Genomic DNA, 72,089 nt, shown 5'->3' on the forward strand with positions numbered 1-72,089 from the left:
CGAGACCACATCCTGGAGTACTGTTGTTGACCTTTAATACCATTTGAAATGACGTAGAATGCCCTTGAGTTCATGTGCAATTAGGAATGGACAATAAATGATTCTTTCAGAAAAATCTGAATTTCAGCCATACATCTCTCTGCAATTGTCATAGAATTCACAAACTTCCCGAAAAGTTCTAACAATGCCACATCTCCTAGAGTGTATCCATATCATTGGCCTTGCTTTGTTCCTTTTCTCTGCCTACAACCAACTGGGCTGGACCTGTATATTTAGACTGAAGAAATCCGGACCTCGCAGTGACGCCCAGACCTTGCATGGAACGGTGTACCAGTAACCAGCATGTTTGAAGTTACAGAGTTACTCGGAACAAAACTTCTAAAACCTCAGGTCTTGATATATCAGTGGATGAAATGTTTTAATATGTAAAGAGTTGCTCAGAAACTTTGTAATCATCACTAACGCAATCATATTACTTAATAAGCTGAATGCGTGTGTGACAAAATGATGATCTTCTGCCTTCATTTCCAGGTAACCGCCAAACCATGCTGTGGAATATGGTCGTTTGGTCAGTGCTGTTATTCTCTGGTAAGTAATCCAGACACGGAATCTCATATATGGGGACAAGGGTAAGCACGCACGCACACACACACACACACACACACACACACACACACACACACACACACACACACACACACACACACAGAGGCATGCACACACAGAGGAAAAGTAAGAGGCCATTTGTGACCCAATTCCACATACCGACTCTGTTTTAATGTTGATATTTTGGATTATTAAAAACTATCACTAGTACCCTCCTTTCCCGAAATTATTGCTGCACATATCACGGACGTCAGAGGCCTAATGACAGTATCATAAGTATGTTTGAATTATGATACATAATTAGATGAATTAGAAGGCAATTGAAATTGCTCTTGGCAAATAAAACATGTCCTGGGTATAACATTGTAACATGTCGAGAATAAAGCGATGGGACATCGAGATTTTTCTCGATGCTGATGAATGTGTGAGATTCTATCTCTTGGGGAGTCTCTTCAACTTTTCTGATGAAACCAAATGCAAACATAAAATTGTTATCTCGAATTTAAAATTGTGCTCACTCTGGAGGTAACCAAACACACTCATTATCGAACGGAGACCGTGGTCAAATGTTTACAATGAGCGGTATGTTTTCCGTCAGACTTGAAACTTCGTAATGCAGCCACTATATCTAAAGTAAGTGACTTATTATTCCAGTCAAGGCGCCTGTCAACATAGCAGGCGCCGCTAACAAGGAAGATAAACGTTGAGTGAAATATAAGAGCATCCAATTTTTTAACAAGTTGAATTCGTGCCCAATAAACTGATAATCTTCTGTCCTCATGTTCAGGCAGCCGCCGAGCTACACTGTGGAATTTGGTCGTTTGGTCAATGCCGCTGTTTTTGGGTAGGTAATCTACATATGGAGTCTCATTTACCGGGACAAGAACACACACACACACACACACACACACACACACACACACACACACACACACACAGAGGAACAGAGGAAAGGGATATTAGGGACATAAATCCACATCATGGACACCCAGATGCCCAATTGACTATCATAAACTGCTGGAACACGGTTGTTTATTCTTTGATTGATAATAATTAGAAACAGCCTGGGCTGGACATCCAGCATTTTCAAAAAGAGTTAAATACTTTCATGAGAACCGAACAGTGACCAAATACACATATTAAAAAGAGATATGCACAGACTGGTTCCTCCGGGGCAGATCAGAAGCGACTATCTTGGAGTAAATTCAGTGAGTTGTTTGCAGATTTTTACTCTTACTAATAAAATAGTCGGCGTGCACTTGGTGCAAAAATACAAGACTTGGAACTGAGTTCTCAACCATTCGAGTACTTCATATTGCTGTGGTGTAAGGTGTTGTTTGGACTGACTCAACGGCAATCTTTTCCTGTATTTAATCGCGCTTTTGTAACAATTAGAGGTGTTATAGAAAGTTAACAAGGAATAAATGTATTCATAGCAATACATATAAAGTTCGTCCCTCTATCACTCCCTGACCCAGTGTGTAATTTAACTAATCAACACACAAATCTGCGGAAATATAGCTTCTTTAGCGCCAAAATGTAACAAGTTAATAGTAAAATCGCAAAACGTGTAGTCGCTTCCTGCTTCACAACGTATCTTAACAAGTCAGCATGGCCCCGTCAGAGTTAAATCACCTGCTTGCACTGTGGTTAAAAAAAATCGTCAGGACTTGCTTTCAATTAGTGAAGTCAAGCATATACCTGGAGTTCGGGAACACGGGGTATCAACTGGCCGCTTCTCAATAACTGCCCCATGAGTGGATTTTTCATCTGTCGCTACTGTTTGTCGCCTGGGCCAGCAAGTTGAAATCCCGTGTGAAACATAATTAGCCTCAAAGTGTTTTATTCATGGTTCAGTGGTAGGCTATGAATCGCGGCGAATAACTACGAAGAAGGGAATTAACTCAATGTTTTATTACAACCGCTGTTGCCCTCATTAAAGCAACTCTCGTTACTTATCTCAAATAAACCAAGTAACTTGGAGGGGTTATGTTGCCGAATGTGGCCATTCACCACGTCAGATCGATGCAGAAGCTGAAAAATCAACAGCCATTGTTCGATAGAAGACGACCACAGTAACCCGGCTTGGAAAACGCAGTCATTTATGTATACCCATGTTTAGCTGAGTGCAAAAAGTTATGGCGCAATGCTCCGATGTTTAATAATGGAAACCTCCACCAAAGTGTGTTGTTGAAATTCTGATTATTCCTGGTTGCAGAACCGTTGGCGTCCCAGTAATAATCAGTCAATGGCCGCAGCGGGTCACCGTTACTGAAGGAGGGACGGTGCAACTAAACTGTACTTACAGCCGGAAGACAACCCACACAGGAGATAGTGTGATTGGGGAATTGAGCTGGTACAAAGACGTGGAAAACCGTTCTGTTTGCAACACGTGCAGCGGGTATAATGGTCGCGTTCTGACGAACAATTTTATGGGTATCCAAAGGTCATCTATCGAAATCATCCACCTCAGAATGAACGATAAAGGAAGGTATTACTGCCAAGTGGATATTTTCATGGACGGAAAATATCTCGGAAGCGGGACAGAAGTCACAGTCATACGTAAGTTTACATGATCTTACCTTCAGATTCAACGTTGTACCCACCGTCGTCAGGTTTCGCCCCATCAGATTCACGCCGAGGTAGAAAGCGCAACTGCTACTATCCCTTTTCCAGATATATTTTCAATGATCCTCTCTCTGGGTCCCATCCCCGCAGATTACGATACCTAAATAGTTTATCGAGACACTTGAGAAACAAAGGACTGCAGATGCTGGAATCCAGATGCAAAAACAAGAAGATGCTGGAGGAACTCAGCAGGCCAGGCAGCAACCGTGGAGAAAAAAGACGAGTTCCTCCAGCATGTTGTTGTTTTATTCATCGAGGCACTTTTTAGGTGTGGTTCGTGCTTCTGTCTCCAACTACTTCAACTGAGTAATGTTGATGGCAAATGGGAAGGGATAGGGTTACTAGTCACACTTTACTCTTCTTCTGTTGAAGACTGTCAGACTAGCCGTGCTTGTGAAGCGGAACGCTTTATCCCCTTACCTGTTTGACTGAATGTAGAACGCTATGGCGCAATGCTCTGATGCTTCATGATGATCACATCCACCAAACCCTGGCGTCGAAATTGCGATTGTTTCTGGTTGCAGGAACCTTTGGCGTCCCAGTAACAATCAGCCAATCGCCGCAGCGGGTCACCGTTACTGAAGGAGGGACGGTGCAACTAAACTGTACTTACAGCCGGAAGACAACCCATACAGGAGATAGTGTGATTGGGGCATTGAGCTGGTACAAAGACGTGGAAAACCGTTCTGTTTGCAACACGTGCAGCGGGTGTAATGGTCGCGTTCTGACGAATAATTTTCTGGGTATTCAAAGGTCATCTATCGAAATCATCCACCTCAGAATGAACGATACAGGAAGGTATTACTGCCAAGTGGATATTTTCATGGACGGAAAATATCTCGGAAGCGGGACAGAAGTCACAGTCACACGTAAGTTTACATGATCTTACCTTCAGATCCAACGTTGTACCCACCGTCATCAGGATTCGCCCCATCAGATCCCCGCTGAGGTGGAAAGAACAACAACTACCGTCTCTTTTGCAGCCGTTCTCTCTCTGGGCTTCATCCCAGCAGGTCACCATACATGAGATGCTCATCGAGGCACTTTGTAGATGGGGTTAGTGCTTCTGCCTCCAACCTCTTTTCAAGCAGGGTGTTGACACGGATAACAGTAACATGAACATATACCCGAGCAACAACCATAAACTCATGTTTCCCAAAGTTAGGGCCGTTCTGCGAATGGTAACAGGTTCATCCTCTTCTCTCTGCTTTGATCCCTAACAACAATATGCACTTACGTAAACAATAAAAGGCACTCATCAGCCGAGTTTATTTTATCTGTGGATAGGAGCGCATAAATTATTATCCCCTAGAGATTAAACCCGAATTAAAGATAAATGGTATTGGATGCACTGAAAAGGTGGGGTAATGCTTATAGCAATAGGATGGCTTGGAGCTATTGCTTGCCGTTTACTCCTCTCTTATTGCAGACTGACACACAACCGTGGCTTGTGAAAGTCAGCTATGTATCTTCATTCATATTTAATTAAGTACTGACCGTTAAGGCACAATGCTCTGATTTTTCATGATGAACACAGCTAACAAACTCCGGAGTTAAAATAGAAATTATTTCTGGTTACAGCAACAGTTGGCGTCCGAGAAACCATCATGCAATCGCCGCAGCAGGTCACCGTTACCGAAGGGGGAAGAGTGCAGCTTACCTGTACGTTCAGCCGGAATACAAACCATTCGGGGGACAGAACGATTGCAGTCGTCAGTTGGTATAAAGAGGATGAAAACCGTTCCGTCTGCAACACGTGCAGCGGGTATAATGGTCGCGTTCGGCAAAACAGTTCACAGGGCATTCCAAGTGCAACTATCGAAATCATCGACCTCAAAATGACCGATACAGGAAGGTATTACTGCCAAGTGGATACTACCATGGAAGGAAAATATTTTGGAAACAGGACAGAAGTCACAGTTATACGTAAGTTTGCATTACCTCACCTTCAGGTTCAGCGTTCTACCCACCAAATCAGCACCCCCACAGCAGGAAGAAAAACTAAGTCAATTTTAAATTTAGGCTACAGATATTCGGAACATAATTGATGTTTAAAGGCAATTATTGCTGTTCACAAAATGAGCGAGACGTTCAAACGGACGAGTTTATCGTTCTGCTGATAACGACAAGTAAACAGAGACAGTCATTATCATAATTGGAGGATCTCTCAAGGGGGGGGGGGGCGGATTTTAACCCGGCCTTTTTAACCAGGCAACTGACAGAATCGCCCAACGCGTGACCCGATTTTACTCTCATTAAAGATAATGGGTTTTAATCTTGGAAGAGATGTCAATGTTCCCAAACGGCGTGCTTTTCGTTAGGTATTAGGTTAAAATACAACACACACCATAATAATGCAGAGAAGCAGATTCTGAACAAGACAGTGCTTGCTGTAGGAATCTGCAAAGTCCTTCTGGAATTAGTAAGGATTTGAGCGCCAGTTCAAACACCGAAAGCTATTTCGGTGCACTTGGCTGCTGAATTTGTAACAATCCATACCAAAGTGACGGTCGCTTTCAGAAGCTATAACCTCCTCTAGGACGTTAAGAATCGCAATCACAAACATAAGGCCATGAATCGGTGGGAAAGATAGCGAGTAAACAACAGGGTTTCGGGGAGCATTAAAACAAGCATGATGGTTGTTATTTGTGGGCTAGTTTCTAAGGCGATTGATCCACAGTAGACGGCAGATCACAGCAGCTGGGGAACTTAGATTCAGGGAGTTAAATACATCTGAAATTAAACGCTGGAATCAGCTGTTACTTGGTACAACGTGTTTAGGAGTGCACATCAGGTAAATTTGCTCCACTTGTATCTGTCCTTCGATCCTGTTGTATGCAAAGTGCAATTAAATTCTGTGGATAGACAAACCCGGTGGGTGTAACCAAACAAGAGGAAAATGGAGAATAAAACAATGCAATAATGGGAAAATCCTTATCACCAGATGAAATATTTTTTAATGACTCAGTGTACATAAAACATGTTTGGAATATAATGTGGCAAACGCTTCTTTAGTTAGGTATAGAGGCATTCTACAATAACACAGTTGGATGCCTGGAATGCGTTGCCTGATAGGGTGGTGGAGGCAAATTCATTGGGGGCTTTCAAGAGGGGCTTGGATGGGAACATGAATGAGAGGAAAATGGAGGGATATGGGCACTTTGTAGGTAGGAGGGATTAGCTATGTCGGCACAAAATTGTGGGCCGAACGGCCTGTTCTGTGCTGCACTGTTCTGTGTTTTATGTTCTAACACACGTCCTCCTGCGGTCAATCTGATTCCAAAACAATATGCCGGTGGTCGAAGATTAGACTAAATTACCTTTCTGTGACAGGCATGTCGTCCATAATTTCAAACAATCAAATCAGCAGAACTCAAGTACACGGTTGTCCACAGACTGTTCGTCGAGAAATCAATAGGCCAGGGGCAAAATTAACGGTTCAAGCAGTTCTGTAGAAGTCTGTGGTGAAAGCAGAGTGCTTGACAGAGAGAGCGAGATCAAGAGCAAGAGAAAGAGAAAGGCAGAGAGAGAGAGAGACAGACAGACAGAGACAGAGACAGACAGACAGACAAAAGCAGAGAGAAAGAGAGAGGCAGAGAGAGAGAGATAGAGAGAGCAAGGAGCAATTTGACTATCTTTCATCAATACTGGCGGAGAGTACTTGAAAGGGAGAAAGACAGAGAGAGAGAGAAGGAAAGACGGATAGATAGATGGACACAGAGGTTGGACGATGTGCACCTCAAGACATTTCACTGCCAAATGCTCCTTTGGACGATAAATGACGACGAGATGAAATAATCAATACAATGCTCCATTTTTACGTTGATGGAGAATAAATTGCTTTATTGTATTCAATACATAAACAATAAATGGACTGGACATTTAAAAAGTCTTTCAAAAATCTAGTCTTAATACATAAAACGTCCACTTGTCAATTCAAATGTCGTAATCGCTCCGTGTTCCTGAACAAAAGATGGGTGGTGTTTAATTGCGGTGGAAAGTAGTAAAACGGTGGACGTATAAATACTATTTAATGGGGGGAAAGTACCATGTTATTCTGCTTTGCAACGGCTGAGCAGACAAACTCAAGGCAAAGTCCCATATTTCTACATAACATAGAAGGAAGCCATTTGGCTCATCGAGGTTATTCCGTCTCACAGAACAACCCCTTTCCCCATTAATTCATCCTGCAGCCTTCCCTCCCCACATTCCCATTAATTCCGCAACACCCTAGGGGTAATTAACAGTTGTCAATAAACCTACCAAATTGCATGTTGATGAGATGCGAGAGGACACTGGGGCACCCGGGAGGAAACCCACAATGTAACAGGGTTCTCGGTCTGTATCAGTCATCCACCTATAACATTAACTCAGCTTTTTTCCCCTCTTTTCTCACTCTCTGGGAGTGGAGAAAGTGCCCACCTTGACCTGCTGGGCTTGTCCTCCTGCTCTTCATTTCGTAACTCCTTCATTCTTTTGTCCACATTCTTTTGTCTATGTTCTCACTCTCTAACTGCTTCCACTTTCTTCATTGTTTCAGGAATTGAATTTAAGAGCAGGGAGGTTATGCTGCAACTGTACAGGGTACTGGTGAGGCCACGCCTGGAGTACTGTGTGCGGTTCTGGTCTCCTTATTTGAGAAAAGATATACTGGCTTTGGAGGCGGTGCAGAGCAGTTTCACCGGGTTGATTCCGGGCATGCGGGGGTTAGCCTCTGAGGGAAGATTGAGTCGCCTGGGACTATACTCGCTGGAATTCAGAAGAATCAGTGGGCATCTTATAGGAACATATAAAACGATGAAAGGGATAAATAAGATAGAGACAGGAGAGTTGGTTCCACTGGTAGGTGAGACTAGAACTCAGCGACATAGACTCAAGATTTGGCGGAGTAAATTTAAGACGGAGGTGAGGAGGAACTGCTTTTCCTAGTGAATCTGTTGACTTCTCTGCCCAGGGAAGCAGTGGAGGCTACCTAATTAAATATACATAAGACAACAGTTGGATAGATTTTGGGCATAGTAGGGGAATTACCGGTTATGGGGGAAAGGCAGGTAGGTGGAGCTGAGTCTACGGCCGCATCAGCCATGATCTAATGAATGGCGGAGCAGACTCGACGGGCCCGATGGCCTCCTCCTGCTCCTATTTCTTATGTTCTTATTTTCACCCGTTGACCGGACAAGCTAGTTTATGGTTTATCCCTATGGTCACCCGGTTTTTCCCTGTCACATTAATCCGCACTGCCCCACCCTCCCTGCAGCTTTAGAAGCCTCTTTTGTATGTTTTTCATTTCTGAACAAGGGTCTACGACGCAGATGCGTCTCGTCCTTTTGAGTATTTCCGGCATTTTTCTGTTGTTGTTTTAGATTTCCAGCATCAGAGAGAATATGCAAACTCTACACTGACAGTAAGGGTTGAACCCACGCTGCTGGCGCTCTGGAACATCAGCTCAACAAGAGGCGCCGCTGCCTCCCATGTCATTGATTGGTGTTTGTAGTTGCCTTTATTTGGAAAGAAACAAGGAACAATCAGGTGCACGATACTGGAAAGTAATAGAAAGTCCGTAGAAAAGTAATTAGTGAATTTGATTTCATTATTCTCAACAGACAAGAACAGAACAGAAAGCAACGGAAGGGGCTTGCGTTGGCAGATGCTTGAAATGGGAGTGAAACTTGGAATATTTGTTGTGATCAACATTGTAACAGTTTTCCTCATCCGTCCCCGGGAATCTCATGGAATCGTCAATAGGAACAAAGTGATCTAACAGGCAAGTGTCCATCAGAATACAGTGAAGAATATCTCTCTGGAATAGTAGACTGTATTTGCTGCTAGGTTTACAGGTAATAATTGCGAACTACAACTAATTGTTATTTGCAGAAATGGATTATCTCGTATCGCGCTCTGTATTTGAGGAATAAGATAAGAATAAGATATCTTTATTAGTCACGTGCCCATCGAAACACACAGAGAAATATATCTTTTGCGTAGAGTGTTCTGGAGGCAGCCCGCAAGTGTCCCCACGATTCTGGCGCCAACATGCCCACAACTTCCTAACCCGTACGTCTTTGGAATGTAAGAGGAAACCGGAACACCCGGAGGAACCCCACGAAGACGCAGGGAAAACGTACAAACTCCTTACAGACAGTGGCCGGAATTGAACCTGGGTCGCTGGCGCAGTAATAACGTTACGCTAACAGCTACACTACTGTGGCTGTTGCCGGCTTGTGGACCATAGCTTCGGAGCGTTTTTGAGATAATGATTTTATATCGAACGGTAGTATCAAATGCAATACGTCGAGTTACGCGCAGGACGTCAGAGGATGGAAGGTGAGGCCTCCCTATAGAAATACAAACCACATGGAAGCTCAGGCAGCCCATCCACGCCCCCTTTAGTAGTGTCCTGTACTGAAATAACAGGAACTGCATTTTAGCTGTGGCACAGATGGAGTTGATAACAGAGAATTATTTTAACAAGGTTGCCTGGAAGACAGCGTGACAGCAAAAATATTTTGGACAAAATTCAGCTCCGAATTCAGCAGTTCTTCAGAAACGTTCTTGACAGCCAGTTAATAGTAATAATTGCAGTCAATTTTGTTCCATTCGACTTGTCGTTATACTAATTTATATATTTTATTTCCTCAGCTAATAAACATTGAGCTTCCCTTAGTGTTTGAATAAACACATCAAAGAAGGAAAATCCAAGAAGAACAAACCCATTGCTTAAACTAGATCAACTGGAAATGAATATGTGGTCGTCTGTGCCAAGAAAGTCACGTCCCAACTCTCACTGACAATAGTATAATTTGAGAAAGCGTGGGATAATTACAACTCAACACTGTGTTCCCAGGGCGCTCGCTCCTGGTAACAATAGATTCTATGAGTCTATTTAAGCTTTTGTAGACTTGTGAAGGCCTTGGGTTGAAACAGTTGTTTTGTTCTCAAGCTATATCCACAAGTTGTACTATTGAAAGGCCTTAAATGTCAAATTAAAAACATAAAGTGCTGAAAACACTCAAAAGACGAGGTAGCATCTGTGGACAGAGAAACAACTAACTTTTCCGGCCCAGGGCCCTACATCAGAACTTCTCCCTGTTAAACTGCTTCCCTTCTCACAGACGCTAACTCGCTTGCTGAGTTCTTCCAGCATTTTCTGTTCTTATTTCAGATTTCCAGCATCTGCGTTTGTTTTTATTTTCGGCCTGATACGTTGACTCTGTCTCTCGCCCTCCATTGATGCTGCCTGACCTGCTGAGTATTAGCAGCATTTCTGCTTCTGTAATTCCATAACATATTGTTGGCTGAGAATGTGATTTTTAATATATTTAAACTGTGTTTTATGGGGCGCAAACTTTAACAAATCATCACGTTTCGTGTTTCCATCAATATTCACCAGAATATTAATTTGTCAATAAATGTTATCAAATGGAATGGTGCTCAGGACTTGTTAACTTAACAGTTTTCCAGAAATGGTCATTAATGACTTCAAGTGTACCACTCGCAGGTAATTGCAGGCTGGTGACGTGAACTCCAGGATATAATGCGCCATATATAATATGTGAAAGCCCTAGACAGGGTACAGAAGAGATTCTCCAGGATGTTGCCTGGAGTGAAGTGTTTTAGTTATGAAGAGAGACTGGAGAGGCTGGGTCTGTTGTCCCTGGAGCGGAGGAAGTTCAGAAGGGACATGACTGAGATATGTAAAATCATGAGGTGTTTAGATAGGGTGGACTGCATAAATCTCCCCTCCCTCTTATTATAGATGAATAAAAGTAGAGGACATAGATTTTGGGTCAGTGGTAAGAGATCTGAGGGGGAACTTTTTCACACAGAGAATGGTGAGTACTTAGAATGCACTACCGGAGACACCGGTGGAAGCAGACTTGCTAACAGCATTTAAGAGGAGTTCAGATGGCCACTTGAATCGCATAAACATTGAGGGCTATGGGGCAAGAACTGGAAGAAGGGATTAACATGAATGGGTGCCCACTGGTTGGCGTGTATCAGCTGAGCCGAATGACCATGTTGTCTGACTATGACTATCCAAATTATATGAAAAGCCAACCGTTCGTTTAACGTGTGAATTAGGTTACAAAGTAATGGTTATCAGAAGTTAACAAAAACGGATTAAATCACAATAAATGTCCCACAATTTAGTGAATAAACCAATTGCATGCTTTATCAATGAGATCTAAGAAGCAGAAGGGACAGGGTTATATTGTTGATGCTTAAAATATTTCAAGCTTTTTTATTACAATTCATTTTATGTGTGTTTTACAAGGTTAAATTAGATATTTCTCAACACTTAAATATTTCAATAAATTCAGTGTGGGATCCGGGGCGGGTCTTAGTCCGATATCATTCCGAAGTCGTGGGCACGGTGCGTTCTACGTTTCCTCCTGACGTCAACCTTACGTCACCACCCACCACCCCCAACCCCCACCCCCCCCCCCACCGCTCCCCCACCGACACAACGAGGTGGGAAGACACACGTCGTTTATTAAAGCTCATGCTGGGATAAATGTGGGTGTGGAATTTTATCCAGGACAAGGCCAGCGTTGTCTGATCGCTGCGGACCGCAGCATTTGACATCTGAATCACAATCAGGTTTATTATCACTTGACATATGCCGTTAAATTTGCTGTTTTGCGGCAGCAGTACAGTGCAGGACATGGAAATTACTGTAAGTTACAGAAATAATTACATAGTTCAAAAGAGTACCTAAAGAAAGGCAGAGAAAGCAAAGAAAATTAGCAGTAAGTGAAAACCGTGGAATGACAAGATGTTGGACGTCTGAAAGTTTAAACAGTAGAAAATGATGGAATCACGTAGCGGGACAGGCAGCATCAGCGGGAGGAGAAGAAAGAAAGGACGTTTAAGGATGGAGACATACTATTTTCTGAATGCTGATGCATTGGGGAAAAGGACGTTGGAGAACATGGAGAGCGGGGTTTCCCGGTACACCGGTCGCTGATAGCATACGTTCAGGTGCAACAAGCATTTAGGAAAGCAAATGCTGCACTGGCATTCATTGCAAGACTATTTGACTACGGCAGGAAGGACATCCGGAATTCTGTGTGTATTTTTGTCTTCTTATCTGAGGAAGGATCTTCTTGCCATGAAAGAAATGCAATGAAGATTCTGGATGGTAAACCCAAAGCATGAGGAGAAATTACGTCAGCTGTCACCTATACTCACTGGAACATGGATCATAGAACATCACACGAATCGGGCCTTCGGCGCATGCATTTTTTTGCTGATCATGATGCAAAATTAAACTAAATCAATCTGCTTGCAATTAATTCACATCCCTCAATGCCCTGCATGTTCATGTGTCTATCTAAATGTTTCTTCAACGCCACTATCGTGATTGCTTCCACTACCACCCCTGGTAGCGACTTCCAGGCACCCACCATTCTCTGTGTCAAAACATTAATTGGCGTACCGCCTTTAAAGTTTCCCCCCTCACTTTAAAACTATGCCCTCTCGTATCTGACATTTCTGTCCCATGTAAAAAGACTTTACCTACCCTGTCTATGCCTCTCAGAATTTTATAAACCTCCAACTGAGCTCTAGAAGAAAGAGGGATCTCCGAGAATCCTGCAAAACTTTAACAGAACTAGAGAAACTTTCTTTAGGGAGCTTGTTCTCGATAAATGGAGCGTCTTACCCAGGGGTCGCAGATTCAGAATACAAGGTATGCCATTGTGAAAGGAAATCAGGGGACATTTAATCAGCCGGAGGTAAGGAAACCTGTGGAATTCTCTCTCATAGCACCAGGGGAGGTTGCATTGTTAAATATATTCAAGGAGTCGGTAAATCTACTTCTTAAGGCTAAAGCGATCAAAGACCATGGGGCGAAGGCGGGCTCACGATACTGAGGACCATAATCAGCTATGATCGCGTTGACTGAGGAAGCAGGAACACTGCTCCTATTTTCGATGTTTCTTTCTTTAGGAATGGGAGACGGACTATACCAGTTAGTTCTAAGTTGCATTGAGGTTGGGAAAGGGATGGATTGGTCAAAGCGGTGTCGCTGCCGGGGGTTGGGGGTGGTGATGCGGGGGTGGGGGGGAGGGGGGGAGGTTGCAGGATTGCTGCAGAGATCAATTGCTGGTGAAGTCGTCTGGTCGATAGAATAACGAGAGCAGATAAAAAGAGAGAAAACCAACGACGGGGTACGGAGAAACTGTGAAAAAAGAGGTCAGAGCTGTAGGAACCACACAGCTGATCAGGAAGTGTGAAGACAGAAAGATAAACTGTGTAAACATTATGGTGGAAAGCGTACAGCAGAACTTCTCAGTTCAAATCAAACAGAGAATCCGAGTTACCTGAAATTGTTGAATTTGATATTCAGCCCCGAAGGCCGCAAAGCGCCCTGATGGAGAACCAGCTGCTGTTCCTCAAACTTATATTAAACGTTGTTGGAACAGTGCAGAAAACAGTGATCTATGTGATCTATATGGCAGCTTGGGTGTAGATCGGAGACTTGAAGTGGCCCACAACTTGGAAGCTCAGGTTCCCTCCTGTGGACTGAATGCAGGTGATCCGCAAGTAGTTCCACATTCTGCATTTAGTTTCGCCAACGTAGAGGAGACTGCATGGCAAGCAGCAAATGTAAATCACTAGAATGGAAAAGGTGCAAGTGAGATGCTGATCTCTTGGCTTCCCTGCAGTGCTTTGAGGTGATTAGCGATTCACTTGCACTTCGTCCAGTGTTGTGCATAACAGTTATTACTTACAATGCATCACTTTCTTTTTGTGTCTGTTGCTGACAAGAGATAGCTTATGGACGCAAGTACGCCGTGCTTAAGGATTTCTTACACATTTGTCAACAGAGAGAGAGAGAGAGAGAGAGAGAGAGAGAGAGAGAGAGAGAGAGAGAGACAGAGAGAGAGAGAGAGAGGGAGAGAGGGAGAGAGGGAGAGAGAGGGAAAGATGCTGCAAATAAGTTTTCGTTGCACCTGTGCATATACGCATTTGTGCACATGGCAATAAACTGGACTTTCCTTTTGAAACACAGGCAGATGCATAGACCAAATAAATAGGCCAACTGCCTGAAGTTATCTAAAACATAATGTTGAGCATACTTCACTGTTCTGATATTTTAAAACACGCAATTAAATCTGCTTCCCTCATCCTTTCACACAGCGAATTACCGACCATTGCGACAGGCTGTGTGAATAGAATCTTATTCACATTCTGAATATGTTGAGGAAAGTTTAACTTTGAGAAATGAGAAATTTGAAATGTCATTAAAAGTCACGTCTATCCTGAACTTTGCAAGTAGGTTCTTCTGCCACACATGCGTCTATTCTACTAGCATGCATGTGTCTCCTAGAACTATACAGTTATTATGTTCGGGATTCACTGCGCCCCAGTTTAAGATAAAACGTTAAAACACCTCAAACTATAAGAAATACGTTGAAACAGTATTAAAGTAATATAAAGTAAAAATGTCGTCGCGTTTATTATCATATGCTCATGTGCAGGTATACACAGGTGCAATGAAAAACTTACTTGCAGCAGCATCACAGGCACCTAGCATCTGATAAGCATCATTCACAAAACAAAACATAAATTAAACACAGTTTTTGCAAAGAAGAACACAATTAGAACAGAAAAAAAATTTTAGTTGAAAGTGTATGACGTGAAATCATTAATTTACAAACACGCATTTCACCGTTTTCAAATGAATGGAGTCGCTGTTCTAAGACGAGACCTCCCTGGCATGAAATTGATTGGTCGGATACGGAGTCCATTCGTCACCTCTCCTCAGCAGTTAACTACTCTGTAACTTGCCTCAGTGGTGATTCCCGTGACAGAGCGTGAAGCCAGAATAACAGACATCTAACTTCAGCTCATCTTGGACTTCGTAGTTTATGCAACCAACGAATAGCTCAGTAGAATTCTTCGTCTGACAAAATGTGTATTTTTTGTTGGGGTGTACTGGTATGATTTTACTTCCTATCCTCCGTTACACTAGAACATTTCGGGATCTGGGTCACTTAGACAAGGTTGAACAACCATGGGAATTCTGTACTGTTTGGCTGGATATTTCCTGCAGTGTGAAACATTTCGTAGTTTCTGCTGCTGATGGAAACATAAAAGGTTTGCAATTTCGAAGTTTTCTGTTCTACTTCCTTACCAAGCAACCCACTGAGAACTGCGTTGCTTCTGATCAACAAGACATGCCTTGAATTTCAACTAATTGTAATTGCAACGTTAACGGGGGGGGGGGGGGTACAACAGTAATTTCCCACAGAAGCAGCTGCAATTTTTAACGAGTGTCCCCACTTCTCTGAGAGATGATCATTGATGCTCTTCTCATCAAAGGAAATTTAAGTCACTATTAGAACTGGCTGGCTTTGACAAAAGTTATCAATTTGTAATATTAACTTTGCTTCTCCTCCCTCCTCCACTGTTGCTACCTGATCCGATGTGTGCTTTTACAGCATTCTCACTTGTTTCAGGTTTACAATAGCCGCAGTGTTTCTTTCCCGAGCGGTTTTTTATTCTCCTCCACCCACACGTTTCCTACTTTTGTCTCCTCCACATAAACCAGCTGCCGCTAAATTATCCCACTATTTGTGTCTTTCAATCTCTCATGTTCTCCATCCCATCAAAGAGATTATCTTCTAATCTCTTTCCGCTTTTTTATCTATCCATCTGTCTGTCTGTCTGTCTGTCTGTCTGTCTGTCTGTCTGTCTGTCTGTCTGTCTGTCTGTCTATCTATCTATCTATCTATCTATCTATCTATCTATCTATCTATCTATCTATCTATCTATCTATCTATCTATCTATCAATTTATCTCTTTCTCTCACCATTTCCTCTCTTCCCATTTTGTTCTCTCCCTTTCTCTCCTTGCCTCTCTCTTTCACACCATCTTTCACACCTATGTTACGGACTCAGTGAATGTCCCTTTAAGATAGAATGTGTGTGGGTGGGGGGCGTGCTTACGTCAATGGAAGATAAAGGACGTAATGACGTTTTTCAAGAAGTCAGAAGAAGGGAGAGAGAGAGAGAGAGAGAAGGGAGAGAGACACCAGCCTGCTCGTTTCTCTATCAATGGATGAGAAACAATAACTGTGTTTGCTACTGAAATCCATGTATGGAAACTGGAAGTAATCCGGTGGAGTTCACTTTGTTGCTGACCTGTAGAAGGAAACAGGTATTTGTTTGTGGACGACCACGATTCGGATGCTTTTCGGGGTGAGGAAGTCACTACCGAGTAAACACTAAAGTGTCGTTTGGGTTCCATTGTGGAACTTCTGGATTTCGTAATTACTCTCTATGTTCTCTACATCTACGTCTTATCTTCAGACAACGGTGGTTGTTGAAGAAGCCTTTGCTCATGATTCACCTTATGGCTTGCGGAACTGAACTTTAAGAACCATTCCTGGACTTGGAGTTTGGGACTTTGCCACACACACACACACGAAGAGTTTAGTTTTTGGGGTTAATGTTCAAGGTTTAACATTTTTGAATTTCTAAGATACTAACATTTTTACTTTTATTTTACGTATTATCATAAGTAGTGATTAATAAAATAGTTTTAACACTGAATTATGCTCAGTGTGGTTCTTTTGTTGCTGGTTCGTGACACCTATCCCGTCCCTATTTTTTTCTCCCAGATGTACCATCAGCCGCTGAGCATTTCCAACATGTTTCTGTTTTACTTCAAGTTTCTTAATATTCTGAAGCACCTCACAGATGCTTTACCTAACCGAAGGATTCGGAGACAAGAAGTCTGCCCGGTGCTCCTACTGTGGTGTAATCAAGGGATGCGGAGACTAAAATTATGCATATTGTGTGCAATCCCGTAGACGGAAACTGGAAGTGCTGCCAGTGTAGTAGAAATTAGACTCGATTGTTTACATAAACTCTGCTTTGTGGTTGTACGCTCCAACATAAGACGTCCACGAGAGGATTTCGATTCAGTGCGGATGGCGGGTGACTCTGAGCGTAGCAGGGATTTTGAGAAGGGTAAGTGGACCTTCAACGGCTCTTCAGGATATCTAGTGGACTTCAGAAGGGGTTTAAGAGATCCTGTATCCTTGAATCTGGTTTTGAGAAGGGTAAATGTCTCTGAGCCTGGTGTTGAGGAGGCCGAGCTTCCCTGAAGCCGACTCTGAGGATGGTGAGCTTCCCCGTGTCGGATTTTGGAGAGGGTAAGTTTCCCTGAGCCGAGTTTTGGGGAGTTTTCCAAACCCAGCTTCATGGTGAAAAAATAACTCTGAACTGAGATTCAGAGAAAGTGGGTTTCCTTGAACCGGCCCTTGGAGTGTCCCTGAATCGTATTTTGAGAAGGGTCAGAGTCTCTCAGCCGGGCAATGAGGAGAACGTGTGTGTCTGGAGGGGCTTTAGTGAAGCTGAGCGTGACAGCAGGGCTTTGGGGAGACACAAGAGACTGCAGATGCTGGAATCTGGAGCAAAAAGAAAACTTCTGGAGGAACACGCGGGTCGAGCAGCATCTGTGAGGGAAGGGGAAGGGAATTGTCGACCTTTCGGGTCGAGATCCTGTATCAGGACTGAGTGTGTAGAAGGAAGAGAGCCGGTATAAAGAGGAGAGTGAGGGTGGTGAGACAGGATCCAGTAGTTGAAGGTAGACTGATGAGGGGTGAAGGATGACCGGCAGATGGCAGGGAGGGGGTGTGTGCAGTTGGGATGAAGAGGCAGGTGGTGGTAGATAGAAGCAGATAAAGAGAACAGTTGGGCGGGGGGGGGGGGTGCGTGAAGGCGGAGACAGCTGCTGTGGAGGGTGATGAGCGGGAACACAAAGGGTACCAGTGCCATAATCTGGTGAGGACGGAATGTGATAATGAGAACCATTCGGGGAGAGGTGAAGGGAAGATGGAACCAGATGGGGGAGGGGATCCGTTGGGTGAAATATGTGGTTAGTAAGTGGAATAAACCAAGAAGGCTCGGAGAAAAAAAAATAGAGACTCATACGTGTCTACCACCGGATTCCCTCCCCCATCTGGTTCCGTCAGCCGTCCACCTCTCCCCGAATGATTCCCATTATCACCTTCTTCACTTTGGTACTTTTATTCCAACACTGAGAGCCTTTGTGTTCTCGCTCATCGGCCTCCAGCAGCTGCCTCCACCTTCACACTCCCCTCTCGTACCTGGCCTCATCTGCCTTTCATTTTTTCTCCTTTGACCACTTCTGCCTATGACCTACTTGTCTCCTTCTCCCAACTCCACCTCTCCCCCTCCCTCAACTGACTCTATCTGCCCGTCATCCCTCATCCATCATCACGATCTACCTATCACCTCCGGGCCCTCTGCCTCATCATTCCCCCTCTCCCCTTTATACCGGCTATCTTCTCACTCCAACCTCAGTCTTGATACAGGTTTTTGACCCAAAGTTTCGGCAATTCCTACTCCCCCACCCTGGATGCTGCACTACACGCTGAGATCCTCCAGTGGGTCACTTTCTGCTTGGGCTTCGGGGATGGTGACTGTTCCTAAACCGGCGTTTAAGTTGCTATTTCCCACCACAACACCACCTACTCGCAATGTCAAAGCAAAAGGGAAACGAAAGTATTGGATTTCAACAGTTTAACCCCAACTGGGCTGCAGCTGCAGTATTTTCAAAATAATTGCCTACAAAACCTTGGTAACTATGCAAATCCTCTTTTATTGGTATTACTAGCACAGTTTAAGTAGGTTTTCTCACGACTTTGTCCTTGGTCCAACCTCCATGACTGCTCTTAATGAAGTGAAAGTAGCTGAGGGAAATTTGGTCATTTCTTAACTATAGATCAGCATGACTCTCACTTCCCTCCTCTCGTTGCTGCTTAACTGTATCAAGATGGTGATATGAGGGTTGGCGATGGTACCGGGGATCCTGGTTCCATCCTGACCTCGGCGGCTGTCTGTGTGGAGCTTGCACGTCTCCCATGTGACAGCGTGGGTTTCCCCCGTGTGCTTCAATGCTCTGCTTGTTTGGTTAATCGGAAAGTGTAATTTTGGCCTTAGTGTACACGGGTTGAAAACTTTTGGTCGGGGAGTGGGCAGTTGATGTGTATGTAAGGGAGAATAAGATACAAATGCAGTTGGGTGACCACATGGCAAAACACCTCTGTTGAGTTCAGAAGAGCGCATTTGAACATCCTGTTGGGGAGGGGGAGGGGAAGAGATTGCTCTGAGAACCAGCAAAGACACGATGGGCTGAATGGCCTTTTGTGTCGTGAGAAATACGACGGTCTAATTTCTGCTCACTGGCAAATTACATATGTGCAGATGAACCATTCAAGCCGATTATCTTTCAAGTCATTTGCTCAGATGCAGATCAGTTCGGTTCTATTGAGTTAGAACAGACTACTCGACCCATCCAGTCTATCCGAGCATCTGCGTTCCACGCATGGTCTCCCACTCCTCAACATCTCACTCTATCAGCATCACCTTCTTCCTCATCAAAGTCAAAGTCAATGTCGAATTTATTGTCCTGTGCACAAGTATATGTATGCATAGGTGCAATGAAAAACTTATTTACAGTAGCATCACAGGCACATAAGATCACATAAGCAGCATTAACAGGAAAACATTAACATGAATTAAACACAACTTTTTACAAGAAAGAATACAATTGGAACAAAGTCCATTTTAGTGCAAAGTGATCAATGTGGCCATAATGTTGCTAAACTCCCGTAATTAGGTTGGTTCAAGAACCGAATGGTTGAAGGAAAATACCTCACGGGCTACTTCTTAAATGAGTCTCTGCTTATTGTCTTTGCCACGTGATGGACTCCGCCATTTGCACATTCTGACTCTTCTTTGGGCAAGGAACTTTATCCTGAGTTCTGCGTTTGATCGCTTAATCAAAATCTTAAATCTATGACATCTATTTTTGGACCTGCCAATGAGTTGATTTTTTTGTCACATGAAGTATTAAATGCTTTCGTCATCGTGAATACTGCAAATGACCTCTTTCCTCCGGAAAAGGGGCTCAGCCTTTTCATTCTAAAGGCATTTCACATGGAGCAGTTAAAATGTGGAACTCTCTCACTCACAGGCCAATCCCTGCAATGTGGCGACCAGAACTGCACACAATGTTAAAGTTCAGGACCAGCATGTTCCTGTGGGGATGAAAGATAAGGATGGCAAGGTTCGGGAACCTTGGATGACAATAAACTTTGCAAGTTGAAACAAAAAGAAGAAAGAAAGGAAGCTTATGTGAGGTTTAGAAGGAAAGTATCAAGGAAGCAGGAAAGAAATTAAACACGGTGTTTTGATTGCTAAAAGGGGCCGTGTAGTTACGTAATATCTTTGTTAAGTAGGAATAAGAAGAAGCTCAAGGAATTTTGTACGTCTATCAAAAGCAAGATGGTACCTAGGGGAGGGATAGATCCACTCAAGGGCAAAGGAGAGAATTAATGCGTGGAGTTTGAGAAAGTGGGAGTGGTCCAAAATCGCATCGGTATTAATCAAGCAGAGGACCATGGATGACGGTGAGATCAGGGAGGAGTATGCCGATATTCTAGGGCAAGACGACATTAGGGAGGAGGTGTTGAAAAACATTATGAATAACTCCCGAGGCCTTGAAGGGATCTGTCCCAGGATACAGAGGGAAGCAAAGAAAGAGATTACTGGCACCTTGCCAGAGATCTTTTGTATCCTCTTTAACTACAGGCGAGGTCTCAGAAGACTAGAAGATAGCCAATGTTGTTTCTTCGTTTGAGAAGGGCAACAGTGACAATTCAGGAAATTATAGGTCAGTAACACTCACAACAGCGATAGGGAAATTATTGGAGTAGATTCTTTAGGACAGGATTTAGTTTCATTTAGAAATAACATGGACTTATTTGAGCTAGTCAGTATGGCTTTGTGCGGGACAAGTTTTTCTGAGGATGTGACCAACATGACTGATGAGCGTAGGGCATTGGATGTTATCTACATGAATTTTAGTAAAGCATTTGACAAAGTTCCTCATGGTAGGCAGGTCCAGAAGATGAAGTCACATGATCCCCACGGCTAGTTGGTAAGCTGGATTCAAAATAGAAAACAAAGGGTGCGAGAGTGATTTGGATGAAAATGCAGATGGTCTTATTAGTAGTTTGAGGATGACACGAAAATAGGTGGACTTGTGGATAGCGAGGAAGGTTGTCAGAAGTTAAGCAGGGTAAAGATCATATGGCAGATGGAATTTAATCCAGTGAAGTGTGAGATGATGCATTTTGGAAGGTCAAATGCCACAGGAATGTACACGATAAATGGCAGAGCTCTCAGGGGTATTAATGTACAATGAAACCTCAGGCTGCAAGATCATAGCTCCTTGTCAGTTGTAACATAATTAGATAGGGTGGTGAAGAAGGCCCACGGCATGCTTTCCTTCATTTCTGGAAGCATTCAGTGTACAAGTTGGCAAGTTATGTTGCAGCTGTACAGAGTTTTGAGAAGGCAACATTTGGAATATCGTGTGTGGTTCTGGTCGCCGCACTATAGGAAAGATGTGGAGGCTTTGGGGAGGGTGCAGAAGAGATTCATCAACGGTTGCCTGGATTAGAGTGTATTAGCTGTAATGAGAGGTTGGATAAACTTCGGTTGTTTTCTCTAGAGCGTCGGAGGCTGACTGGGCACCTGATACAGGTATATAAAATTATGAGAGGCATAGATGTGGTAGATGATCAGAGTCTTATTCCCAGTGTGTATATGTCAGATACTGGAAGGCATAGGTTTAAGGTGAGAGGGTGAAATTTAAAGGATACCTATTTGTTTTTACACAGAAAATAGTTTGCGCTTGGAACTTGCTGCCAAGGGAGACGCTGCAAGCAGATACCATAAGCAACTTTTAACGGGTACATAACAGGCAGGGAATGAATGGATATAGACCACGTGAAGACAGATGGGATTAGTTTAATCTGACATCATGTTCGGCACAAACGTTTTGGGCCGAAGGACCTGTTCCTGTGCTGTACTGTTGTATGTTCTGTGTAACCAGCTGGTCTTTAACACATATCAGATGTGGACTTACCTGATAAGAGCTGTTCCCAATCCACTTTGACCAGTTCCTGCCTAATGCTGTTGTGATTAACCTTCTCCAAATTTATCACTTTCATCGGAGGACCAGTCGTATCCTTGTCCATAAAAATCTTAAAATTTGTGGAATAAGGATTACAGTTCCCAAAGTCACACACTGAAACTTCGATCGCCTGAACAACCTCATTTCTCAATACAAGGTCCAGCACGACCTCTTCCTTAGTTGGTCTATCTACATATTGTTTCCAGAATATCCCCTCCTCTCGCTGGTGCACCCAAGAAATTCTGCCCTTTCTAAGCAGCTGGCATTAAGGAGTCCAAATCAATATTGCGGAAGTTAAAATTACCCCCTGTTCTTTTTGGATTTTTCTATGATTTGCCTATATAACTGTTCTTCCATCTCCCGCTGATTGTTGGAAGGCCTATAGAACATAGAACACTACAGCAGAGTACGGGCCCCTAGGCCCACAATGTTGTGGTGATAATTTATCCTGCTCTAAGATCTGTCTAATCCTTCCCTCCCACATGGCCTCCATTTTCTATCATTCGTGTGGCAATCTAAGAGTGTCTGAAATGTCCCTAATGTATCTACCTCCACCACCTCTGCCGTCAGTGCATTCCACACACCCACCGCTCTCTGTGTAAAAAAAAACAATTGCCTCCTACATTCCCCCTTATACCATCCTCGAATCTCTTTAAAATTATGCCCCTTCGTGCGACCCATTTTCGCCCTGGGAAAAAAGTCTCTTGACTGTCCGCTCGCCTATGGTTTCATCCCATCGTATGATTGCACATTTCGTATTCTTGACCTCTACCATTATGAACTCGCTGGACGAGCCCTCCAGGATGTCTGCTATAAGTGCAGCTATGATATTCTCCCTGTTCTGAAATGCTACTTCCCCACCTCTTTTACATCCCTTTCTGTCACGATTGGTACATCTAATTTCCGAAACATAGAGCTGTCTGTCCTGCCCTTCTCTCATCCAAGATTGTGTAATGCCTACATGTTGTAATCCGGGCTCTGTTCTCATCTGCTTTACCCGATATACTCATTGCATTAAAATCCACTTCAGACCGTCAGTCTCACCGTGTTCATTAACCCGCCCTTCCTTTTCCCCTATTAGACTCACCTAATTTAACCTCCTCAATCTCTCCACCTGTTGGCCAACTGCTCTGGTCCACCCACCGCCCTCCGCTGCAACATTTTAAACCCTCCAGAGCAGTAGTGGAATTCTAAAGAGCTGGATTCGTTTAGTGGAAAAGAGTATTGCAAGATTTTCCTGCAGTAAACTATACAATTCCTGGACTACTTCTAAATTTGATAATCTCATTTCCTTAAAGATAATAGTTCAAATCCCACCAAAGACTCAGGTTACTTAATTTCTGCTGATGAAAGGAAAATATTTTAGAAATGTGTTGCTGTCATTAAAACCCGGAACCTAATTGTTTCACTATTGCCAACAAGAGAAAAACATAATCTGCCGTTCTAGCAACGTTCCCAACTGCCCGTTGCCTCCTTGAATGTGGTATTCTGAGTTCAAGGGGAATTACAAATGGCCAATGAATGCTGGTCGAGGCAGCAACATCCACATCTAAGAACAAAGAAAATCGACACGAGGAAAAAACTGACTAGCTTTCGCCCGCCTTGTAAAAGGCAGCGTGTCCTTCTGTTCATCTTTAATCAGATTTAATTCACCCACACTGCAACGATGCATGCTGATGTTATCAGGCTAATTATGGTTTAAAATATTTATTCGCTAGGACATATAGCAGCTAGAATCACTTTGCAAAATCAGACAAAACACTCTGCAAAATCAGACAGACCAGAAAGAGAAAATAACCACGTTTAGGGTCAAAGACCCTTCATCAAAACTGGTAACTAGAGCGAAAATTGTTCCTTTTAAATTTCAGAGAGGAATGAATAGGATAATGAGAATATTTCTGACAGGGTGAGGCCAGGATTGCGTGGGGAGCAGCTACTAATGAAGTCATCTTCTGGAGAGAGAAATCAACAACATCTTCTGGAGAGAGAAATCAACAAAGGGACATATAAAAGCTGCGAAATGCAGGTCAGAGCTGTAGGAAATGCCCAGCAGATTAGGCAATGTTAGTGGAGCGAATAGAACTGAATAAATATAACTTAAAGCAGAACTAAACGCGAAAGCGAGTGACTTGAAATTGCTGAAGTTATCATTGAATCCCAAAGACAGTTACTTCCCCAGATAAAGTGTTGTTCCTCATTCTTACGTTGAGCCTCGTTTGTTATTTCTATTTCAGATTTTCAGCATCCGCAATTTATTCTTGTATTTCCAGTTTACCATGTTTTGTTTTCATTTGTTTGTCTTCATCCACAGGCAGACGCTGAATCATGATGTGGAATGGGCTTGTATGTTCAATGATTTTATTTTCTGGTAAGTAATCCACACACAGTTTCATGACCCAGAATGCACGCGCGCGCGCACACACACACACACACAAACACAGATACACACAGACAAAGAGGGAGAGAGGGTGGGGGAGAGAGAGAAAGAGACAAAGATCGGTGGTGTTGTGGATAGTGTGGAGGACTGTCGAAGCTTGCAGAGGGATATTGATAGGACACAGAGCTGGGCTGAGAAATGGCGGATGGAGTTCAATCCGGAGAAGTGTGAGGTGGTGCACTTTGGAAGGACAAACTCCAAGGTGGAGTACAAGGTTAATGGCAGGATACTGGGTAGTGTGGAGGACCAGAGGGATCTGGGGGTTCATATTTACAGATCACTGAAAGTTGTCTCATAGGTGGATAGGGTAGTTAAGAAATCTTATGGGATGTTGGCTTTCTTAAGTTGTGGGATCGAGTTTAAGTGCCGCGAGGTAATGATGCAGCTCTACAAAACTCTGGTTAGACCACACTTGGAGTACTGTGTCCAGTTCTGGTCGCCTCATTATAGGAAGGATGTGGAAACGTTGGAAAGGGTGCAGAGGAGATTTACCAGGATGCTCCCTGGATTGGAGAGTATGGATTATGAGGAGCGACTAAGGGAGCTAGGGCTCTACTCTTTGGAGAGAAGGAGGATGAGAGGAGACTTCATAGAGGTATACAAAATATTAAGAGGAATAGATAGAGTAGACAGCCAGCGTCTCTTTCGCAGGGCACCAATGCTTAATACAAGAGGACATGCCTTTAAAGTAATGGGTGGGAAGTTCAAGGAAGATATCAGAGGAAGGTTTTTCAACCAGAGAGTGGTTGGTGCACGGAATACGCTGCCTGGTGTAGTCGTGGAGGTAGATACGTTGGTCAAGGTCAAGAGATTGTTAGATAAGTATATGGAGGAATTTAAAATAGGGGGATATGTGGGAAGAAGGGCTTATATAGTCTTAGGCGTGTTTTAAAGGTCGGGTCAACATGGTGCACCGAAGGGCCTGTATTGTGCTGTATTTTGTTTATGGTTCTATCATAGAGAAGGTTATTTAGACAGTTAAGTCCTCATGCTTTACTTGCAAGACGCAGCTTTATATCTCCATTCATTTTGATTTTGTGCAGAATGTTATGACGCAATTTTCTGATGCTTAATGATGAGGACCGTCACCAAACTCCGGCGCTGAAAGTCAGATTATTGAAATTATTGAAAATTTGTGGTGTTGTAAATAGCAAACGGCAACTTCAACTGGCAGTTTGGGAAGGCAAGCAAGCGTGGGACGTACACCATATGCGGCAGGGGTCGAGGCAGTGTTGATGAGCTGAGGGACCTTAGGGTAAAAGGAATCTTGAAAATGATAGCGCAAGTGGATAAGGTGGATAATGCGATGTTTGCCTTGATTGCCATGTCATTGAATATAAGAGTTGGGACGTCAGATAACAGTTTCATAAAGTATTGGTCAGGCCACATCTGGAGTACTGCCTGCGGTTCCAGTAGCCACTCAATAGGAAGGGTGTGATTGCACCGGAGAGGATGCAGAGGAGGCTGAGAGGTTACCTAATAGAAATAGGTAAAGTTATGAGGTGTAGTTTGGTTAGTTGGTGACAATATTTATTCCATGATTGGTGTGCATAAGAAAAGACGACATAGTTTTAAGGCGAAAATGAGAAGTTTAGAGGGGGATTTTTTTTTCACACAGATGGTGGTTGGAGACCGGATTGCACTACCTGAAGAGGTGGCGGAGGCAGATATTTAAGAAGCACCTAGACGAATACAAGCATGGGAGTCTATGGATCCAATGTGGGTAAATGAGATCAGTGTAGATGAGAGCAACGGTGGCATTGACACACTGACCCGAAACGACTGTATCTGTGCTGTCCGACTCTATGAGATTATTTCGGGTTACAGGAGCTGCTAGAAAAATCAACCAATCGCCGCAGCGCATCACTGTTACTGAAGGGGGGACGGTGCAGCTGAACTGTACTTTCAGCCTGAAATCAAGCCATCAAGGGGACAAAATAATAGGAAGCATCAGTTGGTACAAAGACGTGGAAGATCGTTGCGTTTGCGCCACGTGCAGCGGGTATCAAGGTCGCGTTCTGCTGAACAGTTCAATAAGCATTCTAAGTGAATCTTTGCAAATCACCAATCTCAGTATGAACGATACAGGAAAGTATTACTGCAAAGTGGATATTTTCATGGAAGCACAATATCTTGGAAACGGGACAGAAGTCACAATCAGACGTAAGTTCGTATTACCTTACATTTATATCAGACTGACTATGCACCTCTCTTAACAGCGCCACCAAATCTTGCAAAAAAAGGTTGCTTAATGCAAATTTAGGAAAAGAAATTCGGAATACTATTAACATATTAATGACCTTTTATATGTGCACAAAATAATGATAAGCAAACTGAAACTGCAATCGCCACAATCATACGAATTCTTAAGAAGTTATTTTAACCCAGACTGTCCTCAGGAAACTGGCGGAATCGGTAACACACAAACATCCAATAAAAATTAAAGAATAAGCCGGGAGAAAATGCTGGGATTGCTCAGAGGACATGCGGAATGAGTCTTCATACCATCAAAGAACATTTGCTATAGAGCAGGAGACATCGTTAGGCTTTAGGTTAAAATGCAACACACACTATAACAAAGTAGAGTAGATCCTGAACAAGACAGTGCTTGCTGTAGGAATCTGCAAAGTCCTTTTGCAATTAGTAAAGATTTGAGCGCCAGTTCAAAAACCGGAAGCTATTTTTACGAGTTATTAACTCACTAGGTCGCTTTCAGAAACTATAACCTTCTGCTAGGACGTTAAGGCACAGAATCGCAATCACAAACATAAGGCAGTGAATTGGTGGGAACGATACCGAGAAAAGAACAGCGGTCTCGGGTGCATTTAAACAAGCATGATAGTCGTTACTTGTTGGCTAGTTTTCGAAGGCGATTGATCTACAGTAAACAGCAGATCACGGCTGCTGGGGAGCTTAGATTCAGGGAAAGTAAAATATATCTGGAATTAAAAGCTGGAATCAGCTGTTACATGGTACAGCATGTTTAGGAGTGCACATTAGGTAAATTTGCTCCATTTGCATCTGTCCTTCAAACCTGTTGTGTACAAAGTGCAATTAAATTCTGTGGATAGACAAACCCGGTGGGTGTAACCAAACAAGAGGAAAATGGAGAATAAAACAATGCAATAATGGGAAAATCTTTATCACCAGATGAAATAGTTTGATGACTCGATGTATATAAAATACGTTTATAATGTAATGTGGTAAACGCTTCTTTAGTTAGGTATAGATGCATTCTACAATAACACAGGTGGATGCCTGTAATGCGTTGCCTGATAGGGTGGTGGAGGCAAATTCATTGGGGGCTTTCAAGAGGGGCTTGGATGGGCACATGAATGAGAGGAAAATGGAGGGATATGGGCATTCTGTAGGTAGGAGGGATTAGCTATCTCGGCACAACATTGTGGGCCGAACGGCCTGTTCTATGCTGTACTATTCTGTGTTATATGTTCTAACACACGTCCTCCTGCGGTCAATCTGATTCCAAAACAATATGCAGGTGTTGGAAGATTAGACTAAATTACCTTTCTGTGACAGACATGTCATCTATAATTTCAATCAAATCATCAGAACTCAAGGACACGGTTGTTCACAGACCGTTCGTCGAGAAATCAATAGGCCAGGGGCAACATTAACGGTACAAGAAGATCTGTGGAAGTCTGTGGTCAAAGTAGACTACTTGACAGAAATAGCGAGATCAAGAGTAACAGAGAGAGAGGGAGAGAGAATGAGAGAGAGAGAGAGAGAGAGAGAGAGAGAGACGGAGATAGAGAGAGAGAGAGCAAGGAGCAATTTGACGATCTTTCATCAATACTGGCGGAGAGTACTTGAAAGGGAGAAAGAGAGAGAGGGAGAGAGAGAGAGGGTGAGAGAGAGAAGGAAAGACGGATAGATAGATAGATGGACAGACAGAGATTGGACGATGTGCACCTCAAGATATTCCACTGCCAAATGCGCCTTTGGACGATACATGACCACGACATGAAATAATCAGCACAGCAAGACCTCCATTACCACTTTTATAGAGAGTAAATTGCTTTATTTTATTCAATACATGAACAATGAATAGACTGGACATTTAAAAAGGCTTTCAAAAAATCTAGTCATAACACATAAAAAGTCCTCTTGTAAACTCAAATGTCGTAATCGGTTCGTGTTCCTGAACAAAAGATGGGTGGTGTTTAATTGTGGTGGAAAGCAGTAAAACGGTGGACGTAAAAATACTATTTAATGGGGGAAAAGTACCACGTTATTCTGCTTTGCAACGGCTGAGCAGACAAACTCAAGGCAAAGTCCCATATTTCTACATAACAAAGAAGGAATCCATTTGGTTCATCGAGGCTATTCCGGCACACAAAACAAACCCCTTTCCCCATTAATTCATCCTGTAGCCTTCTACCCCCACACTCCCATTAATTCCGCAACACCCTAGGGGTAATTAACAGTTCTCACTTAACCTACCAATTGGCAGATTAATGAGATGCGAAAGGAAACTGGGGCACCCGGGAGGAAACCCACACTGTAACAGTGTTCTCGGTCTGTATCAGTCATCCATCTGTAACATTAGTTCAGCTTTTTACCCCTTATTTTTCTCTCTCTCTGGGAGTGGAAAACCTGCCCACTCTGACCTGCTGGGCTTGTCTTCCTGCTCTTCATTTCGTAACTTCTTCATTCTTTTGTCCATATTCTTTTGTCCATGTTCTCGCTTTCTAACTGCTCCCATTGGCCTTCATTGCTACAGGAATTGAATTTAAGAGCAGGGAGGTTATGCTGCAACTGTACAGGGTACTGGTGAGACCGCGCCTGGAGTACTGCGTGCAGTTCTGGTATCCTTATTTGAAAAAAGATAAACTGTCTTTGTAGGTGGTGCAGAGGAGGTTCACCGGGTTGATTCGGAGAATGAGGGGGTTTGCCTATGACGGAATATTGAGTCGCCTGGGACTATACTCGCTAGAATTCAGAAGAATTAGAGGGCATCTTATAGTAACATATAAAACGATGAAAGGGATAGATAAGATAGAGACAGGAGAGTTGGTTCCACTGGTAGGTGAGACTAGAACTCAGCGACATAGACTCAAGATTTGGCGGAGTAAATTTAAGACGGAGGTGAGGAGGAACTGCTTTTCCTAGTGAATCTGTTGACTTCTCTGCCCAGGGAAGCAGTGGAGGCTACCTCATTAAATGTACTTTAGACAACAGTTAGATAGATTTTGGCAAAGTAGGGGAATTACTGGTTATGGGGGAAAGGCAGGTAGGTGGAGCTGAGTCTACGGCCGCATCAGCCATGATCTAATGAATGGCGGAGCAGACTCGACGGGCCAGATGGCCTCCTCCTGCTCCTGTTTCTTATGTTCTTATTTTCACCCATTGACCAGACAACTTTGTTTCTGGCTCATCCCCATGGTCATTCGGTTTTACCCTATCACATTAATCCCCACCGACCCAACTTCAGAAGCATCTTTTGTCTCTTTTTCATTTCTGACGAAGGGTCCACGACCCAGATGCGTCTCGTCCTATTGAGTATTTCCAGCATTTTTCTGTTTTTGTTTTAGATTTCCAGAATCACAGAGACTATGCAGACTCCACACAGACAGTTCGGGTTGAACCCACGCTGCTGGCGCTCTGTAGCAGCAGTTCAACGAGCAGCTCAACAAGAGGTGCCGCTGCCTCCCATGTCATTGTTTGGTGCTTGTATTTGCTTTTATTTGGAAAGAAACAAGGAACAATCAGGTACAAGATACTGGAAAGTATAGAAAGTCCGTAGAAAAGTAATTGGTGAATTTGATTTCATTATTCTCAACAGGCAGGAACACAGCAGAAAACAATGGAAGGGGTTTGCATTGGCAGATGCTTGAAATGGGAGTGAAACTTGCAATATTTGTTGTGATCAACATTGTAACAGTTTTCCTCATCCGTTCCCGGGAGTGTCATGGAATCGTCAATAGGAACAAAGTGATCTAACAGGCAAGTGTCCGTCAGAATACAGTGAAGAATTTCTCACTGGAATCGTAGACTGTATTTGGTACTGGGTCTACAGGTAATAAATGCGAACTACAACTAATCGTTAAATGCAGAAATGGATTATCTCCTAACATGCTCTGTATTTTACTGCGTTACCGCCTACCCATGTGCACCATAGCTTCGGACCGTTTTCCAGATAATGATTTTATATCGAACGGTAGTATCATGGCAAAGATCAGAGACTCGTGAAGCACAGACACAGTCTCTTACTGCCCTCCTCCTCTATACCGACCATGATGCCTATCTGCGCTAATCCCATTTGTAGCATTTAGCCCGTATCCCTCCACGCCTTTTCTATCCAAGTACCTGTCCAAATGTCTTTAAAACGTTGTTATTGTATCTGCCTCCACTGCCCCCTCTGGCAATTCATTCCAGCTATTAACCACTTATGAAGTTATGAATTACTAAAGGTATTTTACACCGAATGTTGTACTTATACTAAATGTAATAAGCCTGTTTTCTCTGTGCCATACCGTTAATGGCAGATGTTCTGAATAAAAATCAGCATCTTCCATTTCTCAAGAAAGCCATGAGTTGTTGAACGGCGACAGAAGAATACCATGAGAAATAACAGGAACAATCGGAAGCCATTTATCACTCTCTAGCCTTCATAATTAATAGAAGTCAAATCTACCCTACAGATTTCAAATGATTGTGCATGCAAGAATTCCATCTAAATTGCTGTTGAAGAATTAAGCGTATTCTGTTTATTTAATAAGTTTCGAACTAAAGAAATGCTCCTCCTACATTCTAATCTGTTGTGGGCACTGATCATATTTTTGGCTGTTTAGGGAAGCAAGGGATGTCCATGAAAGTAGAAAAACATCTATGGTGGAACAGGCGAGGGACCGAATGGCCCCGTCCTGCCTCTATGTCTTATGCTCTTGTGCGCTTTCTCACGAGCACCGTGGGAATCATTTCACTTTAGTAGAATACTAATATTCACAGAAATGACAAGACATGGTTCCATTGTGTATTCTTTTGCCAATTAAAAGATATTAATGAAATTAATCGTGATTGAGCCAAGTGACCACACAATTCCCATTCAAGCAGAAAAACAAACACTGGCTTGTGACGCGCTGTGCATCCTGTAGGTGGTAACAGATTCATTCCAGAGTCACACAGCAATAGCAATTGAGTACCTTTGAAATCAGCCACGTTATTTGAAGTAAAAAAAAATCAAGCATCTGGAACTGAAATAAAATCGGAAAATGTTGGGCACACTGAATGGGTCAGGTAACATCAGCAGAAAGGAAAGCAGAGTTAAGTTTCTGGATCATCGTTAGGATATTATTTGATGCACTTGTTTCATGCATTGGGATCATGTTCAATTTGATGAACTCAGCGGTGCCGTCTGCTTATGATACGTTTGGTCATTCGTCTCTATGTCGCATTGCGTTTCAGGATGATATGATTTAAAAAAAACTTGGGCGCCTGATGCAGCCGTTTAACTCATTGCAGCAATTTCCACCGTGCTGTCTCTCTCCTGTGCTGTAATGTTCTATGTTCTAATTCTGGTCGAAAAGGAGTTTCTGAGACAAATCCCACACTCTGTCCGCAGCCTGAAAGGAGACTCCTCTCCAAGTACTCATCAAATACTTTGTAAATATGATGATGGCATCTGCTTCTACTACCCTTCCCAGCATAATATTCTAGAACCCTATTTTTTTTTTAAATCATCTTCCCCATGAACCCTCCTGTCAATTATTGTATCAATGTCTGGCAGTTATTCGCCCACATGCTAAGGAAAATAAATGCTTCATACTTACTTCTTCCAGTCATCTCATACGTTTATATATCTCAATTCGATCTTTCCTCAGTCTCCTCGACTTCGAAGTTTTAAAAAAACAACACATGCCAGCTAATTTGTCCCATAACTGGTAGTTATTAGCCTTGACGTCATACTTTACCGCATCCGCAACTCGCACTAGGTTCCGACACTTCCCATGGCTGCTAATTCCGTGCTGTGGCACCTCTATTGGGAGCCTCAACTCAACAGACCTGTCAGGAGGCGAACAGGCCTCACATTGCACAACCTGATACACAGAGACATTTCTCAGAAGCTTAAATGGTTTGGAGTAATTAAAACATAAAACAATTAAAATGAAACGTAGCAAAGTTGGGAACGTGCCATAAAGAACTGCGTTTTAGCTGTGGCACAGATGGAGTTGGTAACGGAGACTTATTGTAACGAGGTTGCCTGGAAGACAGCGAGACAGAAAATATTTTGGACAAAATTCAGCTTCACATTCAGCAGTTATTCAGACATGTTCTTGACAGCCAGTTAATAGTAATAGTTGCAGTCAATTTTGTTCCATTCGACTTGTCGTTATACTAATTTATATATTTTATTTCCTCAGCTAATAAATATTGAGCTTCCCTTAGTGTTTGAATAAACACAACAAAGAAGGAGAATCCAAGAAGAACAAACCCTTTGCTGAAACTAGATCAACTGGAAATGAAGATGTGGTCGTCTGTGCCACGAAAGTCACGTCCCAGCTACCATTGGCAACAATATAATTTGAGAAAGCGTGGGATAGTTAAAACTCAACACTGTGTTTTCAGTGTTCTCATTCCTGGTAACAATAGAGTCTATGAGTCTATTTAAGCTTCTGTAGACTTCAGAGGGCCTTGAGCTGAAACAGTTGTTGTTTTGTTCTCAAGCTGTACTATTGAAAGGCCTTAGATGTCAAATTAAAAGCATAAAATGCTGAAAACACTCAACAGGTGAGGTAGCATCTGTGGACAGAGAAACAGCTAACTTTTCCGGACTTGGACCCTTCATCAGAACTTCTCCCGGTTAAACTGCTTCTCTTCTCACAGATGCTAACTCGCCTGCTGAGTACTTCAGCATTTTCTGTTCTTATTTCAGATTTCCAGCATCTTCGTTTGTTTTTATTTTCGGCCTGATACGTTGACACTGCCTCTCGCCCTCCATTGATGCTGCCTGACCTGCTGAGTATTAGCAGCATTTCTGCTTCTGTAATTCCATATCATATTGTTGGCTGATAATGTGATTTTTTTTTCAAATATATTTAAAATGTGTGTTATGAGGCGCAAACTTTAACATTATCACGTTTAGTGTTTCCATCAATATTCACCAGAATATTAAATGGCAATAAATGTTATCAAATGGAATGGTGCTCAGGACTTGTTATCATAACTGTTTTCCAGAAATACTCATTAATGACATCGGTGTACCACTCGTAGGTAATTGCAGTCTGGTGAAGTTTTTGTCCAGGTTATAATGCGCCATGTGAATATTTGATAGCGCCAGAGAGGGTACAGAAGAGATTCTCCAGGATGTTGCCTGGGGTGTAGTTATGAAGAGAGACTGGAGAGGCTGGGTCTGTTGTCCCTGGAGCGGAGGAGGTTCAGAAGGGTCATGACTAAGGTATATAACATTATAGGGGTTTAGATAGAGTGGACTGCATTAATCTTCTCCTCCCCCCCCCCCCCCGCCCTCCCCACACACACACACACACACCTTATCGTAGGTGAATAGAAGACATAGATTTTGGATCAGTGGTAAGAGATCTGAGGGGGACCATTTTCACACAGACAACGGTGAGTACTTAGAATGCACTACCGGAGACACCGGTGGAAGCAGACTTTCTAACAGCATTTAATAGGTGTTTAGATGGCCACTTGAATCGCATAGACATTGAAGCTATGGGGAAAGAGCTGTAAAATGGGATTAACATGAATGGGTGCCCACTATTTGGCTTGTATTAGTTGAGCCGAAAGACCTGTTTCCATGTTGTATGACTACGACTATCCAAATTACATGAAAAGCCAACCGGTCATTTAACGTGTGAATTAGGCGACAAAGTAGTGGTTCTCAGAAAGAAATATGAGAACCATAAATTAACAAAAACGGATTAAACCACATTAGATCTCCCACAATTTAGCGAATAAACCAATTGCATGTTTTAACAATGAGATCTAAGAAGCAGAAGGGACAAGGTTATATTGTTGATGCTTAAAATATTTGAAGCATTTTATTGCAATTAATTTCATAGGTGTTTTACAAGCTTAAGTTAGATATTTCTCAACACTCTTAAATATTTCAGTGTGGGATCCGGGGCGGGTCTTAGTCCGATATCATTCCGAAGTCGTGGGCACGGTGCGTTCTACGTTTCCTCATGACGTCAATCTCATGTCACCACCCAACCCCCCACCCACCCCCCACCGACACAACGAGGTGGAAAGACACACGTCGTTTATTAAAGCTCATGCTGGGATAAATGTGGGTGTGGAATTTTTATCCAGGACAAGGCCAGCGTTGTCTGATCGCTGCGGACCGCAGCATTTGACATCTGAATCACAATCAGGTTTATTATCACTTGACATATGTAGTGAAATTTGCTGTTTTGCGGCAGCAGTACAGTGCAGGACATGGAAATTACTGTAAGTTACAGAAATAATTACATAGTTCAAAAGAGTACCTAAAGAAAGGCAGAGAAAGCAAAGAAAATTAGCAGTAAGTGAAACCCGTGGAACGAAAAGATGTTGGACGTCTGAAATTTTAAACAGTAGAAAATGATGGAATCACGTAGCGGGACAGGCAGCATCAGCGGGAGGAGATCAAAGAAAGGACGTTTAAGGACGTAGACATACTATTTTCTGAATGCTGATGGATTGGGGAAAAGGACGTTGGAGAACATGGAGAGCGGGGTTTCCCGGTACACCGGTCGCTGATAGCATACGTTCAGGTGCAACAAGCACTTAGGAAAGCAAATGCTGCACTGGCATTCATTGCAAGACTATTTGACTACAGCAGGAAGGACATCTGGAATTCTGTGTGTATTTTTGTCTTCTTATCTGAGGAAGGATGTTCTTGCCATGAAGGAAATGCAATGAAGATTCTGGACTGGTAAGACTAAAGCATGAGGAGAAATTGCGTCAGCTGTGACCTATACTCACTGGAACATGGATCATAGAACATCACACGAATCGGGCCTTCGGCGCATGCTGTTTTTTTTTTGCTGATCATGATGCCAAATTAAACTAAATCAATTTGCCTGCAATTAATTCACATCCCTCCATGCCCTGCATGTTCATGTGCCTATCTAAATGTTTCTTCAACGCCACTATCGTGATTGCTTCCACTACCACACCTGGTAGCGACTTCCAGGCACTCACTATTCTCTGTGCCAAAAAATTAATTGGCATACCGCCTTTAAAGTTTACCCCTTTCACTTTAAAACTATGCCCTCTCGTATTTGACATTTCTAACCCGGGTAAAATGACTTTATCTGCCCTGTCTATGCCTCTCATAATTTTATATACCCCCATATGAGCTCTAGAGGAAAGAGGGATCTCCTGGACGCCTACAAAACTTTAACAGAACGAGAGAAACTTTCTTCAAGGAGCGTGTTCCCGGTAAATGGTGCGTCTTACCCAGGGGTCGCGGATTCAGAATGCAAGGTATATCATTGTGAACGGAAATCAGGAGACAGGAGGTAAGGAAACCTGTGGAATTCTCTCTCATAGCACCAGGGGAGGTTGCATCATTAAATATATTCAAGGAGTCGATAGATATACTTCTTAAGGCTAAAGCGATCAAAGACCATGGGGCGAAGGCGGGCTCACGATACTGAGGACCATAATCAGCTATGATCGCGTTAACTGAGGGAACAGGAACACTGCTCCTATTTTCGATGTTTCTTTCATTGGGAATGGGAGACGGACTAAACCAGTTAGTTTTAAGTTACAAAGAGGTTAGGAAAGGGATGGATTGGCCAAAGGGATGTCGCTGCCAGGGAGTGGGGAGGGGGTGGGTGGGCAAGACTGCTGCAGTGATCAATTGCTGATGAAGTCGTCTGGTCGAAAGAATAATGAGAGCGGATAAAAAGGGAAGAAATCAACGACGGGTTACAGAGAAACTGTGAAGAAGTGGTCAGAGCTGCAGGAACCACCCAGCAGATCAGAAAGTGTGAAGACAGAAAGATAGACTAGGTAAATATTACAGCGAAAAGGGTACAACAGAACTGCTCAGTTCAAATCAAACAGAGAATCCGAGTTACCTGAAATTGCTGAATTTGATATTCAGCGCCGAAGACCGCAAAGTGTCCTGATGGAGAACGAGCTGCTGTTCCTCAAACATATATTAAACTTTGTTGGAACAGTGAAGAAAGCAGTGATCTATGTGATCTATATGGCAGCTTGGGTGTAGATCGGAGACTTGAAGTGGCCCGCAACTGGAAGCTCAGGTTCCCTCCTGTGGACTGAATCAAGGTGATCCGCGAGGAGTTCACGCATTCTGCATTTGGTTTCTCCAACAAAGAGGAGACTGCATGGCAAGCAGCAAACGTAAATCACTAGAATGGAAAAGGTACAAGTGAGATACTCATCTCTTGGCTTCCCTGCAGTGCTTTGAGATGATTAGCGATTCACTTGCACTTCGTCCAGTGTTGTGCATAGCAGTTATTACTTACAATGCATCACTTTCTTTTTGTGTCCGGTGCTGACAAGAGAGAGCTTATGGACGCAAGTACGCTGTGCTTAAGGATTTATTAAACTTTTGTCAACACACACACACACACACACACACACACACACACACACACACACACACACACACACACACACACACACACACACACACACGCAGGGAGAGAGAGAGAGAGAGAGGGAGAGAGAGAGAGATGCTGCAAATAAGTTTTCGTTGCACCTGTGCATATACGCATTTGTGCACATGACAATAAACTGAACTTTCATTTTGAAACACAGGCAGATGCATAGACCATATAAATAGGCCAACTGCCCGAAGTTAGCTAAAACATAATGTTGAGGATACTCCACTGCTCAGATATTTTAAAACACACAATTAAATCTGCTTCCCTCATCCTTTCACACAGTGAATTCCAGACCACTGCGACAGGCTGTATAATAGAATCTTCTTCACGTTCTGAGTATGTCGAGGAAAGTTTAACTCTGAGAAATACGAAATTTAAAATGTCATTAAAAGTCATGTGTATCCTGAACTTTGCAAATAGATTCTTCTGCCACAAATGCGTCTATTCTACCAGCATGCATGTGTCTCCTAGAATTCTACAGTTATTATCCTCGGGATTCACAGCGCCCCAGTTTAAGATAAAACGTTAAAATACCTCAAACTCTAAGAAATACTTTGAAACGGTATTAAAGGAATATAACGTCAAAATATCGAAGTCGAGTTTATTGTCATATGCATCGTATATGCAGCATTCACAAAAAACATAAATTAAACATAAATTAAACACAGTTTTTGCAAAGAAGAACACAATTAGAACAGAAAATACATTTTAGTGCAAAGTGTATGACGTGAAATCACTAATTTACAAATTCGCATTTCACCGTTTTCAAATGAATTCAGTCGCTGTTCTAACTCGAGACCTCCCTGGCATGAAACTGATTGGTCGGATACGGAGTCCATTCGTCACCTCTCCTCAGCAGTTAACTACTCTGTAACTTGCCTCAGTGGTGATTCCCTTGACAGAGCGTGAAACCAGAATAACAAACATCTAACTTCAGCTCACCTTGGACTTCCTCGTTTATTCAACCAACGAATAGCTCAGTAGAATTCTTCGTCTGACAAAATATGCATTTTTTCTTGGGGTGTACTGGTCTGTTTGTTTCCCATTCTCCGTCACACTAAAACATTTCTGGATCTGGTTCACTGAAACGAGATTGAACAACCATGGGAATTCTCTACTGTTTGGCTGGATATTTCCTGCATTGTGAAACATTTCGTGGTTTCTACTGCTGATGGAAACATTAACGTTTTGCAATTTCGAAGTTTTCTGTTCTAGTTCCTTACCAAGCAACCCACTGAGAACTGCGTTGCTTCTGTTACGGACTCAGTGAAAGTCCCTTTAAGATAGAGAGTGTGTGTGTATGTGTGTGTGGGGCGTGCTTACATCAATAGAAGATAAAGGACGTAATGACGTTGTTCAAGAAGTCAGGAGAAGAAGGACAGAGAGAGAGAAGGGAGAGTGACACCAGCCTGCTTGTTTTCTCTATCGAAGGATGAGAAACAATAACTGTGTTTTCTACTGAAATCCATGTATGGAAGTTGGAAGTAATCCGGCGGAGTTCACTTTGTTGCTGACCTGCAGAAGTAAACAGGTATTTGTGTGTGGACGACCACAATTCGGATGCTTTTCGGGGTGAGGAATTCACTACCGAGTAAACACTGAAGTGTCGTTTGGGTTCCATCGTGGAACATTTGGATTTCGTAATTACTCTCTCTATGTTTCTCTACGTCTACGTCTTATCTTCAGACAACGGTGGTTGTTGAAGAAGCCCTTTCTCATGTTTCACATTATGGCTTGCGGAACTGAACTTTAAGAACGATTCCGGAACTGGGAGTTTGGGACTTTGTCACACACACACACGAAGAGTTTAGTTTTGGGGTTAACGTTCGAGGTTTAACATTTTTGAATTCTAACATACTAACATTTTTACTTTTATTTTACGTATTATCATAAGTAGTAATTAATAAAATAGTTATTAACACTGAATCATGCTCAGTGTGTTTCTTTTGTTGCTGGTTCGTGGCACTTCTGATCAACAAGACATGCCTTGCATTTCAACTAATTGTAATTGCAACGTTAACAAGGGGAAAACACTCAGTAATGTCCCACAGAAGCAGCTGCAAATTTTAACGACTGTCCCCACTTCTCTGAGAGATGATCATTGATGCTCTTCTCATCAAAGGAAATTTAAGTCACTATTAGAAACGGCTGGCTTTGACAAAAAGTTATCAGTTTGTAAGATTAGCTTTGCTTCTCCTCCCTCCTCCACTGATGCTGCCTGATCCGATGTGTGCTTTTACAGCATTTTCATTTATTTCAGGTTTACAGGAGCCGCAGTGTTTCTTTCCCGAGCGGTTTTTTATTCTCCTCCACCCACACGTTTCCTACTTTTGTCTCCTCCACATAAACCAGCTGCAGCTAAATTATCCCACTATTTGTATCTTTCAATCTCTCATGTTCTGCATCCCATCAAAGAGATTATCTTCTAATCTCTTTCCGCTTTTTTCATCTACCTATCTATCTATCTACCTACCTACCTACCTACCTACCTATCTATCTATCTATCTATCTATCTATCTATCTATCTATCTATCTATCTATCTATCTATCTATCTATCTATCTATCTATCTATCTATCTATCTATCTATCTATCTATCTATCTATCTATCTATCTATCTATCTATCTATCTATCTATCTATCTATCTATCTATCTATCTATCTATCTATCTATCTATCTATCTACCTACCTATCTACCTACCTACCTACCTACCTACCTACCTACCTACCTACCTACCTACCTACCTACCTACCTACCTACCTACCTACCTATCTATCTATCTATCTATCTATCTATCTATCTATCTATCTATCTATCTATCTATCTATCTATCTATCTATCTATCTATCTATCTATCTATCTATCTATCTATCTATCTATCTATCTATCTATCTATCTACCTACCTACCTACCTACCTACCTACCTACCTACCTACCTACCTACCTACCTACCTACCTACCTACCTATCTATCTATCTATCTATCTATCTATCTATCTATCTATCTATCTATCTATCTATCTATCTATCTATCTATCTATCTACCTACCTACCTACCTACCTACCTACCTACCTACCTACCTACCTACCTACCTACCTACCTACCTACCTATCTATCTATCTATCTATCTATCTATCTATCTATCTATCTATCTATCTATCTATCTATCTATCTATCTATCTATCTATCTATCTATCTATCTATCTATCTATCTTTCAGCATTTCCTCTCTTCCCATTTTGTTCTCTCCCTTTCTCTCCTCCTTTCTCTCTTTCACACCATATTCCACACCTACCACTGTCTCTATTTTTTTCTCCCAGATGTTTCATCAGCCGTTGAGCATTTCCAACATGTTTCTGTTTTACTTCAAGTCTCTTAATATTCTGAAGCACCTCACAGATGCTTTATCTAATCAAATGATTCGGAGACAAGAAGTGTGCCCGGTGCTCCTACTGTGGTGTAATCAGGTGATGCGGAGACTAAAATTACACACATTGTCTGCAATCCCGTAGACGGAAACTGGAAGTGCTGCCAATGTAGTAGAAATAAGACTCGATTGTTTAAATAAACACTGCTTTGTGGTTGTGCGCTCCAACATAAGACGTCCACGAGAGTATTTCGATTCAGTGCGGATGGCGGGTGACTCTGAGCGTAGCAGGGATTTTGAGAAGGGTAAGTGCACCTTTAACAGGTCTTGAGGATATCGAGTGGACTTCAGAAGGGGTTTAAGAGATCCTGTATCCTTGAATCTGGTTTTGAGAAGGGTAAACCTCGCTGAGCCTGGTGTTGAGGAGGCCGAGCTTCCTTGCAGCCGGCTTTAGGGATGGTGAGCTTCCCCAGTTCGGATTTTGGGGAGGGTAAGTTTCCCTGAGCCGAGTTTTGGGGAGTTTTCCAAACCCAGCCTCATGGTGAGCGAATGACTCCGAACCGGGATTCAGGGAAAGCGGGTTTCCTTGAATCGACCCTTGGAGTGTCCCTGAATCGTATTTTGAGAAGGGTCAGAGTCTCTCAGCCGGTATATGAGGAGCGCGAATGTGTCTGATGGGGCTTGGATGAAGCTGAGCGTGGCTGAGCAGGGCTTTGGGGAGACACAAGAGACTGCAGATGCTGGAATCTGGAGCAAAAAGAAAACTTCTGGAGGAACACGCGGGTCGAGCAGCATCTGTGAGGGAAGGGGAAGGGAATTGTCGACCTTTCGGGTCGAGATCCTGTATCAGGACTTGAGTGTGAAGAAGGAAGAGAGCCGGTATAAAGAGGAGAGTCAGGGTGGTGAGACAGGATCCAGTAGTTGAAGGTAGACTGATGAGGGGTGAAGGATGACCGGCAGATGGAGCCAACTGGGAGGGGGTGTGTGCAGTTGGGAGGCAGAGACAGGTGGGTGGTAGATGGAAGCAGACAAAGAGAACAGATTGGGTGGGGGGGGGGTGAAGGCAAGATGCTGTGGACGGTGATGAACGGTAACACAAAGGATACCAGTGCCATAATCTGATGAGGAAGGAATGTGATAATGAGAACCATTCGGGGAGAGGTGACTGGAAGATGGAGCCAGATGGGGGAGGGTATCCGGTGGGTGAAATATGTGGTTACTAGGTGGAATAAACCAGGAAGGCTCGGGGGACAAAAATGGGGATTCATGCGTGTCTCCCACCGGATTCCCTCCCTCATCTGGCTCCATCAGCCGTCCACTTCTCCCCGAATGATTCCCATTATCACCTTCTTTACTTTAGTACTTTTATTCCAGAACTAAGAGCCTTTATGTTCCCGCTCATCGGCCTGAACAGCTGTCTCCACCTTCACACTCCCCTCCCGTACCTAGCCTCATCTGCCTTTCATTTATTCACCTTTGACCACTTCCACCTTTGACCTACCTGTCTCTTTCTCCCAACTCCACCTCTCCCCCTCCCTCAAATGGCTCTATCTGCCCGTCATCCCTCATCCCTCCTGGATCCACCTATCACCTCCGGGCCTTCTGCCTCACCACTCCACCTCGTCCCTTTATACTGGCTATCTTTCCACTCCAACCTCATTCTTGATGCAGGTTTTTGATCCAAAGTTTCGGCAATTCCTCCCCCCCCCCCCCCCCCCACCCCCACACCCCGGATGCTGCTCGACCCGCTGAGTTCCTCCCGCGGGTGACTTTCTGCTCGGGCCTCGGGAAGGGTGACTGACCCCGAACCGGGGTTTGAGTTGCTATTTCCCACCGCAACACCACCCAAACTCCTGCCCCTACCCAGCCCAGTCTATATCTGCGTTCCCAATTGCCGTACGGTGGTCCACAGTTCAATGAGCAATGAAGGGGCCTGTTTACTCTTTGTTCGACTTGTTGAGTGAAGGAAATTCAAACTGAGTGCGACTCCTCGGTGCTCCTGCGGCCTCGTTGTTCATCGAGCGTGGCTTTGAGACTGAAATGTCCAGTGAAAGCGGCCGGTGAGACACAACCTACACTTTATCGGCGACTGCTCTCCCACCCCTCCCATTCACCCACTGCAGAAGCCCATGCGTTAAATAATCCCCGTTCCGCGTGTTCTAATGCCTTTTAGGCCTCTAGATGCATTGGATAGTTTGTGCTTCAGACAAGAATTCCACTGAAGCAGACAAAAGATGAAGTAGTTCGGTACACTTCTGAGCAATGTCAAAGGAAAAGGGAAACGAAAGTATTGGATTTCAACAGTTTAACTCCAACTGGGCTGCAGCTGCAGTACTATCAAAATAATTGCCTACAAAACCTTGGTAACTATTCAAATCCTCTTTTATTGGTATTATTAGCACAGTTTAAGTCGGCTTTAGCACGACTTTGTCCTTGGTCCAACCTCCATGACTGCTCTTAATGAAGTGAAAGTAGCTGAGGGAAATTTGGATCATTTCTTAACTATAGATCAGCATTACTCTAACTTCCCTCCTCTCGTTGTGCTTAACTGTATCAAGATGGTGATATGGGAGTTGGCGATGGTACCAGGGATCCTGGTTCCATCCTGACGTCGGCTGCTGTCTGTATGGAGCTTGGACGTCTCCAATGTGACCACGTGGGTTTCCTCCGTGTGCTTCAATGTTCTTCTTGTTTGGTTAATTGGCAACTGTAATTTTGGCCTTAGTGGACTAGGGTTGAAAAATATTGTGGGCGGGGTTACATTTGATCGGTATGTAAGAGGGAATAAGATACAAATGCAGTTGGGTGACCACATGGCAAAACTCCTTTGTTGAGTTCAGAAGAGCGACTTTGAACATTCTGTTGGGGTTGGAGGGGGGGGAGATAATTGCTCTGAGAGCCAGCAAAGACACAATGGGCTGAATGGCCCCCTTTTGTGTCGTGAGAAATAGGACGGTTTAATTTCTGTTCACTGGCAGATTACATACGTGCAGATGAACCACTCAAGCTGATTATCTTTCAAGTCATTTGCTCAGATGCAGATCAATTCGATTCTTTTGCGTGAGAACAGACCACTCGACCCATCCAGTCTATCCGAGCATCTGCGTTACACGCATGGTCTCCCACTCCTCAACATCTCACCCTATCAGCATTACCTTCTTCCTCATCCAAGTCAAAGTCAAAGTCGAATTTATTGTCCTGTGCACAAGTATATGTATGCAAAGGTGCAATGCAAAACTTATTCACAGTAGCATCACAGGCACATATGATCATATAAACAGTATTCACAAAAATAACTTTAATATAAATTAAACTCCTTTTTTTACAAGAAAGAATACAGTTAGAACAAAGTCAATTTCAGTGCAAAGTGGTCAAGGTTGCCATAGTGTTGCTAAACTCCAGTGATTAGGGATGCTCCGGTTGGTTTTCAGAACCGAATGGTTGAAGGGAAGTACCTCACGGGTTTCTTCTTAAATACATCTCTGCTTATTGTCTTTGCCACATGATGGGCTCCACTATTTGCACATTTTGACTCTTCTTTGGGCAAGGAACTTTATCCTGAGTTCTGCGTTTGATCGCTTAATCAAAATCTTTTTTGGACCTCTAATTTTGGACCTGCCAATGAGTATTCTTTTGGTCACATGAAGTACAAAATGCTTTCTTCATCATGAATACTGTAAATGAACTCTTTCATCCGGAAAAAGGACCAAGCCTTTTCATTCTAAAGGCATTTCACAATTCGTCAGACATGGAGCAGTTAAAATGCAGAACTATCTCACTCACAGGCGAGTCCCTGGAATGCGGCGACCAGAACTGCACACAGTGTTAAAGTTCAGGACCAGCATGTTCCAGTGGGGATGAAAGATAAGGATGGCAAGGTTCGGGACTTTGGATGACAATAAACTTTGCAAGCTGAGTCAAAAAGAAGTAAGAAACGAAGCATATGAGGTTTAGAAGGAAAGTTTTAAAGAAGCAGGGAAGAAATTAAACACGGGGTTTTAATGGCTAAAAGGGGCCACGAAGTTACGAAATATCCTTGGCAAGTAAGAATAAGAAGAAGCTTAAGGCATTTTCTACGTATATTAAAAGCAAGATGGTACCTAAGGAAGGGATAGATTCACTCAAGGGTAAAGGAGAGAATTAATGCGTGGCGTTAGAGAAAGTGGGCGTGGTCCAAAATCGCATCGGTGTTCATCAAGCAGAGGACGATGGATGACGGTGAGATCAGGGAGGAGTATGCTGATATTCCAGGGCAAGACGACATTAGGGAGGAGGTGTTGAAAAACATTGTGAATAACTCCAGAGGACCTGAAGGTATGTACCCCAGGAACCCGGGGGAAGTAAGGGAAATTACTGGGACCTTGCCAGAGATATTTGTATCCTCTTCAGCTACTGGCGAGGTGCCAGAAGACTAGAGGATAGCCAATGTTGTTCCCTTGTTTGAGAAGGGCAACAGTGAAATTAGAGGTCGGTAACACTTACAACAGTGATAGGGAAATTATTGGAGCAGATTCTTTAGGACAGGATTTAGTTTCATTTGGAAAATAAACATGGATTTATTTAGGCTAGTCAATATGGCTTTGTGTGAGGGAAGTTCTTTGAGGATGTGACCAACGTGGCTGATGAACGTAGGTCATTTGATGTTATCTGCAAGGGCTTCAGTAAAGCACTTGGCAAGGTTCCTTGTGGTCGGCAGGTCCAGAAAATGAAGTCACATGATCCCCACGGCTAGTTGGTAAATTGGATTCGAAATTTGGTTGATCATAGAAAACAGAGGGTGCTAGACAGATTTGGATGAAAACGCAGATGGTCTGATTAGTAATTTTGCGGATGACACGAAAATTGGTGAACTTGTGGATAGCGAGGAAGGTTGTCAAAGGTTAAGCAGGGTATAGATCATATGGCAGATGGAATTTAATCCAGTGAAGTGTGAGATGATGCATTTGGGAAGGTCAAACACCACAGGAATGTACACGGTAAGTGGCAGAACTCTAAGGGGTATTAAGGTACAGTGTAACCTTAGGCTGCAAGTTCATAGCTTGTTGACAGTTGTAATATAATTAGATAGGGTGCTAAAGAAGGCGCACCGCATGCATGCCTTCATTGCTAGAAGCATTGAATGTAAACTTTGGCAAGTAATGTTGCAGCTGCATAGAGTTTTGGTAAGGCAACATTTGGAATATCGTGTGTGGTTCTGGTCGCCACACTATAGAAAGTATGTGGAGGCTTTGGAGAGGGTGCAGAAGAAGTTCACCAGGTGTTGCCTGGATTAGAGTGTATTAGCTGCAATGAGAGGTTGTAAAAACTTGGGTTGGTTTCTCTGGAGCGTCGGAGGCTGAGGGGCGACCTGATAGAGGTATATAAAATTATGAGAGACAAAGATGTGTTAGATGTCTTATTCCCAGGGTGTATATGTCAAATACTAGAGGGCATAGTTTAAGGTGAGAGGGTGAAATGTAAATGATACTTATTTGTTTTTCCACAGAAAATATTTTGTGCTTGGAACGCGCTGCCAAGGGAGACGCTGAAAGCAGATACCATAAGCAACTTTTAACGGGCACATAACAGGCAGGGAATGAAGGGATATAGACCATGTGAAGACAGATGGGATTAGTTTAATTTGGCATCATGTTCGGCACAAACGTGTTGGGCCAAAGGACCTGTTCCTGTGCTGTACTATTGTATGGTCTGTGTATCCAGCTGGTCTTTAACCAGCTTAAAAGGAATAGACAGCCAGCGCCTCTTTCTCAGGGCACCAATGCTCAATACAAGAGGGCATGGATTTAAAGTAATGGGTGGGAAGTTCAAGGGAGATATGAGAGGAAGGTGTCTTACCCAGAGAGTGGTGGGGCATGGAATGCGCTGCCTGGGGCGGTGGTAGAGGCAGGTACGTTGGTCAAATTCAAGAGATTGCTAGGTAAACATATGGAGGAGTTTAAAATAGAGGGATATGTGGTAGGAAGGGGTTAGATAGTCTTAGGTGAGGTTTAAAGGTCGGAACCACATTGTGGGCCGAAGGGCCTGTATTGTGCTGTACTGTTCTATGGTTCTATGATTAACACACTCCCACATGTAAGATGTGGACTTACCCAATAACACTTGCTCCCAATCAAGTTTGACCAGTTCCTGCCTAATGCTGTTGTGATTAACCTTCCTCCAATTTATCACTTTCATAGGAGGACCAGTCGTATCCGTGACCATAACAATCTTAAAATTTACGAAATAAGAATTACTGTTCCCAAAGTCCCCCACTGAAATTTCGATCGACTGACCAATCTCATTTCCCAATAAAAGGTCCAGCACGACCTCTTCCTTAGTTGGTCTATCTACATATTGTTTCCAGAATACCCACCTCCACTCGCCGGTGCACATAAGAAATTCTGCCCTTTCTAAGCTGCTGACACTAAGGACTCCTAATCGATATTGGGGAAGTTAAAATTACCCCCTGTTCTTTTTAAATCTTTCCATGACTTGCCTATATATCTGTTCCTCCATCTCCCGCTGATTATTGGAAGGCCTATAGAACATAGAACACTACAGCACAATACAGGCCCTTAGGCCCACAATGTTGTGGTGACATTTTATCCTGCTCTAAGATCTATCTAACCCTTCCCTCCCACATGGCCTCCATTTTCTATCATTCATGTGTCTATCTAAGAGTATCTTAAATGTCCCTGATGTAGCTGCCTCCACGACCTCTGCCGGAAGTACGTTCCGCTCACCCACCACTCTCTGTGTAAATACAATTTGCCTCTTACATTCCCCACTATACCTTTCACCAATGAAATTGAAATTATGTCCCCTCGTATGAGCCATTTTCGCCCTGGGAAAAAAGTCTCTTGACTGTCCGCCCGCCTATGGTATCATTCCATCGTAGTGATTGCACATTTCTTATTCTTGACCTCCACCATTATGAACTCGCTGGATGAACCGTCCCCGATGTCCGCTCTAAGTGCAGCGAAAACATTATCCCTGCTCTGAAATGCTGCTTCCCCACCTCTTTTGCCTCCCTTTCTATCACATCCGGTACATCTCAATCCCGAAACGTAGATCTGCCGGTCCTGCCCTTCTCTCAGCCAAGATGGTGTAATGCCTACATGTTGTAATCCTAGCTCTGTTCTCATCTGTTTTACCCGTTATACTCATTGCATTAAAATGCACTTCAGACCGTCAGACTCACCGTGTTCATTAACATGCCCTTCATTTTCTCCCTTTGGACTGACCTAATTTAACTTCCTCAATCTCTCCATCTGCTGACTCACTGCTCTGTTCCACCCATTGCCCTCCGCCGCAACAGTTTAAACCCTCCAGAGTAGTAGTGGAATTCTAAAGACCTGGTTTCATTTCATGGAAAAGAGTATTGCAAGATTTTCCTGCAGTAATCTGTACAATTCCTGGACTAAAATTAAATTAGAAAAACTACGAAAATAGTACAAAAATAGTTATGGACATAGAAACCAAAACTCATTTGTTGAAATACAATGGTTCAAATCCCACCAAAGACTCAGGCTACTTAAGTTCTGCTGAGGAAAGGAAAATGTTTTAGAAATGAGTTGCCATCATAAAAAACCGGAACCTAATTGTTTCACTATTGCCAACAAAAGTGGGACATCTACTGCCCTTTGGCAGTGTTCCCAACTGCCAGCTGCCTCCTTAAATGACACAGAATACCACTGACGTTACGGGGAATTACAGATGGCCACTGAATGCTGGTCGAGGCTGCAACACTCACATGTAAGAACAAAGAAAATCGACAAGAGGAAAAAAGTAGCTTGTTTTTGCCCGCCTTGAAAAAGGCTGCGCGCCCTTCTGTTCATCTTCGCTCAGATTTAATTCACCAACTCTGCACAGATACATGCTGATGTTATCAGGCTAATTATATTTTAAAACATTTATTCGCTAGGACATACAGCAGCTAGAAACACTTTGCAAGATCAGGCAAAACACTCTGCAAAATCAGACAGACAAGAAAGAGAAAATAACCACCTTTCAGGTCAAAGACCCTTCGTCAAAACTGGTATATAGAGGGAAAATACTCCTTTTAACTTTCGGAGAGGGTAGGGAGTAATGGATAGTATAATGGGAATATCTCTGATAGGGTAAGGCCAGGATTGCGTGGGGAGCTGCTATTAATGAACTCATCTGCTGGAGAAAGAAGTCAAACAAAGAGAAGTCAAACAAATAAAAGCTAAGAAATGCAGGTCAGAGCTGTAGAAAATGCCCAGCAGATTTGGCAATGTTAGCGGAGAGAGAAAAACTGAAGAAACATAAATTGAAGCAGAACTAAAAGCGAAAGACTTAAAATTGCTGAAGTTGTCATTGAGTTGCAAAGACAGTAACTCCCCAGATGAAGCGTTGTTCCTCATTCTTACGTTGGGCGTCGTTTGCTATTTCTATTTCATATTTTCAGCATCCGCAATTTATTCTTGTTTTTCCATTTTACTGAGTTTTATTTTCATTTGTTTGTTTTCATTCACAGGCAGACACCGAACCATGATGTGGAATGGGTTTGTATGTTCATTGATGTTATTTTCTGGTAAGTAATCCACACACAGTTTCATGCCCCAGAGAGAGAAAGACAGACAGAGTATGATGGGAACAGTGGAGGGGGGGGGCGGGGCTGGTTATCTCTTTAACATTATTCTGTCAATTAGTTAGATTATTGCTAACCTAGGGCCTAATTGTGCACTCACATACTCTTCGTTAGTAATTAAAACGATTCGTTTCGAAAACAAAAATTACATTGTGCACAATCCAGTACATCCCACTGACACCAATTATCTAAATAGCTATATTGTAGTCTATTGAGATGCTGTTGTTAATTTTTTAATGGTTGAAAATATCTGGGGTGCGCGGCTTAATAACACACGGTGGGACTGGCGGTCCGAAGTATTTCGTTTAATGCAAGGACTACAACGGGTAAAACAGATGATAACGGGACAGACTATATGGATGGATGGATGGATGGATGGATGGATGGATGGATGGATGGATGGATGGATGGATGGATGGATGGATGGATGGATGGATGGATGGATGGATGGATGGATGGATGGATGGATGAATTTTTAACTTTGTTTTACCGACCTGCAAGTTGATGCACTGGAGTAAAAGTAGATGATATTAACATTCTGGGACATGTCAGGCAACTCAACAAAATATCATAGAGAAGGTTACTTAAGCAGTTAAAACCTCACCCCTTACTTGCAAGATGCAGATTTTTTATCTCCATTCGTTTTTGATTCAGTGAAGAATGTTCCAACGCAATTTTCCAATGTTAACAATGAGGACAGTCGCCAAACTCAGACGGTATAGCCTGACTTTGTAAATGGAACTAGGATATCGCAGCCATTACAGAAACTTGGTTGAGGGAAGGGCAGGACTGGCAAATCAACTTTTCAAGGTTTACATGTTTCAGAAGTGATAGAGCGGGATGTAAACGAGGTGTGGATTGAATTGCTGAGTAGGGTGAACATCACAGCTGCAATTAGAGGGAATATCTTGGAGGGATCATCCAGGGAGGCAGCATAAGCAAATTTTACTACAGGGCTTCCGGTGCCATGGCTGCTCCATAATGACTTAAGACACACACTTAATAAGACAAGAACACACAAGAACGTGAAAAAAAACAGAATTTACCCATTCGTCTATCGTGGCGATTCGACATCATCGCTGGAGCGTATATTTGCCACTTTGTGATGATGGCGGGTCTCCCACCGGAGCAGTTTTGACTCAGTGCCAGCTACCTGAAAAAAATTCATGTGTTGTCATTATATCTAAACATGTATCGAAGTCTTCCATTAATATGTTCAGTGATTGAACCTCCTAGATCCCTTTGACTGGAGAATTCCGGCGATGCACCGCCCCATAACTGGTAAAAGTTCTTCCCTTCTCTGCCCTGAACGAGTAAACATCAGTTTTGATACTGTAAGCTCCGGTTTCAATTTCTGAGCGGGAAGTTTCAACTTGGATTTAGCTTGCGAAGCCCCGTAAGAATTTTGCAGGTTTCAATTACATCACCTGTCATTCTTTCAAACAGTGGATAGAATGGCTCCTTTCTGCTCAATCTGTCCTCGTACTCCTTTGATCTGGAGCTGAGACCATTCACAATGATCTAAATGTAGACCGTCCAGGGTTCTTTGTAATGAACAGAAGCACACAGGTACCGAATCGTCCTGACTACTCCAGAAGCAACTGTCCCACTCGACCCCTCTAGCTTTCTCTGCGATATAATAAGGTCATGACTGATGTGACTGCATGGATGAATGGATGGATGGATTTTTATCTCAGCATTTACCGGACTGCAAGTTCAGATACTGGTGTAAAAACAGATGATATTAAAATTCTGGGAGAGGTTTGGCGAATAAACAAAATATCATAGAGAAGGTTATTTAGACAGCTAAGGCCTCATGCCTTACTTGCAAGACGCAGCTTTATATCTCCATTCATTTTGATTTAGTGCAGAATGTTATGACGCAATTTTCTGATGCTTAATGATGAGCACCGTCACCATCTCCGGCGCTGAAATTCAGATTTGTGAAATTATTGAAAATTGGTTGTGTTGTAAATAGCAAACTGCAACTTCAAGTGGCCTTTTGGGAAGGCCAGACAAGCATGGGACGTACACCATATTTGGCAGGGCTCTAGGCAGTGTTGATGAGCTGAGGGACCTTAGGGTAAAAGTCCTTAGAAGCCTGAAAATGACAGCACCATTGGATAAGGTGGATAATGCGATGTTTGCCTTGATTGCCATGTCATTGAATATAAGAGTTGGGACGTCAGATAACAGTTTCATAAAATATTGGTTAAGCCACATCTGGAGTACTGCCTGCGGTTCTAGTCGCCACACTATAAGAAGGTTTTGATTGCGCTGGAGAGGATGCAGAGGAGGCTGAGGGGTTACCTAATAGAAGTAGGTAAAGTTATGAGGGGTAGATTGGGTAGTTGGTGACAATCTTTATTCCATGATTGGTGTGCATAAGAAACGACGACATAGTTTTAAGGTGAGAGATGAGAAGTTTAGAGGGGGATTTTTTTCACACAGTGGATGGATGGAGACCGGATTGCACTACCTGAAGAGGTGGCGGAGGCAGATACTCTCACGATATTAAGAAGCACCTAGACAAGTACAAGCATGGGAGTCTATGGATCCAATGTGGGTAAATGAGATCAGTGTAGATGAGAGCAACGGTGGCATTGACACACGGGCCCCAAAGGACTGTATCTTTACTGTACGACTCTATGAGATTATTTCGGGTTACAGGAGCTGCTAGAAAAATCAACCAATCGCCGCAGCGCATCACTGTTACTGAAGGGGGGACGGTGCAGCTGAACTGTACTTTCAGCCTGAAATCAAGCCATCAAGGGGACAAAATAATAGGAAGCATCAGTTGGTACAAAGACGAGGAAGATCGTTGCGTTTGCGCCACGTGCAGCGGATATCAAGGTCGCGTTCTGCTGAACAGTTCAATAGGCATTCTACGTGAAACTTTGCAAATCACCGATCTCAGAATCAACGATACAGGAAAGTATTACTGCAAAGTGGATATTTTCATGGAAGCACAATATCTTGGAAACGGGACAGAAGTCATAATCAGACGTAAGTTCGTATTACCTTACATTTATATTCGACTGACTATGCATCCCTCTCAACAGCGTCACCAACTCCTGCAAAAAAAAGGTTGCTTAATGCAAATTTAGGCAAAGAAATTCGGAATACTATTAACATATTAATGATCTGTTATATGTGCTCAAAATAATGATAAGCAAACTGAAATTGCAATCGCCACAATCATACGACTACTTAAGGAGTTATTTTAACTCAGACTGTCCACAGGAAACTGGCGGAATCGGTCACACACATATCACGAACCAGCAACAAAAGAAACACACTGAGCATGATTCAGTGTTAAAAACTATTTTATTAATTACTACTTATGATAATACGTAAAATAAAAGTAAAAATGTTAGTATGTTAGAATTCAAAAATGTTAAACCTTGAACGTTAACCCCAAAACTAAACTCGTTGTGTGTGTGTGTGACAAAGTCCCAAACTCCAAGTTCAGGAATGGTTCTTAAAGTTCAGTTCCGCAAGCCATAAGGTGAAACATGAGCAAGGGTTTCTTCAACAGCCACCGTTGTCTGAAGATAAGACGTAGACGTAGAGTAACATAGAGAGAGTAACTACGAAATCCAAATGTTCCACGATGGAACCCAAACGACACTTCAGTGTTTACTCGGTAGTGACTTCCTCACCCCGAAAAGCATCCGAATCGTGGTCGTCCACACACAAATACCTGTTTCCTTCTACAGGTCAGCAACAAAGTGAACTCCACTGGATTACTTCCAACTTCCATACATGGATTTCAGTGGCAAACACATTTATTGTTTCTCATCCATCGATAGAGAAACTAGCAGGCTGGTGTCTCTCTCCCCTCTCTCTCTTCTTCTTCTACAACGTCATTACGTCCTTTATCTTCTATTGACGTAAGCACGCCCCACACACAAATACACACACACTCTCTATCTTAAAGGGACTTCCACTGAGTCCGTAACACACACAAATCCGATAAAAATCAAAGAATAAGACGGGATAAAATGCTGGGATTGCTCAGAGGACATGCAGAAAGAGTCCTCATGCCATCATAGAACATTTGCGATAGAGCAGGAGACATCGTAGCGGCTGGGCGAAAGAAATCTGCACAACCCAATCCTGACCAGCAGCATGTTCTCAACCCCGCAGTTCACCGCGCTTAAAATGCACATCTAGACACGTTTTAAATTTCGTGAGATGTGCCGCCTCCACTACTTATTCAGGCAGGGAGTTCGAGACGCCAACCACACTGTGAGTGAAATTGTTTTTTCCCCATTGCTCCAGATTCCAGCATCTGCAGAATCTCTTGTTTCCCCATCTCCTGTCTGACTTTCCCACTAATTATTTTTTCATCTTTTCCCTTTTTATAAATGTTAAAGCCCCTTTCTATTTGATCTGTCTGGGCCCCTCATAAATGTCCATACTCCAGCCGTCTACCCTCAGCCTTCTCCCTTCCAGATAAAACAATCCTAGTTCGTCAACCTTCCATCAATAACGAAAATATTGCTGTACAGTCAACATCCTCCCAGAAGTTATTCACCAGTTAAGGGCGTTAACCCTTTATTACAACGGACATAGCCAACAGTTCAGTTTGCCTCTCTGCAGGATGCTGTCTGTTCTGCTCAGCATTTCCTGGTTCCATTTTACACTTCAGACATTGAAAAGACATCTAAATCAAATATCATATAACTGCTCACTTACCGCTAACATCGCCCCACCCAAGTATTTGCACAGAAAAAGAAAAGTTAATTACAATATATTCTTGTGGATTTTATCTGTTCAACATCTTGATTCCGCGATGTAGGGAACGCGTTCGCATCCAGCCAACGTAACCAAAACAATCAGTCAGAAAATTTAAACAGAGTAAAACGTTATTTCGAGTTTACCTGCTCATCATGGTTGGAGCAACGCCGAACAGTCAGCGTGGCAACCAAGCTAAGTGTTCTCAGCTAAAACCTTCCGTCAAAAATAGCACGCAGCATAAACACGGAAAACGAGGAGGGGACTAAAACCATATACTTTTATTTCTCAGCAGGGAGTGGTGACGACGGCAAAACATTGTTTCTGAATGAAAGTAGCATCTATCTGCCTGTTTTGTCACTCGTGGTTGTTGTGCCCCTCGCGTTGGCGCTGTTTGTCATCATTTATACTCGACGCCGCGGCCGACTTTCAGGTAATTACATTGAATGCAACCACCTTGATTCGTGAACACAAGACGAGATAACATAAACAAGAGTTGGCTTCCTGGGCTCTCAAGAAATCACCACCATTCGATATGACCATGGCTGCTCTACCCCAAACCTTACCTCCTCTTCTGTGCCAGATCCTCATAACCCTCAATCATTCAAAGAGAATGGTCTACCTTCACTGCAAATCCCACCAGTGAGTTGGGCTCCAGAACTAACTGGACTTAGTTCACGTGGAATGAGTTACTTTATGTTACTCATTCGTTCATGAGACCGACATTGCTGGGAATTTTAGTCCCCATCTCTCATTGCCCCTTGTGAGAAGGTAGTTGAGAGTCAAATCATTAATTGGTTTAGATTTACAAATAGGCGAGGAAGAGGAAAAGAAGAACAATACAGTAAGCTGGCAGTTTCATAGTTACCACGAGTGAGACTAGCTGTTTTCTCAAGGTTAATTATTTGCTTTCCTGTGCTCATGGCTCTGGATCGATTGCCCAGAATTCGGGCGACTAGGCCAGTGACACAACCACAACATACAAACAAAAGAACATAGTAGAAGAAGTAAACCAGTCGACTCTTGAAGCCCACTCCACCAATCAGTACGATCATGACTGATCAACTACCTCAGCCACACCTTCTTGCATTATCCTGAAATATTTTGATTCCATCGATACCTGGAGATCTTTCGGTCTATGCTTGAATTAATTCAATGATGGTATCTACAAGTCTCACGTGCAGGAAGTTCCATTATGATTTACTATCCTGTGTATGAAGAAATTCTTCTTCATTTCACACATAAACAGTTTACCCCCTAGTCTGAGATTTTGACTCCCAGTTCGAGGCTCGTCAGCCTGGGAAACTTCTCTCTGCTTCCAGTTGATTTTTCCAGATTTTCATTGAGCATCTCCTTTTCAACTCAAGATACGGCACGCCTAATTTACTCTCTGTTTCCGCAAACAGCATACCACCCATCTCTGGAACCACTCTCGTTGATCTTCCGCTATGGCAATTATATTCTTTCTTAGGCAGGAAGACCAAAATCCTTGCTGCAGTCTCCCCAAAGCCAAATGCAATTGCAACAGTATATCCTTACACCTGCATTCAAATCCAATTATAATAAAGGTGAATACAGTAAACCATTCGACATCCTATCGCGCATTGTTGGGTTGACTTTGTACATGTACACCGAATAATAATAATAATTTCTTTATTAGTCACATGTACATCGAAACACACAGTGAAATGTGTCTTCGCGTAGAATGTGCTAGGGGCAGCCCGCAAGTGTCGCCACTCTTCCGGCGCCAACATACCATGCCCACAACTTCCTAACCTGTACGTCTTTGGAATGTGGGAGGAAACCGGAGCACCCGGAGGAAACACACGCAGTCACGGGGAGAACGTACAAACTCCTTACAGACAACGGCTGGAATTGAACCCGAGCCGCTGACGCTGTGATAGCATTACGCTAACGGCTACACTACAGTGCCTGCCTAAAGGAGAGCCTCTCCTTCAAGCCGGACTTCCCCTTGATCATCAATACGACCCGATTTTTCACCATTTTAAATATACTCTTTTTTTTTTGTTTTGTGACCACAAGGGATCACATCATATTTACACCCTACTTGTCCATAACTCCACGAAGCCTCATTACATTCTCCCCTGTGCTCTAAACCCCAGCTAGTTTAAACTTGACACTTGTTTTCCTCAGGCAAGTCGTGTATTGTGAGTAGAAGGGGCGGAAGCACTGATCTCTGTGGTAGCCACTAGTCACGACCTGACAGCAAAAGAAGAATCCATTTATTTCCATTCTTTGTTTTCAGTCCGATAACCAATCTATTCAAGAAAATTACATCAAGTTCTGTGTGCTCCAACCAGACTCCTATGTGGAACATTATGGGAAACCTTCTGAAAATCTAAATACATCACATTAATTAGTCCCCCCTTGTCTGTTTTCACATCCTTAAGGAATTCTAGCAGATTAGCCAAACGAGGTTTTCTTTTCATAAATCCATGCTGACTCTTCAGACTCCTCTGATCCTTTTTCACATGCCATGTTGTAGTAGCCGGCGTTTCCCCTACTGCTGACATTAGACGAAGAGGTCGGTCATGTCCTTTCTGTCTCCCTCCCTAAAACCAGTGGGGTCACAATTGCTACGCTCCAGTTCACAGAATTGCAGGGTATGTAAACCTAACTTGGCAGATACAGTTCTTTCATCAGCCCATGGAGGAATATCCACTTCAATGAATACCAGACCCGATATACAGCTGGCATTGCAAAATATCCATTAATTTAGTCAATATACAGAAGAACGCCAGCATTTTATGCAAAGTTTATTTCATAAAATTGAATGTTTTCCACGAATTTTGGATTTTATTTTGCATTAATCTGAAGCAGGAAAGAACATGGATTATGTTTATAAAATATTTGCACACACTTCGCCTACCTCTTTGTCCCAAAAAAACTACGATTCTAGATTTTGAGAAGCTTCTTAAACGGGAGTCTGAGGAGGACAGGTCTAGAACGCAGAGGAGCAGAAAAAAACAGGGGGAGGGGGGTACACAATATGTAGAAAACCACTGTTAATTATCAAACGTCAAGGTCATTAACCTCAGAACCTTCAATTATTGCATTCAATGGGCCACTTCAATGTTTTATTGATTGTTCAGGATCTTATCCCGCAATGTAACATATTAACAAAAGTACAGAGAAAATTGTATAATTTTATAAAAGTAGGATATGTTAACGAAGAAACTTGTTCGCATAGTGTCCATTTTCTATTGACAGAGTTGCATTTTATTTTTGGAAGTTATTTCATTTGTGGGTTTGATAAAAAAAAATCTGTTTAAAATGTTTTATAGATAAAACATCTGGAACTCAAGTCGTGACTAAGGTATGTAGCCTGTTAATACTTCTTTTTTACTCGATTTGTTCCGTGGTTATTTGCCATTGTGTGTGACGATTTTTGAGGAATAAACAGAAATAGGAGGTTTGGGATAATCCAGAGAAGTCAAGGTCCCAGGCTCCAGACACGTCCGATTAAGACACTGGACGTGGGAGCCTGGTACTCTTTTTTTTTAAAAAAGGATAAAGTAAACGCCTTTACTGCGCTCGATCTTTAGAGATTATATTCGAAGCTTCTACACAAATTCGTTCTTCAATGTATCTACTCTAACACAAGCACTGCAAACATATTATATGAAACAACTTTGATATAACCTCAACAACCCATTTCAGCCCCAGTTATTTCAACCATTTTTATAAGAGAGAAGAAGCCACCGACACATTGAGGCCAGCGTGTGCTGGTGTTTTAGCTTGTTGTCATCGTGCTAGATTGAATTGTTTCGAATTTGGCGGCTAAAATCCCGAGTAATTTAGGAAAATATATTTCCTAACCTATTTCCCTCAAGATAGTACCTATGGTAAAACAAACATATTATTGTAATGCAGTTCATTTAACACAGCAAATTAAACAGCGCCCCCAGGTAGAGTTTACTTGCATCTTTATTTGATCGTAACTCCAGGGTACACATCGCACATCAAGTGGTCCTTAATTATTTTGCAAGCGAAACACGAAAATGTGGGTCTTTTGTTTATAATATGGCAAACATTTGCTTAGGCGATGTCTAATCTGTTCAAAGTTCTATGGTGTATTTAGCATCTGAACAATCAGAGAGCAGTGGGTAGTTTCATCTTCACTGAATAACATGATGCACTTAAAACAATTAAGACGCTTTCTTCCCATAGTCAGCTTCGCAGCGGCGTGGTTATTAACGTTGGACTGCTGAACTGTATAGCAAGAGAGAGCGGGATAGACATGAAACTGTTAACAGCACTTCACAACTCACATTGTTATGGCCTTTAAAAAAACACGCTCCCTAAAACACATTTGCTACTGAACAAATTCTAATCTTGTTTAGGCTTTAAATCTTGTAATCAATGATCTGTTTCATTCAAGGAAGAGGGAAGTGTAATCTATGCAAACCCGATTATCTGTAACTCGAACCGGAATCACCCACTGGATTACGCTGAGTGCGAGTCAGTGAAGTCTCAAGTACGGAACGATGGACCAGTGAAGGCTAGGCCGCTATCACAGGCGGGAAGAAGTGAAGACTCGGTTGTATACTCTTCGGTGATGCGGTCAGATCATATGAAGGATCCGGCGCCATTGAAGCCCAAGAAGACTCCCAGAAGGGAGGAGAATCAGGTCGTGTACGCGACCGTGAATACGAGGCATTTTTGAGGAAGCCGTCTCCGAACATTGGCAAAGAGCTGTCCGGGAGGCAGTGTTGTCTGCTTAACAGAAGTTGCTTGCATCCTTGATATTCCATGAACAAACATAAAAGTTTCTCGATGCTTCTGTTGTTATTCGTTTGTTTACCTCAAGATGCTTGCATTGTTCGCATTGTCTTATGACATACAAGGCCATTTGGCCCATTGTGTCCATGCTACCTCCCAGAAAAATTCCATGAAACCCATTTCTCTTCACCATTCTCTCTCCTCCTATCTTGATCATCAATGGAATTTTTTTCTTCAATTGAGATGTTTTCCTGTTGATTGTAATTATTAAAATTGTTTATTTCAGTGAACGTGCGAGAAGGGAGATTTTCTAACGGTGATTTGAACAGCACTGCAAACTGTCTGCCAATCGCTGCTCAAAGCGCAGCGCACTGCACTCAGAGATCTTACAACTTTTACATGCCCTTATTCTCAAAAAGACATAAGCAAGTAGTATTCCAATTAACCCACCCAAGCAGAGCAACTGCTGAGAAAGTCGACCCGTTGGTGGAACGGAGGAGAGTCAGATAAAGAAGTAATGCAGAATTACAAGCCCTGAAATTAGGAAAAACCTTTTCACTAATCTAGTTTAAAATATGGTGGGAGAAGGTTCAATCACGGCTTTAAAAATTAAAAAATAAGATTAAAATTTCAATGAAAAAGAGAGATGTACAGGGAAAGAGATGGAAAATTAATCTTCCAGCGTGTACCTTACAAAATTCAAACGAGAGCTCAAACGAGAGAAACAGAGGGCTGCAGAGGTTGAAAAACACGATGATCCTGAAGGAACTCAGCAGGCCAGGTAGCATCCGTGGAGAAAAGTAGGCGGTCAACGTTTCGGGTCAGGACCCTTCTTCAGGACTGAAGATAGGAAAAGGGGAAACTCAATAGATAGGAAGGAAAAGCAGAGCAGTGATAGATGGACAAAATAGGGGAGGCGGGTGGCACAGGGTGGTGATAGGCAGATGCAAGTGACAGATAGTGATAGGCAGGTGCGGGGAGGAGGGGAGAGCATGTCCACCGGGGGATAGATCAAAGGTAAGGGCAGAGAGGGAAGAAAGAAAAAGTAAAAAAGTAGAAAAAAGTGGCTAAGGAAGGGAAGAAGAGAAGAAGCGTGGTTGGGGAGGAGTTGGGGTAGTGGGGAAAGGGGGATGGGGATTACCTAAAGTGGGAGAATTCAATGTTCATGCCGTTAGGCTGCAAGGTTCCAAGACGGAAAATGAGGTGCTGTTCTTCCAGTTTGCGCTTGTAATTCTCCTGGCAGTGCAGAAGACCGAGGACTGACATATTAGTGATCGTGTTGGAGGCGGAGCTGAAGTGACTGGCAACGGGGTGATACAGATCGCGGTTACGGACAGAGCGCAGCTGTTCTGCAAAACGGTCAACCGACCCTGTCTGCCTTCAGAAGACTCTTGTAACTGAGCAGAGGTGCTTTGCCATGCGGTCACCTAAATGCTTTTTGTTTCCCCAACGCATAAGGGATAGTATTGTGAGCATACAGCACAGCACTCTAAAAGCGGCACGGTGGAGTTATGCTTCATTTGGAATGGTGTTTCAGTCCCTGGATAAGAAACATTCTACCAGCATCCTTTAATGACGTCTTTCATGGAAATGTTTCTCACAGCTTTTCTGCCTCCCATCATTAGTTTCCTTTCTTTCTGTCTGCTTTGATTAATCTATCAGCCAGAAGGATTCAACAGTAGCAATCCTGGCTCCACCCTGGCATCCTTTCCCCAACCTCTCTGCAACTCAAGCCTACCATGTTTTCTGTATTTCCCGTTCCTAATGAAAGAAACAAAGAGAACAGGAGACATAAACTTGCTTCCTCATTCAATCCGATTCTGGATGATCATCTACTTCAATATCCTACTCCCACCTTCAGCCAATGTCCATTGATGACGCTGGCATTCAGCAATATATCCAACAGCGACACACAAGGGACTGTTGGAATCTGGAGCCCAAAAAAAAAACAAGTTGCCGGAGGAACTCAGCTGGTCAGGCGGCATCTGTGGAGGCAAAGCGGGCACAAGAGGCTTTGCCTGCACAGATGCTGCCAGACTCTATGAGTTCCTCCAGCAGTTCTTTTGCTGCGTAAACCTAACGGTCCCTTGAATATGTTTAATGACTTGTCCTTACCTAGTTCTTTGACAGAGAATTCCATATGTTCCCTAACCTCTAGATGAAGAAATGTCTCCGGATTTCCGTTATTAATGGTATACCTGGTATCCAGAAGTCGCGACCCCTGATTCAATTCTCCACATCTATTGGCAGCGCCCTCATCGCAGAAAGCCTCTTCGACGTATTAGCATTTAACAGCTTTCTATGAGACTTGCTCTTACAGCTTCTCCTTTCCCAGTCTTTTTTCAGCAAATTCTCAGTCTATTGCCTTAAATTTTAATCGTTTGACGTTTCCCCTCAGATGCTGCCTGGCTATGTTACATGTTCCCAACATTTTCTGGTTTTGCTTTAATTATTTCAGATGTCCAGCATTTGTCGATATATGATTTTCATTGTCTACTCTTTTTTTTTGCTTTTTTCTGCTGCAGTGGGTAGCGAGCCTAAAAAGCTGGCTTTCTCCTGGATAAAAAAATTTACGTCCACATTCAGAGATCGTCCCGGCATGAGCTTTAATAAATGACGACGAGTCTTTCCACTTTGTTGCGTCGTGCGGGCCTAAAACTGACGTCAGGAAGAAACGTCAAAAGGCACTCTGCCCACTACTTCAGAACAATTTCAGAATAAGTCCCGCCCCAAGCGTTATCCCGAATTTACTGAAATGTCTAGAAGTGTTGAGGAATTTCTAAGATAAACTAAATGTTGTAAACTACCCACAAAAAAACTAAAGTAATGAAAATCTTTAAACATCAAATATGACTCTGTCCCTTCTGATGCTTGCAGCTCTTTGATAAAGCATGCAATTAATTACTTCTCTATGTTGCATCTACTCGGTCACGTTCCTTAACTTATGGTTCTTCTCATACTTCTTTCTGAGAACTGCTACTCTGTCACCTAGTTCACACTTTAAAGGACTGGTTGTCCTTCATCTAATTCAGATATTAAAGGTGGATAAATATAAACTGGAGTCCGTTTCACCAGGATGCAATTACCCGCAAGTGTTATACACAAGTCATTAATGATTATTTCTGGAAAACTTTTATTTTGATAAAGAATGAACACGATTCCACTTGATAACATTTACTAACAACTAAACATTCTGATGGATATCGATAGAAAGTGTGATGATTATAAGGCCCCCTCCCCATAAAAATAATACAGTTGTAATATTTCAAAGATCACAATAATAGTCCACAATATTTTATGGAATTATAAAAACAACAGAAAATGCTGAAAATATTCAGCAGGTCAGGCAACATCAATGGAGGGCGAAACGCAGAGTTAATATTTCAGGCCGAAAATACAAACAAATGCAGATGTTGGAAATCTAGATAGGAACAGAAAATGTTGAAAACACGCAGCAGGTGACTTAACGTCTGTAAAAAGAGTAACTGTTTAACTGGGAGAAGTTCTGAAGGTTCCCGGAGCTCAGAGGTTAACAGATTCTCTTCCCACAGATGCTGCTGGTGTTTCCAGCATTTTATCTTTTTATTTACTATTTTAAGCCTTTCGACAGTACAGTTTGTGGATACAGTTTGAGACTAAAGAACAACAGTTGTTTCAACCAGAGGCTTTCTCAAGACCACAAAAACGTCAATACCCTAACTACAATCTGATGTGACCAGGAATGAGCGCACTGAGAACACAGTGTTGAGTTTCAGTTATCCCAGGTTTCATGAATCACATTTACGTCAATGGGTGGTGAGACGTGACTTTCTTGGTACAGATAACTTCATATTCATTTCCTGCTAATATAGTTTCAGCGAAGTATTGGATGTGCTTATTCAAACACATAGGGAAGCTCAGTATTTATTATCTGAGAAAATAAAATGCATAAATTAGTATACCAACGAACGAAAGTGGCATGGAACAAAATTGACCACAATTATTGCTTTTTTAACTGGTTGTCAAGAATGTTGCTCAATAACTCCTGATTGAGGCGCTGAAGTCTGTCCAGAATATTTCCCTGTTCTACTTCCTTCCAGACTGCTTCCCTTGTTACAACCAGACTATGTCAAAAACTCTGTCCTCGATCTGTGTCACAGCTAGAATGCAGGTTTTGTTATTACGGTAAAGGACAGCGCTGGAGACGGTATGGAGGATAATGACAAGGATGGGCTTGATTGAGATTCCACGTTGTTGATATTTCTATAGGGAGCCCTCACCTTCCACCATCTGATATCCAGTGCGTAGCTCTGCGTACGGCAGTGCGGAATTTGGAAGTGTGAAAGCAGTCAGATGCCTCACACTCTTCTGCTGGATTCCCCACTGAAGTCAGTAGGGGTCGTACTGTGGTGACGGGCCGGGTGCACTTTGCCTTTGGTCTTTCACCTGTCCGTCAGCAAAGCTGGCATGCAAGCAGCAACACTCTTCATTTCAATTGGATGGCCGACATATGTTACAAAGATAATTCCAATCATTTTTTTTTAATCTCGTTGTGTTTTTCTACATTCCACCTTATTTCATCTTTTGGTCAATTTATAGTAATTTAAGACATTTTCCAATATTTAGTATTTTTTTTATTTTCATTGATTTATTCTTTAATTATTCGAAACCATTTAACCTTTTTTGTAATGTCTGTGAAAATCAGGTTCCATATGTTGAGACCGGTTCGCCTCCTGAGAGGCCACTTGAGTTGAGGCTTCCGTGAGAGTAGACCTGTAGTTCCACAGCATGGAAGAAGCACCCATGGAAATAATGTGGTACATGGTAGTTATGAGAAAATATTAGCTGGCCTGTGTTTATTTCAATTTTCGGAGCAGATGAGAGGTTTAATCGATATGTGTACAATTATGAGATGGCTGAAAGAGATAACAGTAAGCATTTATTTCCTTACCAGGTGGGGAAAGAACTTCCAGACATTGAATAAGATAATAGTTGGAATTATAGCGAAGTTGGGGATATTACTTAAGCCAAAGATTCGGCGGTGTTGGGTGGGGGGGGGGGGGTGTGGAATGGGGGACAGCTCGGAAGGATGTTAGAAGCAGATACCACCATCGTATTTATAAAACATTTAGTGAGCACTTGCACACTTATAACATTTGAGTTTGCAGATTGGATTGTAGTATTCATCTCAATGTCACTTTTTCGGGCAGAATTGTTATACTGAGTCAAATGGCTTCATCCTGTGCCCTATATTTTTTTCAATGATCCGGAGTCGAAACTCAAGATGAGGAATAATTACAAGCGGCTAGGGACGATGAATGAACCAAATCGAACATGGTGCCAATACATAAAATATATTCCAGCAAATAATGCACGGACGAATATGGGACTTTGCCTTGAGTTTCGGTCTGCTAATCCCATTGCAAAGTGGATTCATATGTTATTTTTCAGAATTAAATCGCATTTTACTTCTGCAATTTTATGATATTCCACCATACTTAAAAGCCATCTATCCTTTGTTCAAGAACATTGAGCGATTATGGATATTTTGATTGAATAGTTGGACGATTTAAAACCGAAGATTTTTTAACTTCCCTGTTGGAATATTGAATACAATGAAGAAAATTTGCTCGCTATGAAATATACTCCAGTTTTCTTACCGCTGACGTTGTCCGGCCTGATGAGTGATACCAGCATTTTCTTTTTTATTATTTCAGTTCCAGCATTTGCATTTTTACTTCAAATTATGTGACTGATTTCAAAGGTCCTTCTGATTTCTATGGCTTTGTAACTCTCGACAGAATCTATCACCACCTACCGGCTGAACAGCATATCACAAGGCTATGTTTGGATTGCCATGTAAAACGGAATTGCTATGTGGTTGCTTAGCTCTATCACCATTTACTTCATCACTTTTCGCAATGAATTCATTAATCTAATTAATTAATTGAGGTGTTGAAATAAATCTATTAATTCGCAAAGTAATAGACAATGAAACTACATATTGCTATTTCTGTGAAGATTAATAATCTACTAAAGTGAAATATTTCCCGTATTCCTCGTGAAAAAGAACACAAGAACATAAGACACTGAAGTACCAGTAAGCCATGTGGGCCTTCATACTTATTCCACCACAGATAACCAGTTACCACTTTCATTTAACTGACTAAAATATGATCAGAGCCCACAACAGATTGGAATGAAGGAGAGGCATTTCTGTTTAAATCTAGATTTGTTAAGTAGGCAGACTTCCTCAATACGTTTAATTTTTCCTTGTCAATTTAAATTGTGGTGTTACATATCTCACCAGGCGAAATGTGTATCTTGGATTAGATTTTAATTAATTATGAGGGGGGGGGGAGGCCAATCAATGGCTTCCAGTTGTTCTGTTTGTTTCCCTTCTTTTGTCGTGGTTTTCGTTTGTCACCGCTCACCGATTCATTGCTTTCAGGGGAAAAGGAACATTTTGGATTTGAGTATCTTAGCAGAACAACCACCATTAGCGGTAGTGGATAAAGCAGAGAAAACAGGTTTGTCCAATTTAGTATAAGTACAAATTTCAATAAATTGTCTTAAGCAATTAATAACATCACATAAAACCACTGATTGCAAAACACTCCCATACTATGTTATACAAGGATAGTCTGTGACCCACGAAAATGCAGAGCACAATAGATGCTGCCGTATAACTGATTTCTGCAATGAACTATAAGATGTATTTCGCATTTATTATCTATAAACCCAGCACCAAATGCCGTCTAATATTTCCGTTGGTAATTTATTACTGCATTCTCATGAACACTTGCCTGTTAGATCAGTTTGTTGCTATGACAATTCTGTAGGACTCCCGGGTGTGGATGAGGAAAACTGTTATAATGTTGATCAAAACAAATACTGCAAGTTTCACTCCCATTGCAAGTAGCTGCCAACGCAAGCTCCTTCCACTTTCTGTTGGGCTCCCGTCTGTTGAGAATAAAGAAAATCACATTCACCAATTACCTTTCTGGGTTCATTCTATTTCCTTTCAGTTTCGTGCATCCGAATGTTGCTTTTTTTCTTTCTAAATAAGGGCAAATACGATCACAGATAACTGGTCTGGCCGGCACAGCGACGCAGTCAGTAGAGCTGCTGCCTCAGATCTTCAGCAGCGTGGGGTCAGTCCTGACTTTGGTGGAGTCGGTGTGGAGTTTGCACGTTCTCCTTGTTACTGCGTGAGTTTGCCCCTGGTGCTGCGGTTTCCACCCTCTTCTTGATAGGTTAATTCACAACTATAAATCACTCCTTCTGCGTCAGGGAGTTGATGGGAATGTGGGGACGATAAGTTACAGGGGGAATTGGATTGCTCTGTAAACGGACATAGACTTGATGCGCCAATTAACTTCTTTCCCTGTTGCATGGAAATATTGTACTTTGTCTTGATTTTCTGTCTGCTAATCCCACTGCGGAATAAGTTATTTCTCCTATTAAATACAATTTTACTACTGCAATTTCATTATATTCCACCATACTTCAACATCACCCATATTTTGTTAGTGAACATTGAGCGATTATGATATTTGACTTGACAGGTGGACGTTTTAATTTTTTTTAGTTTTTTGAGTTTTAAAAACCCCTTTTAACTGGACGATTTAAGCGTGAAGACTAGATTTTTAAAAAACTTTTCATTCAATATCTTATTGAAGTATTCAACACAATGGAGGTAATTTGTTCGCAATCTAATACAGATAATAGTCATGGGCCTTCGCTGTTTTGATTATTTCGTCTCGTGGTTAAGTATCACTCACAGCGCATTTGGTAGTTGAACGTGTCGAGGTGAACACCTTCCTTCATCTGTAGGTCCATCTCTCATCTATCCCTCTTTCCTTCTCTCTCTCTCTCTCTCTCTCTCTCTCTCTCCTCTCTCTCTGTCTCTGTCTCTGTCTCTCTCTGTCTCTCTCTCTCTCTCTCTCTCTCTCTTTCCCTCGCGCTTAACTGTTGATATTGTCTCTGGTCTACTGATTTCTCGAGGGATGGTCAATCAACAACGGTGTCATTGCGTTATGCTGACTCGATTGGCTGAAATTGTGGATGATATGTCTGTCACAGAAAGGTGTTTTGGGATCAGATTGATCTCGGTGTGGTAGAATGCATCTGTACCCAATCAAAGAATCGTTTACAGACCTGATGCAAGGGCTCGACCCCAAACATTCGCTTTTCCTCCATAAATGCTTCCTAACCCTTGACTTCCAAGAGCAGTTTGTTTTTTATTTGCTAAAGTATCGTTTGTCCCCATTATAACCTGAACATATTAGGCCCATCGGAACATTAAAATTTATTTGCAAACGATGGTAAATATTTCCCATTATTGCAACGTTGTATTCCCAAATTTGCTCTATTTAGGCAACAGGAATTCATTCAGGAGCAGGTACAGAGTTTGTCAATCCGCAGAATTTAATTGTGCTTGGCGCGCGGGAGTTTTGAAAAAAAGAAGCAAGGTTAACTTGATGTGCACTTCCTAACCATGTTGTACCATGTAACAGCTGATTCCGGCGATTTAACTCCAGGGATATTGAACTGTCTGAATGTAAGTTCCCCAGTTTCTGTGGTGAAGTTCAATGCTTAAATCTCGGTCAATCGCCTTGGAAAACTAGCCCACAAATAACAACTGTCATGCCTCTTTTAAGGTTCCTTTTTTCTTTACTCGGCATCTTTCTCGCGAATTCATGGTCGTATGTTTGTGATTGCGATCAGTTGTTTTAAAAAACGAAAGGAGGTTAGAGCTTCAGGAAACGACCAATAATTTGGCTTGGAGCATTACGAATTTTCCAGCAATTTATGAGTTAATAACCCGTGCCACTTAAACCAGTAATGGTGGCTATAAAGAGTTTGCAGGCTCTAATAGAAAGCAGCGCCTTCTTCAGCATCTGCTTCATTGTGCTTTTATCCTGTGCGCTGCACATCAATCCAAGGTCTGGCGGAAAACAAACTGGATAGGAACAGATTGACATCCCGTGCAATATTACTGCTCATCATCTTTCATGGAGAGTAAAATCGGGTCCCGTGTCTGGTGATTCCGTCAGTTACCTGCAACAGTCGGGTAAGAACTCCCCCAGTAAGAAATCGCCCTATTGTGGTAATGGCAACCTTTATTTCTGCAACAGTAAGCTCTACAGATTCACCATTATCTTAAATGCCCTTCCCTAGTTTATCAACCGAAGAACAAGAAGCTGGGCTCGGGAGAGATGGAGGGGAAAAAAAGATTCACCATCTCGCCCAAGATCTGTCGCTTAAATTTGTGTTCATATATTCTTGTTTTCTTGCGAGGGCGTTGATGAGGGTCGTAGAAGGCTGAACCCGAAGGTAAGATAATGTAAACTTACTTATGACTGTGACTTCCGTCCCGTTTCCACAATATTTACTTCCCATGAAAATATACACTTCGCAGTAATATTTTCCAGTATCGTTCATTCTTAGGTCAGTGATTTGCATAGATTCACTTAGAATGCCCCGTGAACGGTTCAGCAGAACGCGACCACGATACCCGCTGCACGTGTTGCAAACAGAAAGATATTCCACGTCTTTGTACCAACTGATGGCTCCTATTCTTTTGCCCCCTGGATGGTTTGTATTCCCGCTGAAAGTACAGTTCAGCTGCACCGTCCCCCCTTCAGTAACGATAACCCACAGCGGCATTTGTGTGATTGTTTCCAGTTCGCCAACAGAGCCTGTAATCAGAAATAGTATCAATTTCTACGCTAAAGTTTGGTGGCTGTTTTCATCAACAAACATCAGAGCATTGTCCCACAACCTTCTGCACACAGTCAAACATGAATCTAGATAAATAACTTCTTTTGCAAGCCGGGTGACTACGAAAGACATCTATGCAGGTATAAACAGGTATGCAGGAATCTAGAGGTATAAACAGCAAACGGGACAATAGCTGTCGCTCTTTTAACCGTGGTATCGATCTGATGGGGTCGATGGTCGCATTCGGCGACGTAACATTTCCAGGTTACTTAGTTTATTTGAGATAAATAACTGGAGTTATTTCATGTTGCTTTAATAAGGGCAACATGTAATAAAACAATTAGCTAAATCCCCTCCTTCATATTTTGCCACCGTTGTGAACCATGCATAAAACAATTTGAGGCTAATGACTCTTATGCTAAATTTCAACTTGTTATGCTGGAAATAACACCAGCGACAAATAAAAAATCTAAGCATGGGGCATTTACTGAGCTGATTCCCCGCGATTCCCAGCTCCATGGATACCCATGGCCTGTCCATTAGAAAGCAAGTCTTAATGGATTATCTTCGAACCGAAGTGCAAGCACATGTTCTGAGTCTGACAGGGCCATGTTGACGTGTTAACATCAAAACATGGATTGGATAAATATTTTAGCATATTGCGAAACAAGGATTGGATAAATATTTTAGCATATTGCTATTAACATTTTGCTCTTTGGTTCTCAAGAAACTATACTTACGTGGGTTTGTGTGAGATTGAATTAAAACGGCACTACCTGCAAACTAATGCATTAGGGAGTGATGGTGGGGATAATGTTTTTCTGCGTTGCTATCTGGCTATGAACACATCTACTCCATACTGTTAACGTTCTATAACATATTTAATTGTCATAAAAACGCACTGAAATATTTTGAAAGATGGCCATTGGATCAGTCCAACCAACACGTCACACCCCGGGAAAATAAATTGATCGAAGGATTGAAAACTCACTCGCAAGTCGGACGTTTTTGCATCGAGTCGGGACCGACCATGTTACCGGCAGAACAAAATTCTGCAACTCGCTGAACTAACAGAGGGAGCCAGTATGTGCATATTATCTATACTAATACATGCCTTTAGTGCATGTACGGTACCCATGGAATGTGGGGCTTGTTGTGAAAGTGCTGGATGTCCAGCCCGAGCTGTTTTCAATTATTATCAAAGAATCAGCATCCGTGCCCCAGCATATTATGATACTGTCAATTACGCATCTGGTGTCCGTGATATGGAATTGTGTGTGTGTGTGTGTGTGTGTGTGTGTGTGTGTGTGTGTGTGTGTGTGTGTGTGTGTGTGTGTGTGTGTGTGTGTGTGTTCTTGTGCCTGTACATGAAATTCCATGTGTGCATTGCTTACCGGAGATCAACAGCACTGACCAAACGACCATATTCCACTGCATAGTACCGCGGTCGCCTGTACATCAAGACAGAAGATCATCATTTCGTTAGATATAAATTCAACTTATTTAATAATTCGATGCAGGTAAATATTGCTCAACGTTTACCTCTCTTGTTGGCGGCGCCTAAAATGCTAGCGTGCTCCTTGGCTGGAAAAATAAGTTACTTACTTCAGATATAATGGCTGTAGTTACAAAGCTTCAAGTCTGAGGGAAAACATACTGCTCATTGTAAACCTTTAACCACGGTTTCTGATCGATACTGAAGATGTTTGATTCCCTCTAGAGTGAGCACGGCGATTTATATTCGGGGTTACAATTTATGTTTGGATTTAGTTTCTTCAGAAATGTTGAAGGGGCTCCCCACGAGAGAGACCCTCACGTGTTCATCAGCAAAACCGAGAAAGATCATTTCCCATCGCTTAATCCGGAGATGTTACAATGCTCTGCGCATTCCAGTTTTAATTGGGCAAGAACAATTTCAATCTCCTTCTAACTGAAATTCCATCAAACATGGTGATTTATTCTCAGAGACCAGAGGTTGACCAGTGATTGTTGCAAGTGTACGGACAGCACGTCTGCTGCGTCGTTTCTGGTTATTGTACTCGTCTAAAAGTGTAAAATGCTCGCCCCACCCCGCCCCGCCTTAAGACATTGCAAACAAATCAACATTAAACGAAATTAAGTCCCAGGCAGTTAAATAAATAGAAAATATACCTTTCATACCGAAAGGCCGGATGTTGAGCATTACCAGTTCATTTTTAGATATCTTTCAAATGTACACAGCAGAAAATATCATAAAGACATAGAGAGGTACAGCAGGGATACTGGCCCCTCGGCCCATCGAGTCCACACTGACCATCAACCACTCTAGTCCTTCATTTTTTTTTCCATTGACGTTCTTTTCAGCTCCTCCCAGATTTTATCACTCACCTACACACTCGGGGCAATTTACAGTGACAATTAAGCTACCAACCTGCACGATTTTGAGCTGTAGGGTGAACTCGGCGCACCCGGAGAAAACCACACCATCGAAGGGAGATATGTGCAAACTCCACACAGAGGTTCGGATTGAACCCGTGTCACTAGCGCTGTGAGGCAGCGGCTCCACTCACTGCGCTACTGTGCCGCTCCTATCCTCGAATTACTGGGGCCACATGCAATTTCGAAGACGTGCGTTACATCCACCCCAAACCCTTGGTATCTGTCTATGTTCTTAAATGCAATAACCTCGATCTAGTCACTTTCAGCTGCTTCATCAATGAGCCTCTCTGCATCTGAAGATCAGAAATTAGTGTTTGCAAAGTTTCTCAGCAACTCATCTCATACCCTCATACTAAAACAATTTAGCCATTCATGTAGCAAGAATTTGGCAAGAAATGGACTACGTTCAGTTGATTTATACGTGACTGCCTTAGTGACTCCTTCCCATTCTCCGAATTGAGAGTAGACATGACTGGGTTGGATCTATTCTACATTTTGTGGGCAACATGCCGGAGAACATTTGCAATTTGAGGTCAGTGTTTTAGATCAACTGTAACAGCTAGACTAGTCTAATTTCTACGTTCCTTGCAGCTGCCCCAAGCCAGGCCGTTACGTTTGTCAATCATGGCAACCTGCTGTTGTTGAAATTAGGTGTTTGATTTAAACCGATAAACTGCTGAGTAGAAGCTGGAGAAAGAATGTAAGGCTCAGAGGCCCAGCAACCTCCTTTTCCCTCCCCACCCCACCCTCTCCACTCTCACAAATACTTACGCAAATTCCCTCCAAAATAAATCCAAAATAACCATTTTGGATCGACCCAAGTGGATTCCATTCTAAACTCTGATTAAATAGCTTCTGTTCGCAACCAATGTTCAAACTTATCGGCTTTGTATACAGTTAGATCACCCATCTTTGATGCGTTATCTCCCCAGACAGAAAATGACAATGTTCGTTGTCGCTTTGTGCAGAGTAACTCAGTATCTACAAACGTACTAGCTACTGATTCACTTTTCAGCTCAAGGACCTGGCAATGTCAAGGTCGGTATCTCTTCTGGCCAGACGTAAAGTGCAGCCCAGTAGGCCGGGAAACAGAGAGGAAGAACAAAGCAATGATATGGATACAAACTGGGTAAGTTAAAGAGACGTAGAAATTTTGGGAATTTTCGGAAATTTATGAACAATATGAAAATGGCAGAGGCGTATATGGGTGGGTGGGAACTTCAGATT

The 72,089-nt window shown here is 42.6% G+C and overlaps 2 protein-coding genes across 4 annotated transcripts; both read left to right on the forward strand.

Moving 5' to 3' along the window:
- Positions 1 to 17,166: 17,166 nt before the first annotated feature.
- Positions 17,167 to 58,915, forward strand: LOC127586055 (natural cytotoxicity triggering receptor 3-like). 3 transcript variants are annotated; one of them, XM_052043842.1, is made up of 6 exons: positions 17,167 to 17,216; positions 49,143 to 49,199; positions 51,927 to 52,262; positions 54,289 to 54,429; positions 57,302 to 57,333; positions 58,399 to 58,915. In XM_052043842.1, exons 1-6 carry the CDS (start codon positions 17,177 to 17,179, stop codon positions 58,681 to 58,683), a joined length of 891 nt encoding a protein of 296 aa, XP_051899802.1. In that variant the 5' UTR covers positions 17,167 to 17,176; the 3' UTR covers positions 58,684 to 58,915. The 3 variants fall into 3 exon arrangements, with proteins under 3 accessions (XP_051899802.1, XP_051899801.1, XP_051899803.1); XM_052043841.1 differs by lacking the exon at positions 17,167 to 17,216 and adding an exon at positions 40,844 to 40,968; XM_052043843.1 differs by lacking the exon at positions 17,167 to 17,216 and adding an exon at positions 40,844 to 40,968 and having other exon boundaries at positions 54,292 to 54,429.
- On the forward strand, positions 24,481 to 33,762 carry LOC127586056 (natural cytotoxicity triggering receptor 3-like). Its single transcript, XM_052043844.1, has 4 exons — positions 24,481 to 24,625; positions 26,522 to 26,857; positions 30,498 to 30,658; positions 33,076 to 33,762. The coding sequence occupies exons 1-3, from the start codon at positions 24,583 to 24,585 to the stop codon at positions 30,653 to 30,655; spliced, it is 537 nt and encodes a 178-aa protein (XP_051899804.1). The 5' UTR covers positions 24,481 to 24,582; the 3' UTR covers positions 30,656 to 30,658; positions 33,076 to 33,762.
- Positions 58,916 to 72,089: the final 13,174 nt, after the last annotated feature.

Source organism: Pristis pectinata, chromosome 34 (assembly GCF_009764475.1).
Source record: "Pristis pectinata isolate sPriPec2 chromosome 34, sPriPec2.1.pri, whole genome shotgun sequence".
NCBI classification, from domain to species: domain Eukaryota; kingdom Metazoa; phylum Chordata; class Chondrichthyes; order Rhinopristiformes; family Pristidae; genus Pristis; species Pristis pectinata.

Bases quoted from the DNA above. Each gene is read 5' to 3' on its own strand.
- LOC127586056 (XM_052043844.1), top strand. From the start codon at position 24,583: ATGATGTGGAATGGGCTTGTATGTTCAATGATTTTATTTTCTG. The intron at 24,626-26,521 runs GTAAGTAATCCA...TTCGGGTTACAG, and splicing joins TTCAATGATTTTATTTTCTG to GAGCTGCTAGAAAAATCAAC. The intron at 26,858-30,497 runs GTAAGTTCGTAT...TATTCTCAACAG, and splicing joins GACAGAAGTCACAATCAGAC to GCAGGAACACAGCAGAAAAC.
- LOC127586055 (XM_052043842.1), top strand. From the start codon at position 17,177: ATGGCGGGTGACTCTGAGCGTAGCAGGGATTTTGAGAAGG. The intron at 49,200-51,926 runs GTAAGTAATCCA...TTCGGGTTACAG, and splicing joins TTCATTGATGTTATTTTCTG to GAGCTGCTAGAAAAATCAAC. The intron at 54,430-57,301 runs GTAATTACATTG...AATGTTTTATAG, and splicing joins ACGCCGCGGCCGACTTTCAG to ATAAAACATCTGGAACTCAA.